This window comes from Zosterops lateralis (genome assembly GCF_965231275.1).
Source record: "Zosterops lateralis genome assembly, chromosome: 24".
Classification (NCBI taxonomy): domain Eukaryota; kingdom Metazoa; phylum Chordata; class Aves; order Passeriformes; family Zosteropidae; genus Zosterops; species Zosterops lateralis.
The window spans coordinates 2718118-2789604 of record NC_139784.1 but is presented as its reverse complement, the minus strand read 5'-3'; the positions used below and the strand labels follow the sequence as shown (position 1 = coordinate 2789604).

Genomic DNA, 71487 nt, shown 5'->3' with positions numbered 1-71487 from the left:
ACAAATAATTTTTTTTAAGTCCATATATATTTGCCCATGGTGGCCTTTCTGAAACATGTCCCTGCCCTTATCTAAACCCACAAGCCCCAATTGCATAATTTTCCTAATCTAATTGAATAGCAGGAGCACTAAGAGAGCAGCTTGCTGAGCACCAGGAGAAGAACCAATGTTACCCCTGCCCTTAGAGGGGTAACAAGTTGCAATGTGGGTGTGGACCCTCACAGAGGACAGCAGGCAGCAGCAGGGTGAAATATGGAAGGCTCTTTATTATCTGACTCCAACCTACTTATATACATTTTGTACAGAGGGCCCAAATTGGCCCAAGGAGGTTACAACCTCCTGACTCCATTGGTCACTGACCATCAGTCAAATTCTCACCCAGAGAACAACTGTGCAAAACATACAGATAAGTTCTAAGAAAACATATTGTTTACATGAAGCAGCATGAGAAAACTGCTGCAAAGACTAAACCACTTGAAAGCAAGAAAGTCAGGGGCGACAAACCAAAGTCAACTCACCACCCCTTCTCAACTCCTTCCAACTGACCAAGTGCTCTGTAGCAGCCACCCAGAGCAGTCATCTCTGCTCATCTGGCTTTCCTAAACAGCCCGTGAGGCTCCATCCTCCACAGCACTCCAGAAGCTACAACAACACATCTCCATCATCCCATGGCTCTGCAGCCAAGGCACAGAGGACAAATGAGGCTGTGCTGGACAGGAGCCCAAGTGCACTAAACCTGCATTTCCCCAAAACAGCCTCTGCACTTCCCAGAACAGATCCTCCTGTACCATCAATGGGACCAGCCCTTTCTGCCACGCCTCCCTTCACTGCCTTTTCATGCCACCAAACCAGAGGGATGTTTCCTGCACCTGCCATTGCCTGAGAAGTGCCCCAGGGAGCAGCTGCTAGAAAGAAACACAGAGAGATCTGCCTTCCTCATCTGTTGGTTTTTGGTTCATCCTGCTGCAGAGCTGCTCCAGGGTGATTCTTGCTCCACAGTAATAAGTTGCTGCATCCCCAGGCTTTGCTGCTAGGATCTGCAGTGTGGTTCTGGAGCTCTCCACTGATCCCACAAAGGGATCTTGAAAACCTTTGCCGTATTTATGAGGCTCACGGTAAATCCATTCCAGAGTGCCCTGTGGGCCCTGACGGTACCAGTACATGAAGTACCTGCTCATATCATCTCCCCTCATGCTGCACTCAAATGTGATTTCATTTCCATCTCGCACAGTCACTTTCCTGGAGTGCTGCTCCAAGGTCACCTGCCCAGTGACTGCTGCAGAGAGCAAGAACAAGCCACGATCACTCCAAGATTCAGCAAAGGTCAGGGCAATGCTGGTGGAGCTTTGAAATGGCACTGGATCAGGGGGAGGACAAAATCCTCCTCTTTGAAGCCAGCTGACATAGATGGGCACAGCTGGTAGCAGCTATCAAGGCTCACAAGGAAGGAGATCACATATTTCCCTCCCTCCCATTCCCGATCAGACAGGAAACATTGTCTGATTTTTCCCAAAGAAGCGGGAATGATTTGCACCATGGCGGGGACAAATCCGTTTGTCCTTGCCAAGACAGGATGGTGAGGAAACCACTTTCCTGTCCCTGAAACTGCTCTAGATGAGGCCAGCAAAGACAAAAGCTCTCGTTGGCAATGGGGCTTGGTCCCTGTGCTGCCATCCTCCAGCTGGTGTGCACCACAGGGGCCGCAGTGGCCCAGGAGCAGAGTGTCCAGTGGAAGGGCAAAGCACTGGGCCCCAAGATGGGAGTGCAGCAGGGAGGTGGGCTGCGTGTGCCCAGGCTGCAGAGGAGGCAGCTTGGATGGAGGTGCCGAGCTCAGAGGCAGGAGAGGAGCAGGGCTGCTGTCCCTGTGCTCCACAGGCATGGCTGGGCAGCTGGAGGCGGGGAACAGGAGCGGCTGCAAGCGCTCAGCACAGCTGCCCAGAGCCCTGCAGAGCACAGGGCCACGCTCAGCTCCTGGGGCCAGCAGCCCTTGCCTTCACTTACCTACAATGGGCAAGAAGCCGACGCAGAGGGCACTCCACATGGCCAGGCCAGCTCTCTCTGGCCTCTCTCCACCTTCTCTCTGCCTGCACAACAGCTCTGCCCACACCTGCCCTGCCTGTGCCTCTGGCACTGCACTCAGGCCCAGTCCCTCCTGGTCCCTCCCTCTGTCTGTGACAGCACTGAGGGGGAGAGGTGGGGCAGGAGGAGCATAACTTGAGGCTCTCAATGCTCTCCTGGGGGTGTCTCTCACCCTGTTTAGTGCAGGAACAGACTGTTTCTTTGACAGGAAATGCAGTGATGGGCAAAAGGTGATGTGTTTCCAAGGGGCCAGCCCTGGCCTTTCTCTCAGGAAATCTTGCAGGCTGCTGCTGGGACTTTGGAGCTGACTGGGGAGGCTGTCAGCTGATTCTTCTCCTGGCCCCCTAGCCCGGCTCTGCTGAGCTGTTGTTCCCACACGGGACACCCCAGGATCTCAGTGCAGCTTGGCCAGGGCACCCCTAAGCCAAAGTGCTCCTCACCCTGCTCCCTGCACTCTGGCCCATCACCCTACTCTCTCCCCAGTGATGACACTTCTCCAGCTGCCTCTTCCTGTCACAGCCCTCCCACAGCCCTGCCCATCAGCAAAGGGAACCCAGGAGTCTGCAGGGACCAGACTGCTCAAAAGAGCCAGGATACTCCCTGCCCTGTGTCCTCCTCCTCAGCAGGAACCCAGGGCTCTCCCTGTGACCACAGGAGGGGACAGCTCTGAGCCCTGACAGTGTCATTGTCCTGACTGTCACCACCCTTCTGGGGATCATTGCCTCACTCCACACTATTCATCCACAGACTGCATCCTTACCCTCCTCCCTGTTTCCCTCTGATAAAAATGAAATTTAAAATGTTTATCCTGTAATGTAACAGTGAAAAGCCACCTCCGTGGCACCCTTCCTCCCAGACCACCTTAAAAACAGAGAACCCGTTCCCGTCAAAGAACTCTCAAGCACCGCGCCCCCCCCCCACCCTAACGACAGGGCGAGGGAGCCGCAGCGGAGCTGCCCGCCTCAACGTGGCTCCAGCCGCAAAGCAGTCGGCCGTCTGGCACGGGGAAATCCCGACCCTCGCGGCCGCCGCTGCCGGAGCAAGAAAGAGAGAGGAGCTGGTCGCCTGCAGCCACGGGGAAGAGCAGCCCCAGCCCCCAGCCGTTCTCCCCCCCTGTGCCAGAGCCGAAAAGAAAAGCCCCGTCCGCCCGCAGCCGCCATGCTGCCCGCCCCGGGCCGCCGCAGCCGCCCCGTTTCAAAAGAAAGAAACCCACGCCCACCACGTTCCACCTCCCACCGCACAAGCCCCGGGCCAAACCCCCGCAAACGGTGCCGCCGCTGTGAAGCAGCGTGAGACCGAAACGCCATGGCTGCGGCAGAACTGCCACGCGGCCGCAAAGAGCCTCCAACCGCCCGCCCCGGCTGATCCCGCATGCAAATAAAGGACTCCAAGAGCATCTCGGGATGAAGTTTAACACCAAAAAACCCTTATAAAATACAAACCAAGTAAAATTAAAACGGATAAGAACTAATGCTAAGCCGTGTGGACCCTAAAGAATCAGAAGAGCTGATTTCTCCGGTTTTGCTTACTAGCTGTAAGTTAAAAAGACCAAACTAGAGATGAGACCACAGGAGAAAACAAAGAACTGTCAGGACTCTGGGGTTTCTCCCCAGCGAGGGTCAGTCCTCCAGCTCTGTTGAATTGCCTGCAGCAGAGCTGATAAGGCCCTCCTCCTCCACGGCGACCACGGGCAGCCAAAAACCCCTCGGGCAAATATTGAAAGAGCTGATCAATAAAGGCGTTTATGGAGATTAATATTTTCTCCGCCCATTTTTATTCATAACAACTGGGGACTCGTCCGGGATTGGCCACGCCCAGAAGAGGACCGAGACGGGAAGGCGCCGCCCACCTTGGACCTCCTGGACAGCTGGCCTCCTGGACCAAAGAGAACAACGCACGCCAGCCTCGAGGGACAACCAGCGAGGACAACGCATGCCAGCCTTGAGGGACACACAGCAGCCACAAGGGGGCGCCGTTGAGGAGCACCGGGTAAGTATAAAACTCAGTGGCGGGAGCAGGAGGCGGACAATTGTGTGTGTGTGTGAGACGGGGGCCGTTAGCACGGACCCCCGAAGCGAGTGAAGACTCCTCAGTACTGCATTTCCACCTCTTCGCGAGAGGAGTGGTCAGGACCAGGAGGAAGCGAGAGGAAACAGAGTGAGCAAGGCGTCTCCAGGGGTGTAGGGGACCCCCCTCCAGACGTGCGGAGGCTAGATAGAGTGTGAGTGGCACGTCATAGAGTAAGTGGTACTGTGGGTTTCCCCTAAACCTGTAGGGGCAAACCACCCAGGTCACCTCAAGTATGCGGGGAGGCCAGGGACAAGTGTGTGAGGCACGCACCACACCGACGCAGGAGAAAGGGTGGCTAGGGGCTGCTCCCAGGGACCTGCAGGGGTGTGGGGAGAGCAAGAGGTACTGGCTGAGGTTACCAGGGGCTGCTCCCAGGGGAGGGGTGGCCAGGCTGAGGTAACTGACGGGGTACAGAACGGTCACACTGGAAGGGGGTGCTAAAAGGGAGCACGCTACCGGGTGTGAAGAGTGCATTGGTCGGGGGTCGGATTAGATATGCTACCGGGCTTGAGTGTGTCGTGTAAAGCGGGAGTGGCCAGGAGCGCCATGCTACCAGACACGGAGTGGTAAAGCTGGTCGGGGGTATCTAAGGCCGGTGCTACCGGGTGCAGTGAGTGAAAGTTAGGGGAGTTCCAACGTGCGAGGAACTTAACGATAGGGCGAGTGAGTGAGTCGCATACTGTGTGTGTGTATCCTGGCAGAAGTAGCGTCTGGAACTCTGGGCCCAGGTTGACCGGCTGCTTACGGGGATACGCCGGATGCGCAGGAGTAAAAGAGGGTACCGGCTGGGGTGGTGACGAAAGCACCAGGAGTGCTGAGGCCATTGACGGGTACCGGGGGCTGGCTGTGGCAGTGGTCGGGGCCCTAAGGGCGGGTCATACGAGCTGCTTCCAGAGCTCACGAGTGAGTGTGAGTGAGTGAGTGTGAGTGAAAGAGCTTTCAAAAAAATTTTGAATAAATTTTACCAAGTAAAAATGGGTATTTGGATAAGTAGGCCTAGAGAGGCTGAAGTACAAAAAGAAAAAATACCACACATCCCTCCAGAGAGCCCACTAGGAAAGATGTTAGAACAGTGGGACAGGGAGGAAAGTACTAAATATTTAGATAGGATCAAAATGATCCATTATTGTATAGAGGTATGGCCTACTCTGAGTTTACCTGGAGAATGGCCATGGCACGGAACAACAGACCCTTGGATGTGTGCTCAGTTAAATCAGCATCTGAGAGCCCAAGGTGACAAAAAAGCAGAACAAGTGCAGTATGCTGCTTGTTGGGAAGAACAAAGCAGAAATAGAGAGAACATAAAAATTTGTAAGTTACAGGGGAAAAAAGAAAAAAGGGATAAAGAAGAGAATGGCCCCATCTGGGATCCACTTAGTTACTTACCTCCCCCTCCCACATATCCAGATATGCCCCAGGTTCCCCCTGGAAACCCCTTCCGACTTCCCCAAACTGTAACCCCTGTTTCTTCCATACCTTCAGCCCCAAGCCACCCTCAACTCCCTCAAACTAATTCCCCTATTCCTCCCTCTACCAATACCTTTGCCCCCTCCCTAACCAGCCCTCCGGTGAGTCTCCCCCCATCCAGTACTAACCCCTTCTATACAACAGAAATACCCCCAGTTTCCCCTAACAGTAGCTATGTTTTTTCTCCCTTGCCATCCATGGTTCCAGCCCCACCTGCAAACTGGGAACCAAATTTGCCCACCCCAAGCATAGAGCATCCCCCTGAAAATAATCCAGAGGGACATTCTTATAACACAAGATCAAAAGCTAAGCTTTTTCCCTTGAGAGAGGTTCCAATGGGTGGAGTTGCTGGAGGGGTGGGATTTGTAAATGCCCCTCTGACAGCCTCAGAGGTCAGGAACTTCAAAAAAGAACTAAGAAACTTAGTAAAAGATCCAGTGGGGGTGGCTGAACAGGTAGATCAGTTCCTGGGTCCCAATACCTTCACGTGGGGGGAAATAAATTCTATATTCAGAATTTTATTTAGCCCCGAGGAGATAAGGATGATTCGAACAGCAGGGATACGGATTTGGGAAAGGGAGAATAGAATAGGGCCCTCAGGTGAACATAAACTTCCAGTAAGTGATCCAAAGTGGAATCCAAATAGGGAAGAAGACAGGAGAAATATGGATGATTATCGAAATTTGATAATCAAAGGAATTAAAGAATCAGTCCCCAGAAGCAATAACTCAAAACTTGCATTTGATAATATGCAAGAAAAAGACGAGACCCCAGCCACTTGGCTGAGCAGAATAAAACAAAATTTCCAAAGATATTCTAATATTAACCCAGAAAGCCCTGAAGGCCAGGTGTTACTTAAAACACAGTTTGTTACAAAGTCCTGGCCAGATATTAGAAGAAAATTAGAAAAGATAGAAGACTGGCAAGATAGAGGAATAAATGACTTGTTAAGGGAAGCCTTAAAAGTCTACTTAAGAAGGGAAGAAGAAAAAACCATCACAAAGGGAAAAATCATGGTAGCTGTGGCTAGAGAAAGTGTATCTAACCAGAGTTCACCCCACCGAGAGGATAGGAAGCCAGTCAGAGGGCAAAGAAATAATTTACTACCTTGGGTGACCCCTAAAAGACAAGGGGAAACTCGAAAGTGTTTCTATTGTGAAGGAATAGGGCACCTCAAAAAAGATTGCCAAAAGGTATCATTTGATGAGGCAATCAAGAGAGAGAAAGATATATTAGAAAGTATATTAAATAAAAAAGATGATGAAACTTGAAAAGTCATAAAATGTATGACTTGCAAAATTGTAAAAACCAAATTAATAGAGGGAACACAGCTAAATTGGCTAAGCTATTTGTTTGCCTCTAGCTCTTCTGTAAATTAAAACCTGGCCCCAATTTAACATAAGAGCTTCCCCATAAGAAATGTTTGGACTCCCATTCTTGTTAACCCCCTAACCCAGGAGGTTACCAAGAAAGAAAAACCAAAATCCAAAAATCCCCAAACTCCTCCTCTTAATTCAAATATCACTCCATTAACCCCAAAATATAAGTCCTTTCCAGGTGCTGCTAAAGACCAGAGTGAAAGGACCAGCAACACCACCTCCAAACATCCTGTCCAGCACAGACCTTTCAAAACATCATCCCCCATAGACTGTTGTTTCATATTCAAACTCTTCAAAAATAACTTTCAAAAAAAACCCACCCAGACTACATATTGCATACAAGAAGTTTTTTTTACTGTTTGTATTAGTAGTTGTGATATTGTTGTTAAAAGTTTGTTGTTGTTGTAATGTTGTAACTGACAGCGCATATCAATCACAAAAGCTGTGAGATTGTTTGTTGTTTTGAATTAGTATAAATTATTGGGAAAATTACTACAAAAATTTAAAAATCTCTCATAGAGCACAACCCAAAAAGGCTACCTAAAAGTTAACAGCCAAGTGTGAAAGTGCAAGAGAAAAACTCTGAAAACTGAACCCGGAGAGCTCCTAGAACCAAGAGGCAAGCCCAGGTGAGATCAAAAAAAATGAGACAGGTTCACACTGGACTCTTGGAAAGACTCATGATAGTCTGAATAATGAGTAAACCCATGAGAGGAGCTGGCTCAGAGAGGCATTCCCTCATCAATGATGAGAAGAACTCAAAGTCCTCAATAGGAGTTTATATCAAACCAAACCACACTTGCTTTGCTGATCCGCAACTCTCAACCTGTCAGGATGAGAAAAAACAATTAGTCATAAAAAATACTGCCACCTTTGAGCAAAGCTTAACTGGAGAGTGCTCTATAAGAGAATGGTTTTGGCTAGGCAAACCTCTCAGTAAGAATTTGGTTATTAGTTTGATAAAAAAAATAAGCTACAAGCAGTCCCTAGTAGTCAAAAATATAGCCCAAATTCAGATTCCTTTTAATACCAAAAGCATCTCAAAGAAAGCCCCCAAAATTAAACAAAAAAATGACAAAACAAAACCAAGCTGTGATTGATATGAGCAAAGTCCAAACTTGAACAAGTAAAGTTAAACCCCAAAAATAATCAAAAATTATTACCATAAATAAGTTGATGCAGGTTAAACAACCTGATCAAAAGAAAAGAGGAGGGAATTGATAAAAATGAAATTTAAAATGTTTATACTGTAATGTAACAGTGAAAAGCCACCTCCGTGGCACCCTTCCTCCCAGACCACCTTAAAAACAGAGAACCCGTTCCCGTCAAAGAACTCTCAAGCACCGCGCCCCCCCCCACCCTAACGACAGGGCGAGGGAGCCGCAGCGGAGCCGCCCGCCTCAACGCGGCTCCAGCCGCAAAGCAGTCGGCCGTCTGGCACGGGGAAATCCCGACCCCCGCGGCCGCCGCTGCCAGAGCAAGAAAGAGAGAGGAGCTGGTCGCCTGCAGCCACGGGGAAGAGCAGCCCCAGCCCTCAGCCGTTTCCCCCTCCCTGTGCCGGAGCCGAAAAGAAAAGTCCCGTCCGCCCGCAGCCACCATGCTGCCCGCCCCGGGCCGCCGCAGCCACCCCGTTTCAAAAGAAAGAAACCCACGCCCACCACGTTCCACCTCCCACCGCACAAGCCCCGGGCCAAACCCCCGCAAACGGTGCCGCCGCTGTGAAGCAGCGTGAGACCGAAACGCCATGGCTGCGGCAGAACTGCCACGCGGCCTCAAAGAGCCTCCAACTGCCCGCCCCGGCTGATCCCGCATGCAAATAAAGGACTCCAAGAGCATCTCGGGATGAAGTTTAACACCAAAAAACCCTTATAAAATACAAACCAAGTAAAATTAAAACGGATAAGAACTAATGCTAAGCCGTGTGGACCCTAAAGAATCAGAAGAGCTGATTTCTCCGGTTTTGCTTACTAGCTGTAAGTTAAAAAGACCAAACTAGAGATGAGACCACAGGAGAAAACAAAGAACTGTCAGGACTCTGGGGTTTCTCCCCAGCGAGGGTCAGTCCTCCAGCTCTGTTGAATTGCCTGCAGCAGAGCTGATAAGGCCCTCCTCCTCCACGGCGACCACGGGCAGCCAAAAACCCCTCGGGCAAATATTGAAAGAGCTGATCAATAAAGGCGTTTATGGAGATTAATATTTTCTCCGCCCATTTTTATTCATAACACCTGGGTACTTGGACATGGTGCCTTCTGGTGGGGATCGTTAGGACAGGTGTGGATGAAGAGGGATGAGAAGGAGATGAAGAGGGTAGAGAAGCCCACTGAGAATGGGGGCTTGAGGCTGAGAAAAGAAGCAGTCTGGGTGCACGGCCAGACAGAATTTGTCTACTCTAGAAGAAAGGAGGCCAAGGGCCTCATTCTCCTCTCAGCCTCTTTAGGAGGGGAAGAGGAGAGAGATGTTCTCCCTGGTACACAGTGATAGGTTGTGTGACAGTGGTCAACAGCTGCACCGGAGGAGGTCTAGGCTGGATATTAGCAAGCATTTCTTTACTGAGGGAATAGTGAAAGATTGACACAGATATCCTAGGGAGATGGTCAGTGCCCCAAGCCTGTGAGGGTTTAAGAGATGTTTGGACAATGTCATTTGAAAGAAGCTGCAACTTTTGTGCAGCATTGAAAGTGGTTCAGCATTTGGACTAGACAATCATTGCAGCTCTCTTTAAATGGAAAAACTCCTCTCTTCTCTCTCCCATGTGTTGCAGTGTGCATTTCGGGTTTTTCTAGAATTTCTGTAATTTTGGTATTAAGTTTTTGTAAGTGTTCATCCACCCCCACCCCGCTTCCCTTGATCACTGTAATCAACTCACATAATAGGCCTGGCCTTTCCCATTGTATCTTCCTAATATCCTGGCCTAGGCCGTTGTATAACTTTGTATGTTATCTGTGGACACTCCCTGGTACTTGATGGCTCTGCCGAAGCCAGGTGGCTCTGCCAGGCCTTGGGTATCATCCACACCCCTTTTTCCCCTACATGTCAAAGTCCAGCCCCCCTGTACCTAACCCACTCCCCCTAATTTCCATCTGTAACGCCCATGTTGATAAGGGCAAGCAAGAATTCTCACAACCACTCACGCTTTGACCACCTGGGCTTTTGCCCTAAATAAACACCTTCCTAAGTAACACCAAGTGTGAGTCTGCTCCATTCTTCCAAGCAAGGTCACGTCTCTGTCTGAAATCTGGACCCAAAGGATTAACTCGTTTGTATGGAATGTGAAGAGCAGAACTAGCTGGACAGACAAGTTCGGAAGGACCATACCCCTGCCTTCCACTCCTCTTCCCCAAGAGCACCCAGGACCAATGGGACCCCCATTCTCTGACCCCAGGCACAGCCCACTCACTGACTATCCCCTTGCATGGGCTGGAGCCCACGTGAACATGCAGGAGGGGAGGAAGCTGATGTACTTCAGGTACACCCCAAGGTCTCTCGCTGTCATCCCTCCCAGGTGCAGTTACAGAGTGCACTGTCCCCCAGCTCCAGCCCACTGATGGTCAGTGTCCCAGAGCTCTCGTCAGCCTGGCAGGAAAATCTCCTGTGGGCAAAAGGGGCTGTGTGGCTGTAGGAGCCTCCACAGGCCGGGCACTGCAGCAGGTACTGCAGGGGTTCACCAGGATGATGCTGACACCAGACCATGTAAATATAGCAGGCTTTGGAGCTGTAAGTGCAACAGAGGGTGCCAGTGTTCCCTGCTGGCCACGGCGCTGCAGAGCTTGTTGCCTGGATCTCATCACCTCCAAACGCACCTGAAAGAAAATCAGGCCCAGTGCTTTGCTCCCAGTGGAGCAGGGAGATGGCCTCCAAAAGGGTCAAAGGAAGCTGGCAAGGGTGTTCTCAATGCTGAGGAACTTCAAGGGCCCCAGTTAAGAAGGAAATCAAGGGAATGCACAGAGTGCCTGAAGCCAGGAAGAGTGACCAAGGTGGTGGGTGAGAGAAGCCCTTGGAACCACCTCTACAGAATAAACCACTGTACTTGGCATTTCAGGTAGGCCACATGATATTGTGATGAAAGGACCTCTGAAAGATAGGGGAGAACCAGCTGCAGTGCATAGTTGAAGTGAATAAAATTAAAAAGACTCCCGGTTACATGGTGTATCCTCTTGGTTTTTGTGTAGCAGATGCATCAGTATTCCGAATGGTTGGTACCCCAGGCCCCAGTTTTTCACCTCCTGAATTGTATGCCCCTGTTCCAAAACCCCTTTTTAAAATCTCTTGCCTCCCCTTGAGTCAGCCTCCACTGCTCCCATGCCGCCAGCCCCTCCGGCCACGTGCTCCCCGCCTGCTCCTCTTCCTACTTCTTGCTGGCGTCTGCTGCTGTCATCACCCCTATGGAAATCACTGAGACCCCCATGAAGCCTCGCTGCAAGCCAGGACCTAATTGGCACCGAAAGTCCCCAGCTGAGAAAAACCAGCGCAAGATCAGGACCCATAAAAGACAGCATTGAACTGGCTATGCCCTAAGTTCTTGGCAGATGGTTTCCTGCATTTCGCTGTAACTTGGAGGACACCCGAGAAGGGGGGAATACCCCTGGATCGGGCCAGCCTGGGGGAGTTCAAGGACACCCGTGAGGGCGAACTCCCAGCTCTGCAGTGGCTCATTCTCTGCAGTAACGAGGGCTGCAAAGCCGATTGCCCCTCCTCCTTGATGGTGGACCAGGGAGAGCAGTGGTGGCTCAGACCAACCCTCAAGACCTTTTTTTTTTTTTAAATAAAGGCATTGAAAGGAGGAAAGATTGTCTCCTGCCCATTATTCTTAACACAGTGATGGCCCCTGATTCCTTGGGAACAGCCCTGAGCTACCCCCGAATTGTCCATCTCCAAATGTCACGGAGCCTGCTCCAGGCCCCAGCAGGTTTGTGTTAAAGCACAGCTGGATTTCCTGTTCCTGTGTGAAATGGCACAGAAGATCCAGGCAGAGTTCCGAGGGCCCAGGGCCCACAGGGACAACAATGACTCGGACCGGGAATTGTCTCTGGACACCAAGACTCGACCCTTCACTGCTGGTGCACTTTTATTGAGAAAGGAAGGAGTGTTGATAAAGGACACCCACTCCAGGCTGCCTCCAAGAGCCTGATGGTACCACCAAATATCATAATGATCAAAGGTGAATCCAGATCCATGGCAGGAGAGAGTGACGGAGTCCCCGGGCGCTCGCAGCCCTCCGCCGGCCTCCTGCAGCCTCAGCTGTGCCCAGGGCCCTGCACAGTGAGTGTGCAGCCATCGGGCACGGAACGAGCACGGACCGAGGCCTTGTCCCGGTGTCCCGGTGTCTCCGGCCTGGCGCAGCCACAGCTGCCAGCCCCGGCCCGCAGCCCCTGGCCCTGTGTCTGCCCCGGCCCGCAGCCCCTTTGTGTTCCCGACCTCGCCTCTGCTCCTCTCCTTTCCCCATCTCTGTTCCCTTGTCCCGCTCCCTGTTTGTGCTCCTGCTCCTGCCTGTCCCTCTCGCTGTGGCTCCTTCCCCTGGGCTGGGCTCACTGCCCTCCCCGCCCGGCTCTCACCTGCGGGCCACAAGGCCAAGGCCAAGGCCAGCAGCCCCGGCCGCAGCCCGGCCGCCATCGTGCCCGGCCCCGGCTCCGCGGCAGCCGCACAGGAGCCGAGCGAGTGCCCTACGCCGCTACAGTACTGCCTTCACCTAATCATTAGGCTTCAGTATTCTCCCATACTTCTTCTATCTTCCTTTCTATTCAGGTTCCACCCAGGATCTACTATCAGTAGATTTTGGTACCCTGGTGGCCCTGTATGGTTTTCTTGTTCCCATATACATATGCCAGTTGTTCTAATCAATCTGACCTCCTCTGGGTTGAATAAGATGTTCATGATGGAGTTCAGTTTCCCCCAGGTGTAAATGCTCGGGCCTAAAAACTGATCAGTTTGGTTTGAGATTCCCACAGGGTCTTCTACTAGATTTCCTATTTCCTTTTTAAAGCTCCTCACCTCATGCAGTTACGGGAGCATTGACAAAACCGATCCCTCTGGCTACTCTGCACATAGGGACCTCTCTCAGGGGGAACAGCTTTGTTTCGGACCTCGTGTTCTGATATGGTCCTTTGGGGATTCAACCGTTTGTGTGCGTTCACTGCCTGAGGCTGATAATTTTAATTCCCAGTTTTGAGGAGGCATGGGAACGATGGACGGTAAAGGGGGCCTCAGGTTATTAGCAAGAGCTACAGACAGAGTGACTGGTTGATAAAAGGGATTAGTTTTGGAAATGGGGAGGTTAGATTGAATTGGAGGGAGAAATGAAAGAGGAGTAACTGTGGGGGATAGTCCTACAGTGAGGTTTGCTGATGGGGGAGATAATTGGGGGGAGTAGGTGTTGGGGGTGTTGGAATAGGGTTTGTGGGTAGAATGGGTGGACTAACAGGTAAAATAGAAGGATGGGAAGGAGATATCTGGGATAAATCAGGATATGATGGAGGAGGAGGTAAGTGGTCAAGGGGATCCCATTGTTTAGTACTCTCTTCATCTTTTTCCTTTCCATACTTTCTTTTCTCTTCTTTGAGTTTGCATACTTTTGTAATCTCTCTTTCAGATGAACTATCTAACCAACAAGTTGCATATTGTATTTGCTCGGCACTGGAATCTCCCTGAGCCTTTAAATACTGATTTAATTGAGAACACATCCACTGGTCCCTAGTCCCGCACCATGGCCACTTGTCAGTTAAGTCTAAGGTGGGCCAAACCTCAACACAGTAGTGTACTATTTTTATCTTATTGAGGTCCTTTGTTCTGTTGTTACTATTCCATATTTCTAACATGCACCCGAGTTGGCTTTCTGGTGGAATATTTTCACCTTATCTTCTGTTCTTTTCTTCTCTCACTTGCCCTTACTCATGCATCCAGTCATCCCTACTTGGTCTGAACACAAAACCGTAAGGCACTCTTACTCAAAAGGAAACTTTACCACAGAGCAACACAAATCTGAATGATCAACCTTTATCTAACTAAAAATCCTTAAGGTGCCTCTAGTTGAATGGAAAGATACTGATGGGCAACTGAAATTTCTAATTCCCAAGCACTCAACAAACACTCGTAAGTAGCCTCAGAAAAGAGAGGGTTGGTGACTTGTGATGGGTCGCTACTTCTGCCAGTGTTCCCCTGCTGATACCCTTCTCTCTCCCATACACCAGGACAAATCCCTGTAGACAGCCGGTTGACCGGGGCCCAAGGTACCAGGCGCTGCCTACTGCCGAGATTGGGTGTATAGTGAAAGGCTCACTCTCACTTACTACTATTGAGCTTCCCGCACCAGCTGAAGCTCCCCTAACTTTCACTCCTGGCACACGGATAGCGAATTCTCTGGGCTGTCACCTAGAAATACCACCGACCAATGCCACTCTTCACCCCTGGACAGCACAGCCCTCCCTTAGGTGCCCCTGACCAAGGTGACCACACTGTACCCCGCTGGTTACCCCAAATCCTCTGGGCTGCAGCCTCAGCCAGTGCCTCAATCTCTCTACAGGCCTCCCACTTCCCAGGCCTTCTGTGTGTTCAGAGCGACCTAGGTGACCTACCCTTGAAAAAGAGTGAGGCCTCTTCTCCTATCAACCTGTGACAGGCCACACACACTCTAAATTTCCTCTGCCCGTCCAGAGGGGGGCCCACTATGCCCCTAGAGGTGCCTCACGCTCTCATTTATCCACCTGCTTCCTCCTTTTCCTGGCCGGTCCCCGCGCGGGAGTCTGGAACTGTGGTACTCACGAGTCCGCTCTCACTTGGGGAGTCCGCGCTACTGGGCCCCTTCTCATTCACTCTGTCACTCATTCACCTCCACTCCCGCCACCGGGTTATACTTACCCAATTCTCCTCAGAGGTGTCCCTGGATGCTGGCGAGCGATGTCCTCTGATCCGGGGTGGCCAGCTGCCTAGGAGTCCAAAGCTGGGTGGCACCTTCCCACCCTGGTCCTCTTCTGGGCGTGGCTTATCCCAGATGAGTCCCCAGTTGTTAAAAACAGGCAGGAGACCAAGTTTCCTCCTTTGAATGCCTTTATTGATCAGCTCTCAAGGGGTAGCTCGAGGGAGTGCCCTACACAGCTACAATACTCGCTTCCACCACTGAGGAGGTGGTGCTCAGTCGGTGCTGCAGAAGGCCGGTGCAGAGCCGGGAGTTGTCCCATGTGGGAGTGTCGTCCCTGCATTTCTTGCTTTCAAGTGTTTGAGTCTTTGCAGCAGCTTTCTCACGCTGCTTCATGCAAACAATATTGTATTCTTAGAAATTATCTGTATGTTTTGCATTCTTGTTCTCTGAGAGAGAATATGACTGATGGTCATATTGACCAATGGAGTCAGGAGGTTGTAACCACTTTGGGCCAATCTTGGCCCTCTGTACAAAATGTATATAAGCCTATTGGAGTCAGATAATAAAGAGCTTTCCATGTTTCACCAAGCTGCTGCATGCTGTCCTCTGTGAAGGTCCGCACCCACATCCCAACGTGTTGCCCCTCTAAAAACGTGGGGTAACAAGTGGTGACCCCTCTGTGTCTGGACTGCAGCTGGGTCACAGTGGTGACCCCGGACGTGTGGGAACAGGGGTCTCCTGTCACAAGTGGTGACCCCTCCGTGTCTGGACTGCAGCTGGGTCACATCTGCTGACCCTTTGTGTCTGAACGGCACATCTGGACACTGTCCGTGTCTGAACGGACTCCTGACGTGGGAGAACAGGTCACACCGGTGACCTCCAACTGCGAGAGAACTGCATGTCGGTGGACCTGTCTGCCCAGTGAGAGACTGTGCCTGCTCTGCCTGAGGCAATCGTGGTATAAGATAATGATCTCTAAACCCTCCTCAGATGAGGAAACCCTCATGGTGGACCTTTGCCTTGAGGTCCTGCGGAGACAAGAAGTCTCCTTTCCTGGAGATGCTCTCCAGAAATTGTTCTATTTGCTAGAACTCATGGGTTTTTTTGCAGCCTTGAAGAAGTTTTTTCTACAGCAGAGTGGAAGTCTTTGGGCAACTATCTGCTCCAGGTTTTCTTTGCAGATCGCAGTGTGAAGCTTTTGAAACTCATAGCCACCTGGAGCAGGCTGGAAAAGGTGCTGCCTAAAGTACAGCCTTCCAGCTCTGAGGACTGAGTGCCAGGGAAGACGATGGAGTCATTCCTCCTGTTCCTGCCCCTCGGAGACGGGCAGGACAGCCGACCCCCCTTCCTCGGAAAGGTAGCAGCTTTGGCGGGAAGCCTGCCTGCACTCCGTGCACCAACTGAGGTGGGCATGGAGTCTTCTGCAGAGCAGACCCCTCCCCCACCCACGCCTCATCGGTGATGGAGTGTGGAAAAACTCGGGGCTTCTGAAAGCCCCTCGGGATCGGCCCCCCCTCCCAGTCCCGAGCCGCAGCTGAAAAAGCGGCGGTGGAGGCGAAAAATCGCCTCCCCCACTTCCCTCCAGCCCCGTGCCTTCCTGGCCTTGGAAGCGCCGAGAGCGCTCTTGGATTGGGGGGGAGGGGTGGTTTTTGGGGACTGTCTGCACTGTGGAATGTCAATAAGGTATTCCATGCAGGGTGGAGTGGCCCCAAGGAGTGAAAGGGCCAGCCCGCGGCAGGCTGTAAAGCCCATCCGGTCTGTGCAGGGGGGCCCGCCGAGCCCACGGGGGACGGGGCGGCCCCAGAGAAGCGGCAGGGCTGGCCCGGAGCGGGCAACAGTGCCCGCCCAACCCCTGCAGGGGGGAACGGCCCCGGAGCGAGAAGAAACCCCCCCACAGGGGCCAGTCCCGCCCGTGAGAAAGGGCGGGCCGGCCCAGCGCCGCGCGGTGCAGCCGGGCAGCGCAGGAGCCACAGCCGTGGCTCTGCTTGGGAATGCAGAGCCGGGACACCCTCCCAGCCTCCCCTCTCCTCCCCGTGCCGATCGGGGCACTCCCCCTGTGCCCGTGGGGGCAGCGCTTGGCAGGCGGGACATGCCCCTCTCAGCCCTGCGATCTCCTCCCACGCTGAGCAGGAGCAGCGCGGCGGAGGCAGCTGCGGCCGATCTGTCAGTTTTAAAGGGACAGCGCAATCACAAGCGGGTGTTCCCCCGCTGCAAGGGGTCTCGGGGTCCCGGATCCCCCCCAGTCTCGGATGATGTCCCAACCGAGGCTGATGCTGTGGGCGGCCGTGGGTCAGCACAGCGCCCCCTGCAGGGCAGGGATGGATTCCCCAGCTCTGCAGGTGCAGTGAGAAAAGCTCTCACCCCTGTCCCTGTGAAGCACACAGGACAGGAATCAGAGGTGGATGATGCCTCATCTAATGCTCAGGCCAGCAAGACAAATGCTAAGGCCAACAAGAAACAAAGAAAGAGAGTGCAAAAAAGAGGAATCACTCCCTTGTTTCTTTGTGGAAGGTGTGGACGACCAAATCACATGGCAGATGTTTGCAAGACAAGCCATGTGAAAGGCCAACCTCTGTCAAAAGGACAGTGGGGTGCAAAGAGGAAGTGTGCTCGGACAGAAGAGTCTTCCCAGTCCCCACAGCCGATGGAGGTCTGTTGGGAAGGTTTAATCCCACACCCACCTCTCCCTGTTAGTGTCCCTGAAGGGACCAGAATTGTTTAATTTGTGTTTGAGTTTTCTGTTCACAGGACAAAGAGTCGGTGGTGAGAAGGCAGTTGCTCTGAAGTATTGAGCTGCCTGGATTTCACTGGACTGTTGCTCTGATCAGAGACTGTCCTGGAACAATTTGGAACGGACATTGCGATTTTTTCCTTTGCTGTTTGGCAGCTGGAATGGACTTTCAAGATCCATTCATCTCCCTTCGTGACTTGGGTTGGGAACTGTTGGACCAGGATCATCTGGAAATTTCAACCAGTCCTGGGATGTTCCTGTGTTCTGCATCGAAACAGAACTCTGGGGACTGGAGGTTTTTTATAACACCTCCAAAAAGCCAATCCTCGATTGTGAATCTGAATGATTGTTTTCTGTGATTCATTTGTATCCTGCAGGTATCACTGGCTGATGAATGTCCAATTCCTTGCACGTTCTGGAATGGGTCATTTTTGCCCCATCTGCCACAAGGCGGTAAAATATTGTTTGAAAAAATAAACAATCAATTTTTTTTTTTGTTTGAGCTAATTATTGCTCGATTTCAGCCGCAAAAATGGCAATCAATCATTTTTCTATGAGCTCATTGCTCAATTGATAATGCAGGCAACAACGCTTGCGAATTTGATGGGTGCAGATTTTTGTAAAATTTATACTCTCAGTATTATGGGAGGAATTTGATTGGAGCTTTGCAAGCAGTGTTTTTCTGCCAAATGCTCTGGAGCCATGAGCTGTTGCGAGTGGCAAGAATCCTTTGGATTTTTTTTTGCGGCCCAAAAATATTCAGAAATTTAGTGCAAGGGCCCACTGTCTTTACAGATGATTTGGAAGGATGAGGTAGGCCAGTGTTGCTTGGAAGGATGATTTTGAGGGTAAGTTTTGGAAGCCTCTGAGGATGGGCAGCCCATTTGGTTGTTTGGGGCTGCTGTCATGGCATTTCCACAGTTTTCCCAGAAACTTTTCATTTAGTCACGAATTTAATTTCTGTGGTCGACATGGCACACAGATGGGTTGTTCAATTTAAAGGGAGTCAGCAATGTTGTTTGTTCCGTTTCCTGAAGAACCTTTTGTTGTGCCACAGAGGCCTGGTTCTTCAAAAACAAAAACGAGGAACGCAGGGTGAAACCCCGCAAATTTAATTGGCAAAGGCTTTGCATGCCATGGAGCACCTTACAGGTGCCACAGAATTTCACTAACCCTGCAATGTGAAAAGCAAGAAACCGTGACCAAATGAAAGTCAACAGAGGAGGAACCACTGGTCCTCCCATAGGAACAGAAACTGAACTGTAGTTCATTTTCTTTTTTCCTTTTTTCTTTTTTTAAGGTAAAAAGGGTGAGATGTCGTCCCTGCATTTCTTGCTTTCAAGTGTTTGAGTCTTTGCAGCAGCTTCTCATGCTGCTTCATGCAAACAATATTGTATTCTTAGAAATTATCTGTATGTTTTGCATTCTTGTTCTCTGAGAGAGAATATGACTGATGGTCATATTGACCAATGGAGTCAGGAGGTTGTAACCTCTTTGGGCCAATCTTGGCCCTCTGTACAAAATGTATATAAGCCTATTGGAGTCAGATAATAAAGAGCTTTCCATGTTTCACCAAGCTGCTGCATGCTGTCCTCTGTGAAGGTCCACTCCCACGTCCCAACGTGTTGCCCCTCTAAAGGCGTGGGGTAACATGGGAGCCCTCAGGAACTTGTTCGGCTCGCTTTAGTCTAGGGCGTGTTCTGCTTCTGGAGTATCCTTTGAGCAACAGGAAGTAAGTAGCGAGTGTGCAATGCATCATGGTAGTATTTTGATTGGAGCCTTTGGATTTTCATATCAGGCGGTGCTGGGCATTGACTGACAGACGGGCAGTGATGAAGTTGGGGAAATAGGTGGAATTGGGCTTGTGACAGACAGATGTGTAGCAGCAAGACCGAGGTGAGAGGCAGCTGCAGTGGCTTATCCGACAGTGGAGCAATGGAGAAAGGTAAGGAGGTCCTTAGGAAGAAGAGATAGGAAGGTTCTGGTGATACAAGGTGGGTATAAACAATTGTAACAATCATAACTTTTAACTAACCTTTTAATTTTATACCATAACTTTATAACAAGTAGCTTATATTTTTTATAACTCAGAGTTGAATACTTTTTTTGTTCATCACACTCAGCACTGCTGAGGCCACACTTCAGTACTGGGGGCACATCTGGACTGCCCCAGGAGAGGGAGTTGGATCTGCTGGAGAGAGATCCCTGAAGGGCCGGCACTGGAGGAGCTCTTGCATGAGGAAAGGCTCAGAGAGCTGGGACTGTTTTCCATGGAGAAGAGGAAACCTGAGGTTAGGGCGGGGGAAATGTTCCCTCATCAATGGATAGAAATACAGAGATGTTAAAATCACAGAATAGTTAGGGTTGGAAGTGAAATATAAAGGTCATCTAGTCCAGCCTTCCTGCTATGATCACTGATGTCTGCAAGTTGGTCAGGCTGCTCAGCCCCTGCCCAGTCTCTTTTCAGGTTTGGAACAGATAAAATTTCTCAGGACCATCTTTTCCATCACCCGAAATTTAAACAATTTTATTTTTTTGCGTCTACCTTCTTTTTGTTTCAACCTCTTACCCTTTGTCCAATCACTGCAGGCTGTGTAAAAAAAAGTCTGTCCCCATGTTGGTCTGAAGTCCTCTTTGTAGAAGTGAGGCATCTGCAAAACTCAGTGTGGGGCTGCCTCATGGGGTCACGGGCAGTAGGTGCGCACAACCTTGTCCTGTTCAGTTCTGAACGTCCTCAAGAATGAAACTTTCAGAGTCTCATGTATTTCAATGCACTGTCAGATCCCCCTCAACATTTTCTTCTCCATGCTAAATGAACCCAGATCTCCCAGGCTCTCCTTATATGTCAGCTGTTCCCTTCCTTCTCTTCATGGCCCTTCACTGCATTTGTTTCCCTCTGTCCAGGTCCTTCCCACGCCTGGGAGCCCAGCAGGGGACACAGCAGTCCCCAGTGTCAGCAGTGCTGAGCTGAAGAGGATTCCTCCCCAGTGAGCAAGGAGTCAGGTCAACATGCCAGGAAGCTGCATGGACAAAGGAGGTTGAGGAAAGCCGGTCCCACTGCTGAATGGGATGGGGAGCAGGTGACACAAGGCATGGGACAGGGCTGATGTTCCTGAATGCATTATTCACCTCAGGCTTAAGCAGCCAGACCAGCCTTCAGGAAATTCATTCTCCAGTCTCCAAGGGAAGATGATGGAGCACACAGTATCTACTCCTGAAAAAGCCATGGAAGTGAGCTGTTTCCTTGTCCATAACAAAAGACGTTTTCATGGAGGTTCCCAGGAAAGTCAGTGCTGCGAGCACAGTTAAATGAAGAGCACACAACATCCACCTTCTTCTTATCCACCAAGACCTTTTCTCTCACTTTAGAACACTATAAAAATGGCTAAGCAAGATTCCTACTTACCAAAGCCATGCTGAGAGTCCCTGAGGAAGGAGGGCCAGGAGATAACCCTGATGTGCACAGTGCACACCTGATGTTGGTGCAGGTCATGTCAAGTGATGGTGGAGCAGATATTGACCCTACAGCCCATAGAGTTCCCCACACAGAAGCAACTGGATATGTCCTGAGCAGCTCTGAGACTTCATGCAGAGCTCATGTTGGAGCTGGCTCCTGAATGGACCTATGATCGCATGGAAGAAGTAGCCCAGGTCATAGCAGCTTTTCTGTGACAACCTGCAGGTACCCACATTGAAGCAGTCTGTTCCTGAAGGACTGCACTGTGAAGTACAGACCCACACTGCAGGAGTTGGTGAAGAACTGCAGTCAATGCAAAGGACTGAAGTTGAAAACTTCCTGGAGAAATGCCTTCTCTGGAGAGGACTCAACACTCTGGAGAAGAAGAATGGCAGAAGAAGGAAGAAGTGGCAGAGGAAATGATAGTAGCAATCCCCATTCCTGTGCAATCATGGAGTGGATGAGAGGTGTATGAAATTCGTTTCATCAACTCCACGTATTTGCCCATGTTGGCACTCCTGCAACACGTCCCTGTCCTTATCTCAACCCACAAGCTTCAGTTTCATTATTTTCCGTCTGTATGACTGAGGAGTAGGGGCACTGAGACAGCAGCTTGCTGAGCACCTGCAGGACAACCAAAGTCAACTCACCACCCCTTCTCAACGCCTTCTTCCTCATCAGGATCTCTGTAGAAGCCACCCAGAGTAATGTTATCTCTGCTGATCTGGCATTCCTAAACAGTCTGTGAGGCTCCATTCTCCACAGCACTCTGGAAGCTACAGCAACACATCTCCATCGTCCCATGGCTCTGCAGCCAAGGCACAGAGGAGAAATGAGGCTGTGCTGGACAGGAGCCCAGGCAATGTGCACTAAACCTGCACTTCCCCAAACAGCCTCTGCAGTTCCAGAACAGATCCTCCTGCACCATAAGTGGGATCAGCCCTTTCCACTACCCTTCCCTCCACTGCCTTTTATTGCCACCAAGCCAGAGGGATGTTTCCTGCACCTGCCATTGCCTGAGAAGTGCCCCTGGGTGCAGCTGCTAGAAAGAAGTGCTGAGAGATCTGTCTTCCCCATCTGTTAGGTTTTTGGTTCACTCTGCTGCAGAGCTGCTCCAGGGTGATTCTTGCTCCACAGTAATAAGTTGCTGCATCCTCTGGCTTTGCTGCCAGGACCTGCAGTGTCAATCTGTTCTTGGATTCATCAATTGATCCCTCAAAGCCATCTTGGAAACCTTCTCCATAGGTGTAACGGCCACTCCAAATACATTCCGGAGCACCCCATGGGTCCTGACGATACCAGTACATATAGTATTTGGTCATATCATCTCCCCTCATGTTGCACTCAAAGGTGATTTCATTTCCCTCTTGCACAGACACTTCCCTGGGGTGCTGCTCCAAGGTCATCTGCCCAGTGACTGCTGCAGAGAGCAAAAACAAGCCATGATCACTCCAAGATTAACCAAAGGGCCGGACAATGCTGGTGGGGATTTAGAATGGCACTGGACCAGTGGGAGAACAAAATCCTCCTCTTTGAAGCCAGCTGACACAGATGGGCACAGCTGGTGGCAGCTATCAAGGCTCACAAGGAAGGAGACTCCACATTTCCCTCCCTCCTTTTCCCTTTCAGACAGGAAGCTTTGCCTGATTTTCCCCAAAGAAGCAGGAAGGATTTGCACCATGGGGGGACAAATCCCTTTGTCCTTGCCAAGACAGGATAGTGAGGAAACCACTCTCCTGTCCCTGAAACTGCTCTAGATGAGGCCAGCAAAGACAAAGGCAGTCCTGGGCAATGGGGCTTGGTCCCTGTGCTGCCATCCTCCAGCTAGTGTGTGCCACAGGGGCCACAGTGGCCCAGGAGCACAGTGTCCAGTGGCAGGGCAAAGCGCTGGGCCCCAAGATGGGAGTGCAGCAGGGAGGTGGGCTGCGTGTGCCCAGGCTGCAGAGGAGGCAGCTTGGATGGAGGTGCCGAGCTCAGAGGCAGGAGAGGAGCAGGGCTGCTCTCCCCGTGCTCCACAGGCATGGCTGGGCAGCTGGAGGCGGGGAACAGGAGCGGCTGCAAGCGCTCAGCACAGCTGCCCAGAGCCCTGCAGAGCACAGGGCCACAAGGCTCAGCTCCTGGGGCCAGCAGCCCTTGCCTTCACTTACCTACAATGGGCAAGAAGCCCACGCACAGGGCACTCCACATGGCCAGGCCAGCTCTCTCTGGCCTCTCTCCACCTTCTCTCTGCCTGCACAACAGCTCTGCCCACACCTGCCCTGCCTGTGCCTCTGGCACTGCACTCAGGCCCAGTCCCTCCTGGTCCCTCCCTCTGTCTGTGACAGCACTGAGGGGGAGAGGTGGGGCAGGAGGAGCACAACTTGAAGTTCTCAATGCTCTCCTGGGGGTGTCTCTCACCCATGTGTGGTTCCCATCTTTCTTTTAATTCCTCTCCATATTCACACTTTCTGTGACCCTCTGCAAGACCCTCAGGCTTGGTTTGGAGTGGGTCAGTGGCAACACTAAATTGGGAAATACCATTCCCAAAGCACAACAGCCTTATTTGGCATTCAGTGTGGGGCATGAAGGGTTGAGATAAGAACAGATCTGCCCAGAGTGGGTGGGACACAAATCTGATCTAAGCATGAGTTGTATCAGGTGTGGGGCCACAGATGACAATGCTGCTTGGGCTGTTCCTGTGGCTGTGGTACCTCACCCTGTGTCTGTTCCTGTGGGTGCTCCTCATGATGATATTGTTCAGGGCTGGGGGCATTGACAAGGGGATTGGGAAGAGGACAGAAACTCTCATCCTCTGGGGGTGACTCCTGTCAAGTGTGAACAGAAGGGATTCTCTCAAGGATGATCTAGCAGTGCTCCCAAGCAGCTGGAACACCATGGCCAGACACTGTATTTGTTATCAAAATAAAACAGGATGTGCAAAATGTCTGTTAGAGGTGGCCACTTAATGAAGGCTGGGGTGTCTCTACTCTGTCTCCTTGCAGGTTATGTTTTTATGCAGGTCACAAAAGAGGAAGTGCCCTGATCGTGGGAGGCTTTGGCATAGCCAGGAATCAACTAAGACTCTCCCTACAGAAATGCCAGATTTGACATCTATTTTCAAGGCTGTGCTTTGGAAAGACAGACATTCCCAGGAGCACTGCACTCCTCTGTCCTGAGCAGTTTTGCAGGGGAAGATCAGGTTCCCAATATTCAGTTCAGACCATATCTGCTGACTGAAACATGAGGGAGAGAGAGAAAGAGAACTTGCCCTTTCAGTCAGATAATTAGCCATCCTCCTAATGAGTTTCTGTCATGGACATGCCCATTTCAGCTCTCTGTTGCCTCTCCTGAGTTGTTCTGCTCAGATTTAAGTGGATGAGTTGCCTATGGGAGGTTTTCCGAAATGCAGTAATGAAGATGTCATGAATGCAACCCCACAGAGATCTCCTTCCTACACCCAGTCAGGGCACACATCACTCACTGCATCCTGAATAAGATCCTGATCAAACCAACTCTGTAGCTGAATTACCACCATCGGTGCCTTGGGTTTCCTCCTGTCATTTCTGACCAACCACTTTTCATTACCAGCATTCTCCTTCCCTCCAGTATTTCCTGACATTTGGCAAGGAGAAAGGCTTGTCCCAGAATTCAGCAAAACCACAGTTTCTCACCTGTGAATCCAAGGCAAAATCTGACAGAAAACAGCATTGTGATCACAAGTCAGGAATGGGGATTTACTAAGAGATTTAGCCTGATCTCTGCAGAACCCAGGCAGGAAGCCCATGTGTAGGATTCCTGCAGTATTTGAGATTCCTAAGGAGTTTTGAAAGCATTGCTGCAAGTGCTTCCCATTTCTACTCCATTTCTTCTGTTACAAATCATTTCCAGCTCTAACCCTGCTTTAGTTTGAAGTTTTAAATGAAGCTTCTCTGAATCTACAGTTCTTCAGCTCTTTCATCTTCCTGATGCTGGACTTTCCAAAGCCTCTGTATCACTTCGCAAGTGTTTCCAACTGCACCTGCTGAAAGGGGCAGAATTCCAATGAAGAGCAAAGAAGTTTAATTTGTGCCATGTGCAAACACAACACTTCCTTTGGGCTTTGGGTTCTTTCCTTGATTGGTTGGTTTTTGAATGGGTTTTTCGTGTTTGAGCTATTTACTGGATTTCATGACATTGAAAATGTTGTGAGAATGATAAACACTTTGGCCAGAAGGTAGCAGGAGAGATCAGAGAAAGAAGTTCAGAAGTTCAGTTTTCATCAGTAGATCTAATTTTACCCGGAACATTTTAGTATTTCAGGTTACAAAACAGACAGGTCAGACTATGCCCATCAGAGGCAGGAATATTATGTTTACATTGTATTTTTTATGCTGTATAAGAAAACAGAAAGATTCAGCAGTACAAAAAGCTATTTCATATTGCCCATTCTCGTGGAGTACTTCACTATACTTTCCCATATAACCTCTTGGAAAGAGGTTTATTCTTTCAGGGTGCTTTTAATGTTGTCTGCCACTGGAGAGAGCTCTCAGCATTTTGACTTGCTCAGCAGGACAAATGTCAGATACCACACTCGATGTGTGATAGAGGATTGTCTGGAGCTGTTTGCCAAAGACCATCTCCAGGTGCCTTTAAATATCTGCAGGGCCTGGAAAGGCTCAAGCCCTGGAAAATTTCAAATGCTGTCTGAGCCAAATTAAATATGGACAGAAATTATTCTGTATTAGAATAGAGGCAGTATTGTTAAAATGTATTGTATTAATGAGTTCTGCTTGTAATTATCCTCCATTATTTTGGTATCATGTGATCCCTCACAGGACAATATTGTTTTTTCAGATGTCGGGATAATTGCACATGCAAATGTGCTTCTTTTAACAGAGGGTATTTTAATGTGGAGCACATTTTCTCTACTGTTTTAGATTAGTAATGCAATGGCTGGCTCTCATAACTAAGGGATGAATATTATGTGTATGTGAAGAGAAGTTTTACTGATTATCAAGTTGTTCATGGGCATAGTGTCTTAAAAGGCCAAGTGCATTTTCTGGTTATTACAAAGGTGTTTATTAAATAAATGCATGAGTCTCAAAGGCAAGAGTTCTAAGCATGCAGTCTTACTAAAAGTTCCAATACTTCAAGTTCCAGTGGGGCATAGAAGCAGGTTAACAGAGAGTTCCAACCTTGGGGGCAATAACATATTAACAGGGAATTCAAGCGATGATGAGAAGGCAGATTGATAGGGGTTCCAGTCACAAGGAAAAGGCAGATTCCTGACCCAGAGTCCCGTTTCGAGCAGAGTTCTCTGTAGCAAAGGCTTCTGCTGTAACAGTGGCAGCAGCAGCAGCAGCTGCACCCCTCAAGCGGCGATACCTGACAAAGTCCTGGCCACGGCCCCCTGGCCACGGCTCCCTGTCACAGCCCCATCCTCTCTTCTAGATGGCAGGAGGATGGATGGATCATCAAGGAATCAGTGAATCAATGCCACTGCCCCTGATATGGGGATTTTTATCCATAAACCACAACTGCACATTCATATCCTTATCTGTAGGTTATCCAATTGACTAAGAACACAATTCTAAACATTCTTGCTACACCAATCTAAACCAAATTTTCATCGTGTGTAAACGAAAAACTACAAAGAATAGTATCAAAACTTACACAAAAGCTTTGCATGTAGCAAAACTATTAACATAAAAAGCTCTATCATAAAGGGTATCGATTAAAAAAACAGGTTCTATCCCATTCATGTCAAAATTGTGCCTGGTCTGTCTAGTAATGTGAGCGATGCTTTTGTTTTGTCTAAAGCTAAGTTATGAGGCCTTAGGGCTCTGGGCTCTGTGCTAACTGGAATATTTTTAAGGCACTTAAGTCTGTTCACATAGAACTAAATTCTATATTCCTACTTCATATTTATGTGGCTTAATACATTTAAATTTCTCTAAAGGCTTTAATTCAATCTCTACATCTTTCTCTCTCCCTGGGGAATCCAGGGAGGGATGTCTCGGGTTTATATCGGTTGTTTCCTTTCCCGAGATTCCAAGGCTGGTGGTTCGTGTGGGCACGAAGGGAGTGATTTTCCCTCTTGACCTCTGAAGGATTTAGGGTCTGCTCTCTGACTCTGTGTCTCTGTGTTCTGTGCTGAGCTGGGTGCTCGGTGTTCGGCACAAGAATGATGAGGAGTGTCAAGGTCTTGGTTTTCTTGGTTTCTCGCGTTGTTTATTAGTTCTTATCTTACAATTCTCTGTGTCCAGCCAAGATGTTCACAGCAGCTCGGACATGAGGTGACTCTCCCCCTGTGATGGGAGGTCGCTACCTCTTATACAGATAACTACGTAGCCATTATTTACAATTCTGTGCCAATGTCTCACCTATACTGACAGGGTCATGTCTATTTTGATCCAATCCACTGAAATTACTTTGTGCCCACGTCACTGCAGAAGATGGATGCCAAGGGAGAAGAAGAAGAACCCAAGGCACTGCCCTAAAATCATCATCTTGTCCCTTTGCATCTACAATCTAAAAAGCCAAAACTACAAAATCTTCTGCACAGTGATAACTACACTACTCTCAGTAACACCTTTGTGACTTGCAATTCTTCTCTCTGTTGGATGTTTTTCTCATGGACCAAAATCAAAGATTGTGTCTTCCTGGGCTCTGTGCCAGGCAAACGCCCCTGCACAGACCCCAGATCCTCTTTCTTGGGTCCCAGGCCTCTCTACCGAGGTCTGTGACTTTCCAGGGTGCCCAGAAGGATGCCCTGGACTCCAACAGGATGCACTCTGAAAATAGATTTACAGTTATATTATTGTGACATGTTCTCCCATCATCCTCTTTTCCTCCTCTTTTATTGTTGTCACGGGATGGCCTTGGGAGTTGGGGTGATTGGGAGGGTGGGGCAGGGTTGTTACTATGGCAACACCTGACCTCCAATCAAGGTGAAAGAAAGCAGTCTCCACCAATGGGCGGTGAAGGAGAGTTGATTGGCAGAGGATGGGCGGGGCCAAGGTGCCCCAAAGAAGCCCCCCATGGGTAGAAAAGGCAGAGCAGCCATTTTGTGGCCGAGCACTTGGCGGTTTAGTTCCGAGCTGCCTGGGCTATCATTTTTCCTTATTCAGGCTTTGGTTCTGATTTGTTAAGGTTTAATAAACTCTTGAAATTTTAAAAGTGAGTGTGGTTTCTCACATCTACAAAATTCTCCTCAGCTGATTTCAGCTGAGAGAGCTGCAGATTCTGTCCTCTCCCATGGAATTAACCACACTAACACAATCTTACTCTTGGACTGCACAAAAGCTCCCAGTTGTGGGGTTTCTTCTGGAAACAATTCAATTCTCCTGTTTTCTTACACTGCATATTCTGCATTGCCAATGCAAAGTGAAAAGCCACAGCTCAGTGGGGGCAATCTGGGACCCCACCATGAAATGAGGGCTTTAGGTCAGTGAAACACTCACTGTCAGAGGTGTCAGCAAAAGCAGCTTTAATACAAATTTGCCCAAGTGTGGCACAGTCCAACAGCAATGCTCACTCTGCAGCTTTACTCCATGGATGATTCAGAGACAGGAACATTGAATTAGAATTAATTTGGAAAGATTGATGCAGAGACCGGGGGCAGGAAAGGGGTAGAGCTGTAAAGGGAAGTCCCTCCCATTGAGTCATCAGGTACAGAAAGGACCCCCCTGCTTTGTAAACTCTTTTTCAGAGGAGGTGGGGATGGATCCAATCCTCGTCCCAGACTTCATCAAGACGTTATGACTAAGGGATTATAACAGCACTTCATCACTGACCTTTCCATCCTGTCCATCTGATTCCAGTTGTTTTGTCTAAGGGAGTATTCTCAAAATATGAATCTGCCTGAGAGACTGGGAAAAGGTCTGCCTGAGAGCTTGAGAAAATGGTTCTGGGTGTCATTGGAAAATCAGGTTGAAAATACTGATAAATTCTTCTCTCTGATTAATGTTATGGTGGTAGAATGCATTGAATGAGCATTTTACTGGACTTGCATTTGCCATGTAAATTCCACACAGCTTCTGCAAGGGCTCAGGGTCTTCTCTGGGGTTCTGCAGGGCCTGAGGGTCTGACCTGACCCAGCTGAATGCAGCACACCTTGCTGTGTCCTCTGCAGAGTCTCTCTTGAAGCCAGCAGGAACTCAGCCAGGGAAAGAAAAGCCTTCTTTCCCCTCAGGATGTGGTTAACTTGTTTTCTCAAAAGCAGGGCAGGGTTAATCCTGCCTGGTGTAAGTGAGTCAGAAATGGTGACCACAGCATCCTGCCTGTAGCTTGTGAGAGGGCCATGAGCTGGGGAAGGTGTGTGCTGGGCTCTCTTAGGTAAGAACCAAGTTGCCATGGGAACTATCACTCCATCAAACCGCTTGATATTATTTTTTGGTGGCCCCTTCCTCCTATAACTGAGTGCACACCAACATCAGAGTTTCCTCTCTGCTGATATGAGCATTTATCTGCCTCATGCCTCCAGCAAGGACTCTCCTCACTGAGGCTTCTGAATGTGCCAGAGAGACACTTCCCACCACAGAGTCTGGAAAAGACAAATTCAGCCAGCAGGAAATCTCTGTTATCAAAGCTCTGTTTCTAATCCATGTTGGCTTTAGGGGAGTTGGATTTCAGCAATCTCCATCCCAGCCTGAGAAGAAAAGGCACAGAAAACCCACAACATTTTGGCCAAGTACAACTTTATTTTCATCACTACTAGAGGAACCCAAAATGCACATGAGCTATATTTGGCAGAAAAAATAAAGGCTTAATAAAGAAATTATCGTTGTCTGGTTGAATTGAATCACTTTGGATCCTACACAGATCTTCTCATCTGCAATACACATTATTTGTTCTGAAGCTATCTAAACCCAAGTGTTATAAGGCAACTACTGGGCTTGAATTCCCTGAGCAGTAATACTCCAGTTCCACAGGCAGTAACACACCATGCCTGAGAAAGGTGCTTTTCAAAGGCCATGTATCTGGAGGGAGCATTGCAGTTTTCAAAGCTATTGAAGCAGGTTGGGCACTTGTGTGCAAATGCCAGAAGAGTGGGGAGATCTGCTTAGCAGGAGGAAAAGGAAAAATCCACTCTCCTCGGTCCTCAGAGAAGAGGAAACAGCAAAAGCACTTCAAACTGTTCAGTGTAAATCAGCTGGCCAGGCAGGAGTGAGCAGTATTCAATGTCTTCAGGGGAAGGTGCTGCCTTGTGTCCTGGCTGGTCTCTGTCAGCAGCTCTGGCCCTGCTTGTTCAAGGCCCTTGTGCTGCTGGTTCACCTTCTTTCCTGCCTTTCTTCGGTTTCCTCTTGGCTTCATTCCCCATGTCTGGAAGAGCAAAGAGAGGTTTAAACTACATTTAATGAAATTGATCCCAACAACCACTGTTTGATACCTGTGTGCTCCCTTACCTCAGAAAAGAAACAACTTGATACTCATGAGGGTATTGATGGTGATGCTCTTTGCCAGCAGGACTCTCAAACCCAACACAGCCATGGACAGCATGTTCACTCTCTGCCCTTCAGCATCTGCTCAGTGACCAGAAAAGAGGGCAGAGATCATGGTCTGAGTTTTGATGTTGTGATCTTGGAAGAAAGTGGGAAAATCCACAGGTGAGAGTTGAAGGGAAAGGAAGAGCAGCAAAGGAACAGATGATAGAGAACACGGCAACAACAGGGGAGCCCAGGGTCTGTCTGCATTGCTTTTTGCTTCCTGGGGCTTGTGTGTAACTGCAGGAGCAGCCTTGGAACAGCAGCCTGTGTCTGCTGAATGTGTTGTGTTCTCATTCCTCTCCCCTGGAGAAAATCCATTTCCATGTCTTTATCCCCCTAAGAGCAATGTAACTTCACAGCCTGTTTGTGTAACTCACCTTGTGCTGAGGGGTCTGTGCAGTTGCAAAACCTGGCACTGGCCCCTGTTACTGGTTCTTCAGCCTCCTCTTCTGTGAAATGATAAATAAAAGGCAATTTACAGTATGTCCATGTTTTATGCGAGATAAAAGAAATGATCATGTGACATTTCCTGGAACTTCAGGAAAGTTGGGGCTCAGGTGGTATCAGTCATTAATTCCAACATTAATTTTAGGAGATAATTTCTCCATGCTGATGCAGGAAAAAGAAGCATTCTTGCATTCGTTTGTTTTTACCATTTGAATGACCATCAGGACTACAAAAAATTCCACCCACAACATATAAAACTTTTTTTAGTTAAAAACCCTCATAAAGCACCCAATCTTTAACTTTTTTTAGGTTTTACAAAGGCTGTTCCAGCTTGTGCTGCAGCAGCTTTGGTGCTACAGGGTAAGATATTTAGTCATAAGGAAATTCACATTAGGAACAAATACATTGTGTCTTCCCTCTTCTTTGCAAAATAAGGTCTCTCCAAGTAATTAAACAGTTGAACCCATTTCTTTCAGATGCTTTGAAACATCTTTCAGCTCTCCCTGCTGAAATACCAAATGTCTTTGTCATTTCTGCTGGCTGCCCAGGGCAGTGGTGTCCAGAAGGAGAACACAAAGCCCCATAGGCCACTGTCTCCAGAAAGAAGTGACAGCTGTGCCACCAAACTGTACCTGGCTCTGTTGTTATTGTGCCCTTGTCGAATTTGGCCGTGCAGGTCACCTCTGTGCCTTTTGTCACCTTGATCACTTTGATTGCATTGTACAACCCCTCTGATGTCAGAATGGATGTGCTCTGTTTATATACAACCTCCTCAGAGGGCATCTCCAAGCTGATGTTCTTTGTCAGGAAGTTCCTTGCCAAACAAGCTGCTTTCCCAGAGCTGCCACCTTCTTCCAGTTTCTTTGATTTCATCACAATGACTTGAGGCACAGAAGTGTTTGGAATGTCTGTAAAGAAAAGCAAGGTTTGGACAGGACTGATTTTACTGCAGGCTTGCCGAAGTTCTGAGTGACCAAAAATTCACATATACTCCAGCTGTGACTAATTTGTAACATTGACATTTACTGTCTTTTATGTAGTTATTCTTTGCCAATAGAGGTCCAAGTAAAAAAAGAAGATTGCTTAAACTCACACCCAGCTATCTTACATGAAAACTATTGGTGTCAAAAGAATTTAGAAGCCAACAAATCATTGAGGTACTTTGAATTTTTTTTTTAATGAAAATACCTTAGCCTCTTGCTCCAATCATATATGGAAAAACAAGGATGATCTCAAAAACCAATGTCAGGACTTAACTCAGGTTAGCAATTTGATTTCAAGTAAAAACATGGAACTGATTGGAACCCTCCAGCAGCCTTCCTTGCCACAAAGGGCTCAGTTTAGGAAAGGCTGTCAGACGCATCCACAAAGATTTATGTGTCTGATTTGAAAGGAGCATCCTGAGGGGTCTCCTGGCTAAATAGAGGTGCATTAGGCTTTTCATTTTGCATGGTGTCTGCCTTCCAGTCAGCTCAAGAGATCCCTCAAGTCTAACATTTTGTCCATCCCAGGGCACTGCTGGAAGTTTGATCAAGGGGCTCTGATTTTACAGCCTTTCCCCATCAGCCCTATGCCACTGCTGAGGAACTGAGGTGAAAGCCACATGGTGCTCTGCCAGAACTCCATGGCTGGGCTCTCCTGATGCAACAGGCAGAACCACACACTTGTCCACACCCACAGCAACCAGAGAGCCAAGAGAAATCCAACATTGCCTTCCCACGTGTTGTAGCATGGTTGGCCAGAGCCTGTCAGTCCTGTGCATTCTGTGTTCTCTGAGAAGACCTTGAAAGGCTTTTCATGTGGTCTCCTCTCCAGGCTTTCCTAACAGACAGAATACAAACAAGCTGCTTCTCTGCAATAACTGCCTGGGCAAGATCATCAGCAAGAAATAATGTACCCAGTGCACTTGTAGTTCAGAGAGCAGAGGATTTGTTTTATTTGACCCCAGAAGGCCCCCCCGCGTTCCACTAGTTTGCATGACCTGACCATACAGCCATGAATTCCTACCGCTGCTTGCTTCTGGAAGGGATTTGTGTTTTCTGTTCTGACCATTTATTTGGGCGGAAAGTTGCACTTTTCCTCCGCTTTAGTGTTCTAAAGTTAACAGAGGATTCATATACTCTAAAAAGTAATGAGCTGTAGCATTTTCAATGAATGCTTGATCTGGAATTATCCAGCCTGAACCGAAAGGAAAACCCTTCTGCCCTTCAATGAGCCTCAACAGAATATGCCTGGAGTGTCCCACAGTGACACTAATGGTTGTTATTTTATGTCATTTTGATTTTGGGAATTTGCAATAGATTGGATAATGAAGTATTTGTGCTCTAAAGACCTTAAAATGCAAATCAGTAGCTCCCGAAATAATTCAAAACCGGAAGGGGGAGGTTGCTCACATCCTGGAAATTTTGGCTTCAACTTACTAAATATTTCAGCTGATTCAAAAGGGATGTTGATACTTAAGGCTCAATGTCTTTATACTGTCAAACAGAATCCCAGAGTCTCTGTTCAGCTCTCAATATATTTTGTCTTTAAACAAAGAAAATCATGGATGAACATGGAAAGAACAAATCTTTCTTCAGAATGATATCTCAGCATTGTTTTGTCCCTTTGGAATTGGAAGTGCACTGAGATTGTTCCTAAATACACATTTATTCCCATGTAACATATTCTACAGATATGGACAGATATTGGGCAGCACCCAAGGCAGGCCCACATCTTTCTGGAAGGAGAGCAGGAGGTTTTAGCCATGTAACAACATGAGAAGTTCTTGCAGCACTTTAAAGACATGCAGACCTCTGAAAGAGCAGCAACAATTCAGGAAGGATGCACCTGAATCTTTAAGATAATGCTGATAAACATCACAAACCCTCTGCCACCCCAACATTCACATTCCTTTAGAAAACCCTGGGGTGACATGCACCTTTATCATCCATCATGGAATTCCAAATAAAGATAGGAATAACTGATGTTTCTCATAATCCCTACTCACCAGAGAGGTCTTTTCAGAACCCACACAATCTGGGAAACAATTGTCTTTCATTCCAGGAGCTCTTGGATATGAGGCTCTTGTGAGAATTTAAGCCCAAGGCTATTTAACCTCCTTCCTCCTCTGTCCCCAGGGCAGTGCAATTACTTCCCTGGGGACAATGTCAGTGTGGTGCCAGTGTCAAACCAGAACTCCTGAAACCAGGCAGTTCCAGATCTGTCTCCAAACTCCTCACCACTGTGAGCTTTTCACTGAGCTCTGCATTCCTGCCCCAAGTCAGGCAGTGGAAATCCACTGGAGAATTGGACACTGGACAGGAAATTGGAGCCAGAGTGCTGCCCAAAGTGGGAATCTGTTATCACATGCTAAGTAGTGCCCTGCTGGTATTTGGGGATCATGGAATAATGGTGCTATGCAGAGTCAGCCCAGTTGTTCCTGGGAAACCTTCCTGAGCAGATCCAAGTGGAGGATTTGGCTTGAAAGCCTGGCTGGACAGTGAGTGCACGCAAGGAATGATTGAAATCTTTCAGTGAACCCAAGTCATTGAACTACTTCTCTCACCCCCACCTCAATTTTAAAGGAAATTTTAGAAATAAAGAATTGTCACTTACTTGGTACAACTGTGAGAGTCGTCCCTGGTCCAAATATAACCTTAGCTGTATACACACTGCTGAGACTTATTCTAATAACTCACTCTTTCCTGATGGTGTTCAAAAGTGTTGTAAAAACAGGAGATGAAAAGCCATTAATCCTAATTATCCATGGGTGCAAGTCCATGAGAGGATCCAGAGGTAAATTTACTTCCAAAACTGGAAAGCAAAAAAGGTTAATTGAATAGATTTCAAATAGCTTGATGGAGTATCGAAATTTCATCTTCTGCCTTTCTTCTACCTTTTAGAATCCCCATGAGCTCTTTTATCTTTCCAGGGTAAAAGGCAATATAGACAGAAGGTTCCTATTTCTCACTTTAATCATTACAGTAACCCCTCTCCTTTCTTTCCCAAAATATCTCACCTTTTTTCCATCTTTTTGTTTTTTGTATAGGTCCCTAGGCTCTTTATATCATCGTGGTGGTACTCCAGCCCAAGGCACAGTGATATATTTCATAACAAAAACTGTCTCTGATTCACTACCCAGAATTCTGGATTATACAGGTAGTCACATGATTTCTTAAGTGGTTTAAGACCCAACGTACCACATGAAGAAACACTGTATGGCATTCAAGGAAGGAACTGAAATAGTATCAGAAAGTTTGAGCTGTAAATAAGATCTTGGGGGTACATGACAGCTCTGAGAAGTCTGAGGAAGTTAAGCTGGATAAAAAGCAGGGAAATAATCAATACTTCTTGTGTTGGTTCAAAGCATTTCTTCCAATGCACTCTACTCCCCCTACTTCTGTTCCTTGTGCGTTCTCATGATACTGTGATGGGAGTAAAGAAACGTAGCAGGTTGTCTAAGGGGATGTTGGGAGGAATTGATTAAAAGCAGAAGACTCAGGAGGATGGTAAATTTCTCAAGTGACCTTCTGGCTGGGAATTACCCTCGATAGTCCAGGGCGAAATGCCTCCAGGGATCCTCTAGCATGGACCCAGTTTAGATGTCAGTGTCTCTCTTTGCTCCTGCCTGGCTGTTGCTCATGTGTGCCCCCTGGGGTAGCAAAGTCATGGAAGAAAATGTACTCTTTGTGAGTTTGTGGCTGCTCCATCTGCTGCCTGTGCTGCTTCACACAGGTGGTGGTGGCTGTCCTAGTTTTAAAGACAGATGTCTGCCAAGAAAGACAGGAACTTCCCTTGGAATTGAGAATAAGACCCCCTTTGCTCCAGGTTGTAATTTTTAAATTATGGGGCTTTCAGGCAAAGCTATGGGAAAAGGAGTAACAGTTCTTTACTACTATGTGTATTTATAACAAGGCAAATAAACCAACAACACTGGCAGGAACAACAAACAGCCCCAGACCCGCAGTCAGAGCTTTCTCCTGGCCACGGGCACTTTCCCCTTTGGTGCAGTTCTGGTCACAGCCAGCAGGGGCGCTGGTGGCTCCCGGCCGGGCAGGCCGGGTGCGCTGATTCCCCCGAGCCTGCAGGGGGCGCTGTGGGGCGAGCTCAGTCTCGTCTCTGCCTGTGGGTAATGGCAGGTGGGCAGGCAGGAGAGATGGAGAAGGGCCTTCCTTTACAAACCCCCAGGGCAACTGGTCCCAGGGTCCCTCTCTGGATCACAAAATGGGCTCTGGCAGGAACCTTGAAACAGCAGGCTGTAACAGTGCACTTGAGCACACCAGGGTGGTAAACAAAGCATAGGAGAAACTCCAAAGCTGTGGCAGGAGCTGCAGGCTTCTGGGCAGCGACAGGATATCGAGTTATAGTCATGCAAAAATCCCTGGCGCATTGGCAGACAACAGTGAGTCTGGGCAGGGGATTGCTCCTTTGGGCAGCTCACCAGTGATGGCTGATCCCAGGGTCAGGCTGACATGCAGAAGGAGTGGCCCAGTGCCCTCCCGGCTCCTGACACAGCACAGAGTGGCTCTGGGCTCCCAAGTGACAAAGGAGTAGAGAAACTTGCTGGCTAGTCCCAGTCACCCTTCGGAAGGAAAAGAAAGAAAGAAAAACAGGCAAAACCCACAGGGCAACAGTAATTCCAGTCAGATGCCTTTGCTGTGTGGCTCCTGAGTTGAGACTCCTGAGTTGAGGCTCCTGAGTTGAGCACCCCCACCACAAAAAAGCAGCAGCCTCTTGCCCTCAACCCTCACAGGCTCCCCACTGCCCCTCGCTCATCATGCTTCTCCCAGTCCCAGTGGATGCTGTGACCATTCTAGACACAAAAAACCCCTAAAACGATAAATGGATAGGGAATTTAAGCCATCTCCAAGACAGAAATATGGATGGATAACATGAGAGGAATGGGAAGAAAAAGGCAAGGCCTTCTTGGGACAAATGAGACATTCCTGGGCTCTGGTGCTCATGGGGTGCTTGAAGTGTCTCAAGTGTCTGGTCGCAGGACAGCACAGCTGAGCACACACACTCAGGAGTTTTCTGCAGTGTGCTAATGCAAACTTGCTGACACAGGTGGCTGGAGAGCTGGAGCTCCTACTTGCCAGTGAGGAAGAATTGGTGATGGATGTGAGGTGGTGGAGGCAGCCTTGGCTGCAGTGACCATGCACTGTTTGAGCTCAGGATCCAGGGAGAAGAGAGCAATTCAAAAAGAGGACTGGAGCCCTGTGCTTCAGGAGAGCAGAATCTGGGCTCTTCAGGGTTCTTCTTTGAGAAATCCCTTGGGTTATGGTCCTGGACAGAGGAGGGGTCTAGGAGAGCTGCTCATTTTCAGAGATGAGCTCCTTGACCCTCAAGAATGGTTCCTATTGACAAAGCAGTGAATGAAGCATTGTGTTAGTTGTCCAAAATGATGAACAAAGGGCTCTTGAATATACTCATAAAGGGAAAATACAAAGCAACCAGAGATTAATCAGTCCCTCTTCTGATGTCTAGTGGACAGAGCCTTAATAGGAAGTGCCATTTCTGGTCTCCAGGTCTTGTTCTTCGAGCATCTGCTTCTGGCTATTGTTGGGTCTGAAATTGAAAGCATCTTTATTCTTACCCCAAATCCTCCTCTGTGCTCTGAGACAAAAACAAACAAACAAACAAACACCATGATGAACTTAAATGGAAAATATCTAAGCAAAGAAGGTGCGTGCCCACTTGTTCAACTGGAGCTTGTGATCAAATGTCTAAAATGAGTAGTTTGCAAGGGCCAAGATCTCAGGTTGAATGATGAAAAAACTGGTCTTCGGAAAATAGGAGGGGTTTTCGTCTACTTGAGTAATTCTGGGAATCAAATCGGTGGATATGCACAGAGTTGTCTGAGGAAAAACAGACGAATGAGGTAGGGCCACCATGTTTCCTCCCTTCAAGAGAAGGGAGGGAGACAGTTTGTGTGTGGTGGTTCAGTTGTTTCCAATCACTGTGGTACGTAGTTCACACTGTGCTAGATGGTTCTACAAAAACATTTGTGGGTTTTTCCAGTGCCATGTAATGTCTCCTCTTCCATGTCTTTGTAATGCTGACTTTTGTTTTCTTGTCCCTCTACTCTGCTCTCCTTCTAAACATCTAATACTGTTCCAGAGGATTCTCAACTTAAAAAAAAAAATATCATCCTTGGTTTTTTTGGCAGAGTGGACTGTTAGTGTTAATCTCACTAAAATACTGCTCTGACACTTTGGAAAGAAATATTCCTGTTAGAAGTTTCTCACAAAGAGGATCTGATTACTGGGGGTCTTTTAACATACAACAAGAGAGTTAGGGTGAAATAGTTTAAGGTTTTCTGGGGAGCATAACTCAGGGTTATTAATTTTCGAATTATTTTCATTCTGTATTTTCTAAATCTTTCTATTCTTTCAAGCATTTCTCTCCTCAAAGCCTATTTGCATGCCAAAGATAAAATCAGTCCATGTTTAAGAATTATTCAGAAATCATTTTGGTTCTGCTGATGGTGCTTTAATTGACTCTGTTTGCCTTTGTTATATTTGACTGAAGTTGGCTTTTAATTTCATTTTTATCTTACCCTAATCATATTGATTAATGGTAGCCTGGAATTGTGGAGCATTTTCCTAATTCTCAGAGGCACACAAAAAGCAAATAGCATGATTTCATCCTGTTTGCACTCTTGTTGTTCCCAAGGACAGAGGTGTGTTTTTCATTTCTAGCCACTGGTTTCACAGCAGTGCTGCTGTTTCCCATTGGTAACATGGGCATGTCCATCTGCTGTTCCCTTGAGTGTGTCAAATTGGTTTTGTCTCCTTATTCCTTGAGTCCTGTAGGAAAGCTGTGGAATGTGCTGATGTGACACTTCCAGTCTGTTCCACCCTTGACATTGTCACCAAAACTACAGGAAAAACAGAAACCCTCTGTCACAGTCGGTGTCCTCCCGTATCCTCCCAACCTGCCTCAGCTGGCCCTGGCACCGGTGACAAGTAAGGTGCGGCTTGTTATGCAGGCAAACCTTGCTGATCCTGTTGATAAAAACAGGGCAAGGAGACCTTCTTCTCTTTTTAATTAATGCCTTTATTAATCAGCATAGGGAGGGGGGCCCAACGGGTTGCACACATGCTGCCGCTGCTCCCTGAGGTGACTCAGAGGAGGAAAGGTGCAGCTCTTCCTGCTGGGGCACAGTGCGGGCCGAGCCAGGACTTCCGTCCTCGCTGGATAAACCCGAAGTCCCAGTTGGCTCAAAAGTCTAGGGGTGTCACTCTGGGCCAGTCTCAGGTAGGTCACGACAAGATGAGCAAAGCTGGGGGATGATGGCCCTCTCTCCTGACTGTAACATGTCCTTTCTGGTTCTTAATTTCAAACTTTGGCTTGTTGTCTGTTGGGGTTTTTCTGTCTGGATGGTGTTCAGTCGGCAGCTGATTTGCATAAACCTCCAGTCACCATCTTGGGGAGCAGCAGGGCTCGACAGTCACCCAACGGAAACAGAACAAGGGGTTAACAGAGAATACGGAACTGTTAACATAGAACACAGAACTGACAACTTGGAACTCAATAACATGAAATACTGAACAACAATATAGAATATTAAACACCCACAACTTTCAACTATTTCTTTGGTAAAGCTTATTCATATCACTATGAGCTCTTGGTTAAGCGTTGGCAAAGCGTGATTATGGTGAAGAAGAAAGGAGGACTCTGTTGAGGAGTCTGCCACGGAAGTTTATTGGTGCCCCAAAAGGAGCGATCTCAACCTCAGGGAGTCGCCTCAGCAGAGCACAGACTGCCCTGTGACAACAGATTTATACAGGAGAGGAGAAAGGGGAAGGGTTAGGGAAGGAACGAATAAGGTAAATCTGGGTGTGATCTCAAGCATGAAGGAACCAATCCTTGAGGGGAAGAAGGGAACTCTTGGATCCTGGCTAATCACATGACAGTCTCCCTGGAACTTTCTAGATGCAGGGAGAGGCCTTAATGAGATTGACAGGACCTGGGGTTATGTAACAAAAGATTGACAAATAACTGTAACTTGTGGTAAACCATATAGGGATGAACTTAAGGGGTACCTAGAACAAACCATTAACAACATACATTTAAGAAATGAAACTAAACACACACCACTCCAAAAACATTTGAAGTGTTAGATAAAGTGAGTGGACCCTTAAAAATAAATGGGAAGCTGGACAGGAGCAAACACAGATCAAATCACTATGATTAATGCTACATTCTCTGTTTATTTAGTCTAAAATGGCAGGTTATATACTCTTTTAGATAGTTTACAAATACAGATACATTTTCATTGGCACAAAGCACAGAAAGAATGTAAATAGATAATGTTTCACTTGTTCCGTAAGGTGGCTAAAGGGTTCACATTAATAACTATACCTATTAACACCTGGAAAACCCACTATCTCCCACTAACACCTTAATACCTAATTTTAAGTGCGTCACCACTTCACCAGCTAATTTCTTACTATGCCACAGGCTTCACAGTTGGCCTTGGCGTGGGGCCCAGGATGGGTAGTTCAAACCTAATTCCAAAATATCTACAGTTAGAGAATGAAAACATTACTTTATTCTGCCCAGAATGTCATTCTGGCCACGATGTGCAACAAATCATTTCATCCACACATAGCCTGTGTGTGCAGAGAGATTCATTCCATGAGACATGAATTTTACCAGATTTTTTCAGATATTTATGTACTCAAAACCAATGGAAATTCTTTGGTACAGTGTCCATTGATCCCAAATGCAGTTCTTAGTATTTGGTTTCCTATTGGTTATGAATTTATCTTGGCCTCTGATGCTAATTATGTCCTCATTCCTCTCTCTCCTTTCCCAGAGTAGGTGTCTCTGACCATGCCAGGGGTGATGTTTGGAGTTCATGGTTCCTTCATGGTCATTGATGGCCTTTGATGGTCGTTACCTTTTGTGAATCTTCTGTGCTGCTCCCAGTCTGTTGAGATGTTAAGTTCATCAGGCCTCGCCTGGTGGAACAATGTCCTGAAAAGAAACTTCAATTCTCTTATGCCTGGGCAAAGGCAAACAAACCTGACTAAAGTTATTTAAAAAAAAAAAAATTAACCTTGGTATGTTTTCCAACAGCAGGACAAATAAAAAAAGGTGCAAACACCTCTTGATAAACAATTTCTTCCACATAAATTTCTTGCATCTCTGTCTTGGGTTTTGTAACCAAAAAGAAATGTTTATTCTATTCCATCTGTTGAAACCCGTTTGAGGAGGTGGTTTTTCTTTATGTGTTGTAACTCCAGGAGGGAGGGGGTGACTGCCTTTCTGATAACAAGCCAGCTGTTAAAAACGGGTGGGGCATTGTTTCTTATCTCTGTTCACCCTCCTATTACCTCCATGGGGATATCTTCTGTTAATGGGCCATTAAAGCTCACCAACGACATGACATCTTACGGCATCCTATTGTGAGATGCTCTGCCCAGGGGACGAGAAGCCAAACCATTTCCACCTAGATAAAAAGGACCCACAAGTGCCACCAAACAACCAGTGTTCCCACCGGACCCGCAAAGGGAGACCAGACCCATCTCTCGACTGTTTTCCCTACAGAACCATCTCTTCCAACAAAACTTCCAACAAGACCACATCTGCTACTCCAGGAGGGCTTACTTTTGGACTGTTTCGAACACCCTGACTGACAGGCTATCAGATTGTATTCTGACTCTGTCAGTGGTCTTTTTTACTATTGCATTTATTTTATTTTACCTCTTTTTTTCCCTCTTCCTGTTAAATTGTATTTCTAACTTGGAGTGTCTCACTGGTTTTGCTTTCAAACCACTACAATCTTCTTTTTGTGTCAAACTTACCCTTTGGCCCTTTTGATTCAGGCTCTGTTAAAAAGTCTGTCACCATCTTTCTCTGAAGCCCTCTTTGTTTAAGTGAGGCATCTTCAATATTCACCCCTTCTGCAATCCTATGAAAGATTCTCAAGCACATTCACATCTCTGCAGCTGACATGGGCCATCATATGACTCCTCAATGTAGAGAAATTTTGAGAAGTGTAGAATCACAGAATAGATTGAGTTGAAAGTGAAATTGAAAGGTCATTTAGTGTAATCCTTCTGCAACAATCAGGGATGGTTTCAACTTTAACAGGTGTTGGAGATTAGGATTTTTTCCTTTTTCTTTTCTTCCTCTCAGGGAATTTTTTCCCTTTTGTTGCTTAAGAGATGATAATGACAATACTTTTAGATACAAAAGATCTGACTGGGAACGGGAGGATGGAGAAGGGTGCTGTTGGCTAACCTCTTAACTGGAGAGCTTTCTCTTGAGATATGCAGAGCGGAGCTCATCTCCTCCCTGGCTCTGGCTGTATGGATTGGAGGAGAGAGAGTCATAGTCTTGGTGCCAGGCTGCTGCTCTGGGGAAAATTCACAACCACCATGGACTTCTGGCCTCTACTGCTCCTCCTGCCATGGCTGAGCCTTTGCTCGTAAGAGTGGTCATTGGACTGGTTCCTCTTCTACAACTGATATCACTGGGAAGGATGCTTGTTAAAAACAGGCCAGGAGACCAGCTCCCTTTGAAAAGCCTTTATTAAAAACAGCCTGGGTGAGAGCTCGAGGGGCACATGCACAACACTGCTGCTACCTGGACGGCGCAGAGGAGGAGGAGATCAGCTCTGTCACATGGCGGATCTGGACCTTCTGTCCTTGCAGGAGTCCCTAGGAAGATGCTTGCTGAGTCGTAGTCTAGGGGTGTCTGTCTGGTCAAGTTCTGTTCAAGTTATGGTGATGAAGTAAGACCCAGCTCTGATTGGTGTGGAGTTCCTTATGGTTCTCCTGACCCAGAGCACTTATTCCCAATCTCTGGTTTTATTCTGGCTCATTGTCATCGGGTCCTGACTGGTACCGGACTCTAAACTTGCATATGGTCTTGAGCATACATCCTTTATGGGAGCAGCAGAAGTGATATCCGATGGAAAAGAGGAAGTAAGTACAGTAAAAACTGTAATTAAACTTTACTGAGGAACATTAACAATTAATAAATACCAATTAACAGAAGAAACTATTAACTTCAAAAATATTTACCATAAACAGGTGTCTTGGGACTTTATTCTCCACAATGCTCACCATCAGTTTGAGTGACACAGGGGAAACCTGGAACCCGGACATTGTACCCCCTCTGGAGGGTGCATCTCCCAGCTGTTCACGAGAGCCCAGCTGCCATTGCCCAGCCCTGCTGTTTTCTGTCACTGCTTCAGGGATTGTTGCTACACTTTAACCTGATACCTGATATCCATGATGTCTGCCCAACATCCCGCTGCTTCTGGTGCAGCTATGGAGTTTTTGACACTGTCTGCCCCCCCGGGGTGTGTTCACCTGTGCCATTTCAGCCGCTGCTCCAAGGTCCCTGCTACAGCACATTTTGCCATCCAGAGAGGCACCCTGGGACCAGCTGCCCTGGGGTTTGTAAAGGAAGGCCCTTCTCCATCTCTCCTGCCTGCCCACCTGCCATTACCCCCATGCAGAGATGAGACTGAGCTCACCCCACAGCGCCCCCTGCAGGCTCGGGGGAATCAGTGCACCCGCCCTGCCCGGCTGGGAGCCACCAGCGCCCCTGCTGGCTGTGACCAGAATGGCACCAAAGGGGAAAGTGCCCGGGGCCGGGAGAAGGCTGTGACTGCGGGTCTGGGGCTGTTTGTTGTTGCTGCCAGTGTTGCTGCTATTTGTTTGAGCTCTTATGCATACTAGTAAAGAACTGTTTTTCTTTGACAGAAAGCCCCATAATGTCAAAGTTAGAATGATTTGGAGGGAAGGGGGTCATATTTTCCATTCCAAGGGAAGTTCCTACATTCCTTGTCAGACACCTGCCCTTCAAGATAAATAGGTTGCTCAAGCCACACTGAATCTGATCTTAAATGCTTTCAGGTTTGGAGCACACACAATTTTAGGGAGCAATTGATTTCATCACTATAATTAAAAAAAATAAATTCTTCCCTCTATTTTGTCTGAATCTGTCATCTTTTTGTGTAAAACTGTTACCCCTCGTCCCATCATAGCAGCCTGTATTAAGAAGCCTTTCTCCATAATTTTTAAGCATTCATTGTTTAAAAGAAGCATTTTTCAATTTTACTCTTTCTGTGATCCTGTGCAAGACTCAGCCACAGGTGCATTCACATCCCTGCAGGAGATATTTGCCTCAGGCAGAGAAGAAAGCTTCCTTTGCAATGGCTGTAAGTTCTTTCCCATGGGAGGATGCTTAGAGGCAAATTATCAAGAGAAGTTCCTTTTTTATAATTTAGCGAAACACATGCCCTTGGAAAGAAGGGGAAGAACAAACATTCTCATTTGATTGATCTAGTGGCTGCTTCCTGCAGCTTGACAAATCTATTCCTGGCCACAGGTTGTTAATGTAGGCTGCAATCCAGGGCAGAGTAGATGAGAGGAAATTCAATTCAGAAATGATGACTAGAAGCTCTTTCTTTCTTTTTCCCTTGCAGAAACTAAAGGTCAACTCTGGAGAACTACAAGGAGTTTGTGTGACAAATTTCCCTGCCAGAAATTTCTTGTCTGTACTAAATGAAACCAGATCTCCCAGGCTCTCCTTATATGTCAGCTGTTCCCTTCCTTCTCTTCATGGCCCTTCACTGCATTTGTTTCCCTCTGTCCAGGTCCTTCCCACGCCTGGGAGCCCAGCAGGGGACACAGCAGTCCCCAGTGTCAGCAGTGCTGAGCTGAAGAGGATTCCTCCCCGGTGAGCAAGGAGTCGGGTCAACATGTCAGGAGGCTGCATGGACAAAGGAGGCTGGGAAAAGGTGGTCCCACTGCTGAATGGGATGGGGAGCAAGTGACACAGGACATGGGACAGGGCTGAGGTCCTGAATGCTTTATTCACCTCAGGCTTCAGCAGCTAGACCAGTCTTCAGGAATTCCATTTCCCAGAGACCAAGGAAAGAAGACGGAGCACACAATATCTACTCCTGAAAAAAACATGGAACTGAGCTGTTTTCTAGTCCATAACAAAGGACTATGTTAAGAATTTTCCCAGGGAAGTCACTCCTGCAAGCACAGTGTAACAAAGAGCACAAACATCAACCTTCTTCTCATCCACCAAGACCGTTTGTCTCACTGTAGGACACTGTAAACATGGCTAAGCAAGATTCCCACTGCCCAAAGCCATGCTGAGTGTCACTGAGGAGGGAGGGCCAGGAGATAACCCTGATGTGCACAGTGAAGACCATGTAAGACCAGGTGCTGCCAAGTGATAGTGGAGCAGATATTGACCCTACAGCCCATAGAGTTCCCCACACAGAAGCAACTGGGTATGTCCTGAGCAGCTCTGAGACTTCATGCAGAGCTCATGTTGGAGCTGGCTCCTGACAGGACCTGTGGCCTCATGAAAGAAGTAGCCCATGTCATGGCAGCTTTTCTGTGACAACCTGCAGGTACCCACATTGAAGCAGTCTGTTCCTGAAGGACTGCACTATGAACTACAGACCCACACTGCAGGAGTTTGTGAAGAACTGCAGTCAATGCAAAAAACCAAAGTAGAAAAATTCCTGGAGAAGTGTCTCCTCTGGAGTGGACTCAGCACCCTGGAGAAGGAGAAGGGCAGGAGAAGGGAGAAGTGGCTGAGAAAATGTGGTATTAACTGATAGTTGCATTCACCATATCTGTGCAATGATTGGGTACATGAGAAGTTTTCTGATGTGTCTTTTTCTTCTCATTCTCTTATTCTGATTTGATCCACCAAAAATGAAATTAGTTTCTCCAACTCCATGTATTTGCCCATGTTGGATCTCCTACAACATGTCCCTGTACTTATCTCAACCCACAAGCTTCAATTTCATCATTTTCCCCCTGTCCAATTGAGGAGTAGGGGCAGTGAGACAGTAGCTTGCTGAGCACCTGCAGGACAACCAAAGTCACCTCACCCTCCCTTCTAAACTCCTTCCAACTGATCAAGTGCTCTGTAGCAGCCACCCAGAGCAATGTCATCTCTGCTGATCTGGCTTTCCTAAACAGCCTGTGTGGCTCCATCCACCACAGCACTCTGGAAGCTACAGCAACACATCTCCATCATCCCATGGCTCTGCAGCCAAGGCACAGAGGAGAAATGAGGCTGTGCTGGACAGGAGCCCAGGACATGTGCACTAAACCTGAACTTCCCCAAACAGCCTCTGCACTTCCCAGAACAGATCCTCCTGTACCATAAATGGGACCAGCCCTTTCTACCAACCCCTCCCTCCACTGCCTTTTATTGCCACCAAGCCAGAGGAATGTTTCCTGCACCTGCCATTGCCTGAGAAGTGCCCCAGGGAGCACCTGCTAGAAAAAAATGCTGAGAGATCTGTCTTCCCATCTGTTGGTTTTTGGTTCAGTCTGCTGCAGAGCTGCTCCAGGGTGATTGTTGCTCCACAGTAATACATTGCTGCATCCCCTTGCTTTGCTGCCAGGATCTGCAGTGTGAATCTGTTCTTGGATTTGACAACTGATCCCCTAAAGCGATCTTGGAAACCTTCTCTATAGGTGTAACGGCCCCTCCAAATCCATTCCAGAGCACCCCATGGGCCCTGACGGTACCAGTACATTAAGTATCTGCTCATATCACCTCCCCTCATGCTGCACTCAAAGGTCATTTCATTTCCCTCTTGCACGGTCACTTCTCTGGGGTGCTGCTCCAAGGTCACCTGCCCAGTGACTGCTGCAGAGAGCAAGAACAAGCCATGATCACTCCAAGATTCACCAAAGGTCAGGACAATGCTGGTGGTGCTTTGAAATGGCACTGGACCAGTGTGAAGAGAAAATCCTCCTCTCGGAACCCAGCTGACATAGATGGACACAGGTGGTAGCAGCTATCAAGGCTCACAAGGAAGGAGATCACACATTTCCCTCCCTCCTTTTCCCTGTCAGACAGGAAGCTTTGCCTGATTTTCCCCAAAGAAGCAGGAAGGATTTGCACCATGGAGGGACAAATCCCTTTGTCCTTGCCAAGACACAATGGTGAGGAAGCCATTCTCCTGTCCCTGAAACTGCTCTAGATGAGGCCAGGAATGCCAAAGGTTGTCCCACGCAATGGGGCTTGGTCCCTGTGCTGCCATCCTCCAGCTAGTGTGTGCCACAGGTGCCGCAGTGGCCCAGGAGCAGAGTGTCCAGTGGCAGGGCAAAGCGCTGGGCCCCAAGATGGGAGTGCAGCAGGGAGGTGGGCTGCGTGTGCCCAGGCTGCAGAGGAGGCAGCTTGGATGGAGGTGCCGAGCTCAGAGGCAGGAGAGGAGCAGGGCTGCTCTCCTTGTGCTCCACAGGCATGGCTGGGCAGCTGGAGGCGGGGAACAGGAGCGGCTGCAAGCGCTCAGCACAGCTGCCCAGAGCCCTGCAGAGCACAGGGCCACGCTCAGCTCCTGGGGCCAGCAGCCCTTGCCTTCACTTACCTACAATGGGCAAGAAGCCCACGCACAGGGCACTCCACATGGCCAGGCCCGCTCTCTCTGGCCTCTCTCCACCTTCTCTCTGCCTGCACAACAGCTCTGCCCACACCTGCCCTGCCTGTGCCTCTGGCACTGCACTCAGGCCCAGTCCCTCCTGGTCCCTCCCTCTGTCTGTGACAGCACTGAGGGGGAGAGGTGGGGCAGGAGGAGCATAACTTAAAGCTCTTGGGGCTGTCTCTCCTGTGTGGTGCAAGAACAGACTGCTTGTTTGGCAAGAAATGCAGTGGTGGGCAAAAGGTGATGTGTCTCCAGGCCTTTCTCTCAGGAAATCTCGCAGGCTGCTGCTGGGACTTTGGAGCTGAGTGGGGACGCTGTCAGCTGGTTCTTCCCCTGGCCTGCTGGCCCCAGCTCTGCTGAGCTGCTGTTCCCATATGGGACGCCCCAGGATCTCAGTGCAGCTTGGCCAGGGCACCCCTAAGCCAAAGTGCTCCTCACCCTGCTCCCTGCACTCTGGCCCAGCACCCTACTCACTCCTCAGTGATGACACATCTCCAGCTGCCTCTTCCTGTCACAGCCCTCCCACAGCCCTGCCCATCAGCAAAGGGAACCCAGGAGTCTGCAGGGACCAGGCTGCTCAGAAGAGCCAGGATACTCCCTGCCCTGTGTCCTCCTTCTCAGCAGGAACCCAGGGCTCTCCCTGTGACCATAGGAGGGGACAGCTCTGAGCCCTGACAGTGTCGTTGTCCTGACTGCCACCACCCTTCTGGGGAGAATTGCACCACTCCACACTATTCAGCCACAGACTGTCTGCATCCTTACCCTCCTCCCTCTTTCCCTGAGTACTTGGACATGGCGCCTTCTGATGGGGATCATTAGGACAGGGGTTGATGAAGAGGGATGAGAAGGAGATGAAGAGGGTAGAGAAACCCACTGAGAATGGGGGCTTGAGGCTGAGAAAAGAAGCAGTTGGGTGCACGGCCAGACAGGATTTGTCTACTCTAGAATAAAGGAGGCCAAGGGCCTCATTCTCCTCTCAGCCTCTTTAGGAGGGGAAGAGGAGAGAGATGTTCTCCCTGGTACACAGTGATAGGTTGTGTGACAGTGGTCAGGAGTTGCACCAGAGGAGGTCTAGGCTGGATATTAGCAAGCATTTCTTTACTGAGGGAATAGTGAAACATTGACACAGATATCCTAGGGAGGTGGTCAGTGCCCTAGGCCTGTCAGGGTTTAAGAGATGTTTGGACAATGTCATGTGAAAGAAGCTGCAACTTTTGTGCAGCATTGAAAGTGGTTCAGCATTTGGACTAGACAATCATTGCAGCTCTCTTTAAATGGAAAAAGTCCTCTCTTCTCTCTGCCCTGCCCTCCACTCCTCTCCCCCAAGAGCACCCAGGACCAATGGGACCGCGATTCTCTGACCCCCAGGCACAGCCCACCCACTGACTCTCCCCCTGCATGGGCTGGAGCCCCCATGAACATGCAGGAGGGGAGGAAGCTGATGTACTTCAGGCACAGCCCAAGGTATCTCACTGTGCTCCCTCCAGGTGCAGTTACAGAGTGCACTGTCCCCCAGCTCCAGCCCACTGATGGTCAGTGTCCCAAAGCTCTCGTCAGCCTGGCAGGAAAACCTCCTGTGGGCAAAAGGGGCTGTGTGGCTGTAGGAGCCGCCATGGGCCTGGCACTGCAGCAGGTACTGCAGGGGTTCACCAGGATGCTGCTGATACCAGCCCACATAAATACAGCAGGCTTTGGAGCTGTAAGTGCAACAGAGGGTGCCAGTGTTCCCTGCTGGCCACAACACTGCAGAGCTTGTTGCCTGGATCTCATCACCTCCAAATCCACCTGGAAGAAAATGAGGCCCAGTGCTTTGCTCTCAGTGGTGGAAGGAGATGGCCCCCAAAAGGGTCAAAGGAAGCTGGCAAAGTTTTTCTCAATGCTGAGGAACTTCAAGGGCCCCAGTTAAGAAGGAAATCAAGGGAATGCACAGAGTGCCTGAAGCCAGGAAGAGTGACCAAGGTGGTGGGTGAGAGAAGCCCTTGGAACCACCTCTACAGAATAAACCACTGTATTTGGGATTTCAGGTAGGCCATATGCCATTGTGATGAAAGGAGCTCTGAAAGATAGGGGAGAACCAGCTGTATTGCACAGTGATGGCCCCGGATTCCTTGGGAACAGCCCTGAGCTACCCCCGAATTGTCCATCTCCAAATGTCACGGAGCCTGCTCCAGGCCCCAGCAGGTTTGTGTTAAAGCACAGCTCGATTTCCTGTCCCTGTGTGAAATGGCACAGAAGAACCAGGCAGAGTCCTGAGGGCCCAGGGCCCACAGGGACAACGATGACTCGGACCGGGAATTGTCTCTGGACACCAAGACTCGACCCTCCACTGCTGGTGCACTTTTATTGACAGAGAGAGTGCTGATAAAGGACACCCACTCCAGGCTGCCTCCGGGAGCCTGACGGTACCACCAAATATCATAATGATCAAAGGTGAATCCGGATCCATGGCAGGAGAGGGTGACGGAGTCCCCGGGCGCTCGCAGCCCTCTGCCGGCCTCCTGCAGCCTCAGCTGTGCCCAGAGCCCTGCGCAGGGAGAGCGCAGCCATCGGGCACGGAACGAGCACGGACCAAGGCCTTGTCCCGGTGTCCCGGTGTCCCCGGCCCGGCACAGCCACAGCCGCCAGCCCCGGCCCGCAGCCCCTGGCCCTGTGTCTGCCCCGGCCCGCAGCCCCTTTGTGTTCCCGACCTCGCCTCTGCTCCTGTCCTTTCCCCACCTCTGTTCCCTTGTCCCGCTCCCTGTTCGTGCTCCTGCTCCTGCCTGTCCCTCTCGCTGTGGCTCCTTCCCCCGGGCCGGGCTCGCTGCCCTCCCCGCCCGGCTCTCACCTGCGGGCCACAAGGCCAAGGCCAAGGCCAGCAGCCCCGGCCGCAGCCCGGCCGCCATCGTGCCCGGCCCCGGCTCCGCGGCAGCCGCACAGGAGCCGAGCGGAGCCGCGCTCGGGCCGCTCCCGCCCGGCCCCGCCTCGCCGGGGCAGCGCCGGCGCCTCTGCCCGCCCCGACACACCCGCCCCGGGCCCCGGCGCCGCCGCCCCGCCGGGCAGGAGCTGCGCCGGCCACGCCCGGGCCGCGCACACGGAGCAGCGCCGCTCGCTCGGACAGCGCCTTCTGCCACCGGCACCCGAGGGCTTCGTGCCCGACGCGCCCAGAAATTCGCCCTCGTGGCTCAGAAGGTCCCTGCCATCCGCGACTGCCTCGGGCCAAAGGCTGCCAGCAGCCCAGGGAGGTGATGGCCCCTCTCTCCTCGGCACTGCTGAGGCCTCACTTCAGTACTGGCGGCACGTCTGGACTGCCCCAGGAGAGGGAGTTGGATCTGCTGGAGAGAGGCCCCTGAAGGGCCGGGAAGGTGATAATGGCACTGGAGGAGCTCTTGCGTGAGGAAAGGCTCAGAGGGCTGGGACTGTTTTCCGTGGAGAAGAGGAAACCTGAGGTTGGGGCGGGGGAGATGTTCCCTCATCAAGGGATAGAAATACAGCGAGGTTTAAACCACAGAATAGTTAGGGCTGGAAGTGAAATTTAAAGGCCATCTAGTCCAGCCCTCCTGCTATGATCACGGATATCTGCAAGTTGATCAGGCTGCTCAAGCCCTGCCCAGTCTCTTTTCAGGTTTGGAGCAGATACAATTTCTCAGGACCATCTTTGTCATCACCCGAAATTTAAACAATTTCTTTTTTGCATCTACCTTTTTGTTTCAACCTCTTACCCTTTGTCCAATCACTGCAGGCTGTGTAAAATAGTCTTTCCCCATGTTGCTCTGAAGTCCTCTTTGTAGAAGTGAGGCACCTTCAAAAGTCACTCCTTCTGTGACCCTGTGAAAGGCTCTCAGGCACACTCATGTCTGTGCAGCTGATGTGGCCCAGGGAGAAAACTGACTTTGCCACCTCAGTCAGTTGTTTGTCACCTCAGCAGGGACACAAGGAGGCTGAGAAGGGAATCACAAAGGGAATTTATACTTTGCCTACGGTGTGCTCTCACCTAGTCCATGGCAGATCCTGCTGCAGAGAAAAGCAGCTCAGATCTGTGCCTGATCAGCACCTCTGGCTCACATAATCCCTGAATACTTGTCCTGTGCTGGATCCCTACACCCTGGTCCTGTGCTGGTGGTGCAAACAAGTGGACAGTGGTGCAGGAAAGTTCATTCTTTGGAACTCAGATCCCATGCAGAGGCTGGAATTCGTCTTGGATTCTGGCTGATTCCACTCCTGGACTTCGTTCAGTGTCTGGTTTCATTGAAGGAGAAATCATCTACTGATTTTCTGTTGTCATGGGGCACTCTGAGCTGGGAAGAGCTGTCTAGAGGTGGGTGATCAGGACCAAGCAGCCCTGAGGAAAGAGCACAACATCTCAGGCACTGCTTCTTCTTTTAAGCAGGAGAATATTGGATTTAGCTCTTACCTTTCTCAGCTTTTTTCACTGAGGACTTCCAGAAATAAGTTGTGCTACAAGGGTTTTGAGGAGAACCCTGTGTCGTCCTCCGGGTGTAAATTTCAAAGCTGGAAAGGCACAGGGAAAACTGCAAATGACAGAAAAGAGATTTGGAGTGGGTAAACGGGATACACAGAGAGGAGTGAGGAGAGCTATTCAGCATGGGTTTGTTTTCTGTATTTCTGTTGTTTGCTGTCTTGGTGGTGTGTGTTCTTGTGTCACAACTTAGGGTGTGTTGTTGTTCTGTGAGGCTGCAGACACAGGTCCAGGCCCCCAAGCTCCCTCATAAAGGCTCTGTCTGGCTATCAGACCTGATGCTGTTCTTTCTGGAGAGCCAGAAGGGGCATAAGGAAAGGGGAGCAGAAGAGGAGCCAGATTTGCTGCTCCTCTGTGCCAGCGGGAAGTCAGGAATTAATTCTTGATGTTTGGTTTCTGTGTGCTGATTATGCTTTGATTATTCAACTCTCCTTTATGAAAACACACATTTTCTCACTCCACACTTTTTGTTTCTCTCCCCATCTCAGTGAAGGTGACTGGATGAGCAGCTGTGTGGGGCTGAGCTGCCTGATGGGGCCACGGGCAGTAGGTGCCCAGAACCTTGTCCTGTTCCATTCTGAATGTCCTCAAGAATGGAACTTTCAGAGTCTCAGGTATTTCAACACAGTGCCTGATCCCCCTCAACATTTTCTTCTCAATGCTAAATGAACCCAGATCTCCCAGGCTCCCCTTATATGTCAGCTGTTCCCTTCCTTGTCTTCATGGCCCTTCAGTGCATTTGTTTCCCTCTGTCCAGGTCCTTCCCAGGCCTGGGAGCCCAGCGGGAGACACAGCAGTCCCCAGTGTCAGCAGTGCTGAGCTGAAGAAGATTCCTCCCCTGTGAGCAAGGAGTCAGGTCAACATGCCAGGAGGCTGCATGGACAAAGGAGGCTGGGGAAATGTGAGCCCACTGCTGAATGGGATGGGGACAAGGTGACACAGAACATGGGAGAGAGCTGGAACGAGGAGCATCTACACTTGCACAATCCATGTGATCTCTTTTGAAGTCCATTATAAAAGAATTTTTCCAAAAGGTTTCCAGGCAAATCATTGCTGAAAGTAGAACTGAATGAAGAATGCACAACATCCACTCTCTCCTCATACAGCAAGACCCTTTGTCTACCTGTAGAAGGCTGTAAATATGAATAAGCACAATTCCCACTTCCCAAGTCTGGGCTGTGAGTCCCTGGAAAAGGGCTGAGAGGGAAGGCAAGGCACCAAGGAAAAATGAGGCTGTGCTGGACAGGAGCCCAGGACATGTGCACTAAACCTGAACTTCCCCAAACAGCCTCTGCACTTCCCAGAACAGATACTCCTGTACCATAAATGGCACCAGCCCTTTCTACCACTCCTTCCTGCCAGTGCCTTTTATTGCCACCAAGCCAGAGGGATGTTTCCTGCACCTGCCATTGCCTGAGAAGAGCCCCAGGGAGCACCTGCTAGAAAAAAATGCTGAGAGATCTGTCTTCCCATCTGTTGGTTTTTGGTTCACTCTGCTGCAGAGCTGCTCCAGGGTGAGTCTTCCACAGTAATATATTGCTGCATCCCCTTGCTTTGCTGCCAGGATCTGCAGTGTGAATCTGTTCTTGGATTTGACAACTGATCCCCTAAAGCGATCTCGGAAACCGTCTCCATAGGCACTATTGTCTATGCAAATACATTCCAGAGTGCCCTGTGGGCCCTGACGGTACCAGTACATATAGAAACTGTGCATATCATCGTCCCTCATGGTGCACTCAAAGGTGATTTCATTTCCCTCTTGCATGGTCACTTCCCTGGGGTGCTGCTCCAAGGTGGCTGCACCAGCGAGTGAGACTGCTGCAGGGAGCAAGAACAAGCCATGATCACTCCAAGATTCACCAAAGGTCAGGGCAATGCTGGTGGGGCTTTGGAATGGCACTGGACTAGTAAGAGGACAAAATCCTTCTCTTTGAAGCCAGCTGACACAGATGGGCACAGCTGGTAGCAGCTATCAATGTTCACAAGGAAGGAGACTACACATTTGCCTCCCTCCTTTTCCCTGTCAGACAGGAAGCTTTGGCTGATTTTCCCCAAAGAAGCAGGCAGGATTTGCACCATGGGGGGACAAATCCCTTTGTCCTTGCCAAGACAGGATGGTGAGGAAACCACTCTCCTGTCCCTGAAACTGCTCTAGATGAGGCCAGGAATGCCAAAGGCTGTCCCACGCAATGGGGCTTGGTCCCTGTGCTGCCATCCTCCAGCTGGTGTGCACCACAGGGGCCACAGTGGCCCAGGAGCAGAGTGTCCAGTGGCAGGACAAAGCGCTGGGCCCCAAGATGGGAGTGCAGCAGGGAGGTGGGCTGCGTGTGCCCAGGCTGCAGAGGAGGCAGCTTGGATGGAGGTGCTGAGCTCAGAGGCAGGAGAGGAGCAGGGCTGCTCTCCCCATGCTCCACAGGCATGGCTGGGCAGCTGGAGGCGGGGAACAGGAGCGGCTGCAAGCGCTCAGCACAGCTGCCCAGAGCCCTGCAGAGCACAGGGCCACGCTCAGCTCCTGGGGCCAGCAGCCCTTGCCTTCACTTACCTACAATGGGCAAGAAGCCCACGCACAGGGCACTCCACATGGCCAGGCCCGCTCTCTCTGGCCTCTCTCCACCTTCTCTCTGCCTGCAGAACAGCTCTGCCCACACCTGCCCTGCCTGTGCCTCTGGCACTGCACTCAGGCCCAGTCCCTCCTGGTCCCTCCCTCTGTCTGTGACAGCACTGAGGGGGAGAGGTGGGGCAGGAGGAGCACAACTTGAAGCTCTCAATGCTCTCCTGGCTGTCTCTCCCCCTGTTTAGTGCAAGAACAGGCTGTTTGCTTGGCAGGAAATGCAGTGGTGGGCAAAAGGTGATTTGTCTCCAAGGGGCCATCCCTGGCCTTTCTCTCAGGAAGTTTTGCAGGCTTCCAGTGGGACTTTGGAGCTGACTGGGGAGGCTGTCTGGGTTCCTTGTGGGTTTTTTTTTGCCCTGCTTGAGCTATTTACTGGAATTCTTGAAATTGAAAATGTTGTGAGAACAATAAACACTTTGGTCAGAAGGTAGCAGGAGAGATCAGAGAAAGAAGTTCAGTTTACATCAGTAGATCTAATTTTACCAGGAACATTTTAGTATTTCAGGTCACAAAACAGACAGGTCAGACTATGCCCAACAGATGCAGGAACATGATTATTACATTGTATTTTTTATGCTGTATAAGAAAACAGAAGGATTCAGCGGTAGAAAAAGCTATTTCATATTGCCCATTCTCATGGAGTACTTCATGATGCTTTCCCATGTAACGCCTTGGAAAGAGGTTTATTCTTTCAGGATGCTTTTAATGTTGTCTGCCACTGGAGAGAGCTCTCAGCATTTTGACTTGCTCACCAGGACAGATGTCAGATACCACACTCTATGTGTGAGACTCACCAAATGGAAGGAGAAATCGCTATGATGTACTAGAGGTGAAAATTTTCCAGAAATTACCTAAAAGGTTTTATTGAAGTTCACATTGTGGGTGGTCTTGTCACTGAAACTAGAGAAAAAGCAAAAACTCTCGAACAGCATTTTTTAATGTTAGACAATGAAGGCATTACTTTATTTTGGCCTAGATGTGCAACAGAAATCATTTCATCCACACATTGCCTGGGTTGTACAGAGAAAAATCCTTCCATTGAAATACATTTTCACTAGATTTTTCTCATACAGTCAAAACCCAAGGAAATTCATTGGTTCAATGTTCATTGATCCCAAGTTACACAGTTTGTAGTATTTGGTTTCCTCTTGATCCTTTCACATTCCATGTTAATGAGATTTTCATCCTTTGTGCTCTTATTGATCTTTTCCAAACCAGGTGTCTCTGACCATGCCAGGGGTGATGTTTGGAGCTGATGTTTGTTAATGATCATTATCTTTTATGTACCTTCTTTGCTACCCACAGTCTGCTGAGATGTTAAGCTCATCAGGCCTTGAATGCTAAAAGAATCCTTTGGAAAGAAACTTCAGCTCCTTTCCCCCTGGGCAAAGGTGAACAAGTCCCCTGACTAAAGGTATAGAAAAAAATTTTAAACTTCTTATCATTTCCCACAGTATGAGAATGGTGTCACAGCAATACAGAACCATGGATGTTGCAAGGGACCTGTGGAGGTGACTGGGTCTCCCCTGCTCTAGCAGGATTGTCTAGAGCTGTTTGCCAAGGACCATGTCCAGGTGGCTTTTAAGTATCTGTAGGGACTGGAGTGGCTCAAGCCCTGGGGATTTTCAAAGGCTGTCTGAGCATAGTCAAATATGGACTGAAATAATCTGTAGGAGAATAGAGATAGTATTGTTAAAATGTATTGTACCCAAGACTTATGCTTGTAATCATCCACAATCATTTTGGTATCAAACGGTCCCTTACAAGACAACTGTGGAGCACAGCTTCTCTACTGTTATAGATGAGTAATGTGAAGGTTGGCCCTCATAATTAAGGGATGAATATTATGTGCATGTTAAGAGAAGTTTCATTGATCTACAGTTATATTATTGTGACATGTTCTCCCATCGTCCTCTTTCCCTCCCCTTTTATTGTTGTCACGGGATGGCCTTGGGAGTTGGGGCAATTGGGGGGGGGGCGGGGCAGGGTTGTTATTATGGCAACACCTGACCTCCAATCAAGGTGAAAGAAAGCAGTCTCCACCAATGGGCGGTGAAGGAGAGTTGATTGGCAGAGGATGGGCGGGGCCAGGGTGCCCCAAAGAAGCCCCCCCAGGGTATAAAAGGCGGAGCAGCCATTTTGTGGCCGAGCACTTGGCGGTTTAGTTCCGAGCTGCCTGGGCTGTCATTTTTCCTTAGTCAGGCTGTGGTTGTGTTTTGTTAAAGTTTAATAAACCATTGAAATTTTAAAAGTGAGTGTGGTTTCTCACATCTACAAACCTCTCCTCAGCTGATTTCAGCTGGGAGAGCTGCAGATTCTGTCCTCTCCCGTGGAATTAACCACACTAACACAATCTTGTTATTGGTGTACACAAAAGCTCCCAGTTGTGGGGTTTCTTCTGGAAACAATTCAATTCTCCTGCTTTTCTAAGCTGCAGGTTCTGCATTACCAATGCAAAGTGAAAAGCCACAGCTCAGTGGGGGCAATCTGGGACCCCGTCATGAAACGAGGGCTTTAGGTCAGTGAAACACTCACTGTCAGAGGTGTCAGCAAAAACAGCTTTAATACAAATTTGCCCAAGTGTGGCATAGTCCAACAGCAATGCTCACTCTGCAGCTTTACTCTATGGATGAGTCAGGGACAGGAACATTGAATTAGAATTAATTTGGAAAGACTGATGCAGAGACTGGGGGCAGGAAAGGGGTAGAGCTGTAAAGGGAAGTCCCTCCCTTTGAGTCATGAGGTACAGAAAGGACCCCCCTGCTTTGTAAACTCCTTCTCAGAGGAGGTGGGGATGGATCCAATCCTCGTCCCAGACTTCATCAAGCCTTTAGGACTAAGGGATTATAACAGCCCTTCATCATTGACCTTTCCCTCCTGTCCATCTGATTCCAGTCATTTTACCTAAGGGAGTATTCTCAAAATATGAATCTGCCTGAGAGTTTGGGGAAAGGTCTGCCTGAGAGCTTGAGAAAATGGTTCTGGGTGTCACTGGAAAATCAGGAGAAAGAATCTGATAAACAGTTCCCCCTGATTTATGTTATGGTGGTAGAATGCACTAAATGAGCATTTTACTGGACTTGCATTTGCCATGTAAATTCCACACAGCTTCTGCAAGGGCTCAGGGTCTTCTCTGGGGGTCTGCAGGGCCTGAGGGTCTGACCTGACCCAGCTGAATGCAGCACATCTTGCTGTGTCCTCTGCAGAGTCTCCCTTGAAGCCAGCAGGAACTCAGCCAGGGGGAGAAAAGCCTTCTTTCCCCTCAGGATGTGGTTCACTTGTTTTCTCAAAAGCAGGGCAGGGTTAATCCTGCCTGGTGTAAGTGAGTCAGAAATGGTGACCACAGCATCCTGCCTGTAGCTTGTGAGAGGGCCATGAGCTGGGGAAGGTGTGTGCTGGGCTCTGTTAGGTAAGAACCAAGTTGCCATGGGAACTATCACTCCATCAAACCGCTTGATATTATTTTTTGGTGGCCCCTTCCTCCTATCACTGAGTGCAAACCAACAGCAGGGTTTCTTCCCTGCTGATAGGAGCATTTTCCTGCCTCATGTCTTTAGCAAGGACTCTCCTCACTGAGGCTTTTGAATGTGCCAGAGAGACACTTCCCTACACTGAGTGTGGAAAAAACAAATTCAGCCAGCAGGAAATCTCTGTTATCAAAGCTGTGTTGCTAATCCATGTTGGCTTTAGGTGAGTTGGATTTCAGCAATCTCCATCCCAGTTTGAGAAGAAAAAGCACAGCAAACCCACAGTATTTTGTCCGAGTACAACTTTATTTTCATCCCTACTACAGGAACCTAAAATGCACATGAGCTATATTTGGCAGAAGAAATAGAGGCTTAATAAAGACATGGTCATTGTCTGGTTGAATTGAATCACTTTAGATCCTACACAGCTCTTCTCATCTGCAATATACACCTATTGGTATTAAATCTAACACAAAGCTCCAAGAGGCAACTGCTGCGCTTGAATTCCCTCAGCAGTAATACTCCAGTTCCACAGGCAGTAACACAGCATGCCTGGGAAAGATGCTTTTCAAAGGCCATGTATCCAGAGGGAGCATTGGAGTTTTCAAAGCTATTGAAGCAGGTTGGGCACTTGTGTGCAAATGCCAGAAGAGTGCAGAGATCTGCTTGGAAGGAGGAATGAGGGAAAATCCATTGTTCTCAGTTCTCAGAGGAGAGGAAACAGCAAAAGCACTTCAAATTTTTCAGTGTAAATCAGTTGGCCAGGCAGGAGTGAGCAGTATTCAATGTCTTCAGGGGAAGGTGCTGCCTTGTGTCCTGGGTGGTCTCTGTCAGCAGCTCTGGCCCTGCTTGTTCAAGGCCCTTGTGCTGCTGATTCACCTTCTTTCCTGCTCTGCTTTGGGTTTCTCTTCCCTTTCATTCCCCATGTCTGGAAGAGCAAAGAGAGGTTTAAACTACATTTAATGAAATTGATCCCAACAACCACTGTTTGATACCTGTGTGCTCCCTTACCTCAGAAAAAAAACAACTTGATACTCATGAGGGTATTGACAGCGATGCTCTTTGCCAGCAGGACTCTCAAACCCAACACAGCCATGGACAGCATGTTCACTCTCTGCCCTTCAGCATCTGCTCAGTGACCAGAAAAGAGGGCAGAGATCATGGTCTGGGTTTTGATGTTGTGATCTTGGCAGAAAGTGGGAAAATGCACAGGTGAGAGTTGAAGGGAAAGGAAGAGCAGCAAAGGAACAGACGATAGAGAACACGGCAACAACAGGAGAGAGCCTACGGTCTGTCTGCATTGCTTTTTGCTTCCTGGGGCATGTGTGTAATGGCAGGAGCAGTCTTAGAACAGCAGCTTGTGTCTGCTGAATGTGTTGTGTTCTCATTCCTCTCCCCTGGAGAAAATCCATTTCCATGTCTTTATCCCCCAAAGAACAATGTAACTTCACAGCCTGTTTGGGTAACTCACCTTGTGCTGAGGGGTCTGTGCTGTTGCAAACCCTGGCACTGGCCCCTGTTACTGGTTCTTCAGCCTCCTCTTCTGTGAAATGATAAAAGAAAAGCCATTTTACACTATATCCATGTTTTATGTGAGATTACAGAAATTTTCCTGTGACATTTCCTGGAACTTCAGGAAAGTTGGGGCTCAGGTGATATCAGTCATTAATTCCAACATTACTTTAAGGACACAATTTCTCCATGGAGTTGCAGGAAAGAGAAGCATTCCTGCATTGGTTTGGTTTTACTATGTGAATGACCATCAAAACTACAAAAACTCACCCACAAAATATAACAATTTATTTGGTTAAAAGCCCCTCACAATGCATCTGATCTTTAATTTTTTTAGGTTTTAGAAAGGCTGTCCCAGCTTGTGCTGCAGCAGCTTTGGTGCTACAGGGTAAGATATTTAGTCATAAGGAAATTCACATTAGGAACAAATACATTGTGTCTTCCCTCTTCTTTGCAAAATAAGGTCTCTCCAAGCAATTAAATAGTTGAACCCATTTCTTTCAGATGCTTTGAAACATCTTTCAGCTCTCCCTGCTGAAATACCAAATGTCTTTGTCATTTCTGCTGGCTGCCCAGGGCAGTGGTGTCCAGAAGGAGAACACAAAGCCCCACAGGCCACTGTCTCCAGAAAGAAGTGACAGCTGTGCCACCAAACTGTACCTGGCTCTGTTGTTATTGTGCCCTTGTCGAATTTGGCCGTGCAGGTCACCTCTGTGCCTTTTGTCACCTCGACCACTTTGATTGCATTGTACAACCCCGCTGATGTCAGAATGGATGTGCTCTGTTTATATACAACCTCCTCAGAGGGCATCTCCAAGCTGATGTTCTTTGTCAGGAAGTTCCTTGCCAAACAAGCTGCTTTCCCAGATCTGCCACCTTCTTCCAGTTTCTTTGATTTCATCACAATGACTTGAGGCACAGAAGTTTTTGGAATGTCTGTAGAGAAAAGCATGGTTTGGACAGGACTGATTTTACTGCAGGCTTGCCCAAGTTCTGAGTAACTAAAAATTCACATATACTCCAGCTGTGACTAATTTGAAACATTGACATTTACTGTATTTTATGTAGTTATTCTTTGCTGGTAGAGGTACAAGTAACAAAAGAAGATTGCTTAAACTCACACCCAGCTGTCTTACACGAAAACTATTGGTGTCAAAAGAATTTAGAAGCCAAGAAATCATTGTGGTACCATGAATTCCTCTTTAAAGTAAATACTTTTGCCTCTAGGTCAGGTTGTACATGAAAAAAAAAGGGTGATCTCCAAAACAAATGACAGGACTTACCTCAGGTTATTGTTATTATTAATCAGCAATTTGATTTCGAGTAAAAACATGGAACTGATTGGAATCCTCCAGCAGCCTTCCTTGCCACAAAGGGCTCAGTTTAGGAAAGGCTGTCAGACGCATCCACAAAGATTTATGTGTCTGATTTGAAAGGAGCATCCTGAGGGGTCTCCTGGCTAAATAGAGGTGCATTAGGCTTTTCATTTTGCATGGTGTCTGCCTTCCAGTCAGCTCAAGAGATCCCTCAAGTCTAACATTTTGTCCATCCCAGGGCACTGCTCGAAGTTTGATCAAGGGGCTCTGATTTTACAGCCTTTCCCCATCAGCCCTATGCCACTGCTGAGGAACTGAGGTGAAAGCCACATGGTGCTCTGCCAGAACTCCATGGCTGGGCTCTCCTGATGCAACAGGCAGAACCACACACTTGTCCACACCCACAGCAACCAGACAGCCAAGAGAAATCCAACATTGCCTTCCCAGGTGTTGTAGCATGGTTGGCCAGAGCCTGTCAGTCCTGTGCATTCTGTGTTCTCTGAGAAGACCTTGAAAGGCTTTTCATGTGGTCTCCTCTCCAGGCTTTCCTAACAGACAGAATACAAACAAGCTGCTTCTCTGCAATAACTGCCTGGGCAATATCATCAGCAAGAAATAATGTACCCAGTGCACTTGTAGTTCAGAGAGCAGAGGATTTGTTTTATTTGACCCCAGAAGGCCCCCCCGCGTTCCACTAGTTTGCATGACCTGACCATACAGCCATGAATTCCTACCGCTGCTTGCTTCTGGAAGGGATTTGTGTTTTCTGTTCTGACCATTTATTTGGACAGAATGTTCTACTTCCCTTTAGTCTTATAAACTCACAGGAGGATCCTTCTGTTCTAAAAAGTCATGGGCTGTAGCATGCTCAATAAATGATTAATCTGGAATAATCTTACCAGAACCAAGAGACAAATATTCTCTGCCCTTCATTGAGCCTCATCAGAATATGCCTGGATTATCCTACAGACACCCTAATGGTTGTATTTAATATCATTTTGATTTGGGGAATTTGCAAAAGATTGGATACTGAAGTATTTGTGCTCTAAACACCTTAAAATACATATCAGTAGCTCCTAAAGGAATTTGAAATCGAAAGGGGGAAGTTGTTTACATCCTGGGAATTTTTGATTCAACTTAGTAAGTATTTCAGCAGACACAAAACGGACATGGATATTTAAGGCTCAATGTCTTTTACAGTCAAGCAGAACCCCAGAGACTCTGTTCAGCTGTGAATATATCCTTTCTTTAAAAAAAGAAAATCATGGAAGAGCATGGAAAGAAGAGGTCTGTCTTTAGAATGCTAAATTTATATTCCTTTGTCCCCTTGGAATTGGATCTGCACAGAGATGATTCCCAAACACACATTTATTCCCATGCAACATATCCTACAGATATGGACAGATATTAGGCAGATCCCAAGGCAGTCCCACATCTTTCTGGAAGGAGAGCAGGAGGTTTTAGCCATGTAAAATACGATGGGAAATTTTTGCAGTACTTTAAAGGCATGAAAACTGCTGAAAGAGCAGCAAGTATACTAATAGATTGAACCTGAATCTTTAGAAAAACACAGATCAACATCACAAACCCTCTGCCAACACAACATTCACATTCCTTTACAAAACCTTGGGGTGACATGCACCTTTATCGTCCATCATGGAATTCCAAATAAAGATAGGAATAACTGAGGCTTCTTATAATCCCTGGTCATCACATTGGTCTTTTCAGAACCCACACAACTTGGGAGACAATTGTCTTTCATTCCAGGAGTTCTTGGCTATGAGGCTCTTGTGAGAATTTAAGCCCAAGGCTATTTAACCTCCTTCCTCCTCTGTCCCCAGGGCAGTGCAATTACTTCCCTGGGGACAATGTCAGTGTAGTGCCAGTGTCAAACCAGAACTCCTGAAACCAGGCAGTTCCAGATCTGTCTCCAAACTCCTCACCCCTGTGAGCTCTTCACTGAGCTCTGCGTTCCTGCCCCGAGTCAGGCAGTGGAAATCCACTGGAGAATTGGACACTGGACAGGAAATTGGAGCCAGAGTGCTGCCCAAAGTGGGAATCAGTTATCACATGCTAAGTAGTGCCCTGCTGATGTTTGGGGATCATGGAATAATGGTGCTCTGCAGAGTCAGCCCAGTTGTTCCTGGGAAACCTTGCTGAGCAGATCCAAGTGGAGGATTTGGCTTGAAAGCCTGGCTGGAGAGCGAGTGCACTCAAGGCATGATTGAAGTCTTTCAGTGAACCCAAGGCTTTAAATTCCTTCTTTCACCTCCATCCTAAATTTAAAGGAAATTTTAGAAATAAAGAATTGTCACTTACTTGGTATAACTGTGAGAATCGTCCCCGGTCCAAATATAAGCTGAGCTCTAGACACACTGCTGAGATTTATTCCAATAACTCACTCTTTCCTGATGGTGTTCAAAAGTGTTGTAAAAACAAGAGATGAAAAGCCATTAGTCCTAATTATCCATAGGTGCAAATCCATGAGAGGATCCAGAGGTAAATTTACTTCCAGAACTGGAAGCGAAAAAAGTTATTTGAATAGTTTTCAAATAGCTTGATGGAGTATGGAAATTTCATCTTCTACCTTTTAGAATCCCCATGAGCTCTTTTATCTTTCCAGGGTAAAAGGCAATATAGAATCAATGTTCTCTTTCTGCTCTTCATCATTACAGTCACTGATCTCCTTTCTTTCCCAAAATATCTCACCTTTTTTCCTTCTCTTTTGTTTTTGTATAGGTCCCTAGGCTCTTTATATCATTGTGGTACTGCTGCCAGTACACTGTGATATATTTCATAACAAAAAATGTGTCTGTTCCAGTACACAGAATTTTGGACTATACAGGCAGTCACATGATTTCTTAAGTGGTTTAAGACCTAACATACCACAGGAAGAAACACTGTATGGCTTTCAAGGAAGAATCATAAATAATATCAGAAAGGCTGAGTTTAAATGAGATCTTGGGGATTACATGACACCTCTGAAATGGCTGAGGGAGTTAGGCTGGATAAAAAGCAGGAAAATAATCAATACTTTGTGTGTTGTGAAGCATTTCTTCCAATGTGCTCTATTCCCCGTACTTCTGTTCCTTGTGCGGACTTGTGATACTGTGATGAGAGTCAAGGGATGTTCCAGGGTGTGTCTGTGGGTGTTGGGAGGAATGAATTAAAACCAGAAGTCTCAGGAGTACGGTAAATTTCTCAAGTGACCTTCTGGCTGGGAACTAACCCTGATAGTCCAGGGTGGACTGCTTCCAGGGGTCCTCTAGCATGGACCCAGTTTAGATGTCAGTGTCTCTCTTTGCTCCTGGCTGGCTGTCGGTCAAGGATTCTCTCAGGTAAGCAAGGTCATATATAAAATAAATGGAAATGGAAATAAATGTACTCTTTGTGAGTTTGTGGCTGCTCCATCTGCTGTCTGTGCTGCTTCACACAGGTGGTGGTGGCTGTCCTTGTGTGAAAGATGGATGTCTGCCAAGTAAAACAGGAACCTCCCTTGGAATGGAGAATATGACCCCCTTCCCTCCAAATCATTACAACTTTGAAATTAAGGGACTTTCTGGCAACGATATGGTAAAAGGAGTAACAGTCCTTTACTAGTACGCGTGTGTATAAAAAGGCAGAAAAACAAACAACAATATCATTAACAACAAACAGCCCCAGACCTGCAGTCACAGCCTTCTCCCGGCCGCGGGCACTTTCCCCGTTGGTGCAGTTCCGGTCACAGCCAGCAGGGGCGCTGGTGGCTCCCGGCAGGGCAGGACTGGTGCGCTGATTCCCCCGAGCCTGCAGGGGGCGCTCTTGGGCAAGCTCAGTCTTGTCTCTGCATGTGGGAAATGGCCGGTGGGCAGGCAGGAGAGATGGAGAAGGGCCTTCCTTTACAATCCCCCAGGGCAGCCGGTCCCAGGATGCCTCTCTGGATCACAAAATGGACTCTAGCAGGAACTTTGAAACCACAGGCTCTAATGGCAGATGTGAGCCCACCCAGAGTGGTTAACGAAGTATAGAAGAAACTCTAAAGATGTGGTAGGAGGTGTGGGGGTCTAGGCAGACAAGGGCTATTGAGTTAAAAGTATAAAAGTTCCTGAAGCAGTGGCAGACAGCAGTAGGTCTGGGAAGGGGATTGCTCCTTTGGGCAGCTCACCAGTGATGGCTGATCCCAGGGTCAGGCTCTCATGCAGAAGGAGTGGCCCAGTGCCCTCCCAGCTCCTGGCACAGCACACACTGGCTCTGGGCTCCCAAGTGTCAAAGGAGCAGAGAAGTAACCTGGCAAGCCATAGTCCCCTGTCAGAAAGACAAGAAAGAAGGAAAAAGAGCCGAAATCCACAGGGCAACAGTAATTCCAGTCAGATGCCTTTGCTGTGTGGCTCCTGAGTTGAGGCTCCCAAGTTGAGCACCCCCACCACAAGGAAGCAGCAGCCCCTGGCCCCCAATCCTCATGATGCTCTCCCTGGAACTTTCTAGATGCAGGGAGAGGCCTTGATGGGATTGACAGAACCGGGAGGTTATGAAACAAAAGATTCACAAGATGACAAAGAAAAAAAGCTGTAAACACCTCATGATAAACAATTTGTTGCATGAAACTTTTTTGCATATTCTTTTTGTGTCAAACTTTTACCCTTTGGCCCTTTTGATTCAGGCCCTGTTAAAAAGTCTGTCGCCATCTTTCTTTGATGTTTAAGTGAGTCATGTTCAATATTTCCTGTGAAAGATTCTCAAACACATTCACATCTCTGCAGCTGATCTGGGCCATCATATGACTCCTCAGTGTAGAGAAATAGAGAGAGGTTTAGAACCACAGAATAGTTTGAGTTGGAAGTGAAATTAAAAGGTAATTTAGTGCAACCCTCCTGCAACAATCAGGGATGGTTTCAACTTTAACAGGTGTTGGAGGTTAAGAGTTTTCCTTTTCATTTTCTTTCTCTCAGGGAATTTTTTTCCCTTTTGTTGCTTAAGGGATGATAAGGACAATACTTTTAGAAACAAAAGAAGTGACTAGGATAGGCAGGACAGGGAAGGGTGCTGTTGGCTAACCTCTGAACTGGAGGGTTTTCTCTTGAGATGTGCAGAACTGAGCTCATCTCCTCCCTGGCACTGACTGTGGGGATTGGAGGAGAGACAGTCATAGTCTTGGTGCCGGGGTGCTGCTCTGGGGAAAATTCACCACCACCACGGACTTCTGGCCTCTACTGCTCCTCCTGCCATGGCTGAGCCTTTGCTCGTAAGAGTGACCTTTGAACTGGTTCCTATTCTACAATCGATCTCACTGGGAATATCCTCATCATCAATTCGGGTGACACGGGAAACCTGGAACCCTGACATTGTACCCCCTCTGGAGGGAGAATCTCCCAGGTCCTTGTGGGAGCCCGGCTGCAATTTCCCACTCCTGCTGTTTTCTGTCACCACTTCAGGGATTGTTGCTACACTTTAACCTGATACCCGATGTCTGTGATGTCCGCCCAACATCCCGCTGCTCCTGGCACAGCCTTGAGTTTTTGTCACTGTCTGCGACCCCGGGGGGTTGTTAACCTGTGCCATTCCAGCTGCTGCTCCAAGGTCCCTGCTACAGCTCATTTTGCCATCCAGAGGGGCACTGGGACTGGCTGTTCCTGTGCGTTTGTAAAGGAAGGCCCTTCTCCATCTCTCCTGCCTGCCCACCCGCCATTACCCACATACAGAGATGAGACTGAGCTCACCCCACAGCGCCCCCTGCAGGCTCGGGGGAATCAGCACACCCGCCCTGCCCGGCCGGGAGCCACCATCGCCCCTGCTGGCTGTGACTGGAACTGCACCAAAGGGGAAAGTGCCCGCAACCTGGAGACAGTTGTGACTGCGGGTCTGGGGCTGTTTGCTGTTGCTGCTGCTGTTGTCGCTGTTTGTTTGAGCTGTTATATATACTAGTAAAGAACTGTTATTCCTTTTCTCATTACATTCCTGAAAGCCCAACAATTTCAAAGTTACAATGATTTGGGGGGAGGGTATTCATAATCTTCATTCCAAGGGAAGTTCCCACTTTCCTTGGCAAGCATCTCTCCTTCAAAGCAAGATAAGTAGGTTGCTCAAAGCACACTGGATCTGATCTTAAATGCTTTCAGGTTTGGAGCAGATAGAATTTTTTGGGGCAGTTCATTTAATCACTGTAATAAAAAAAACCAAACTACCTATCTTTTCTGAATCTGTCATCTTTTTATATAAAACTGCAACTCTTCGTCCCATCACAACAGCCTGTATTAAAGTTTTTCCCCATCATTTTTTATGCATTCGTTGTTAATTTTTTTAAAAAAATTTCACTCTTTCTGTGGCCCTGTGAGAGACTCAGTCACAGATTTGTTCACATCCCTGCAGGAGATATTTGCCTCAGGCAGAGGAGAAAACTTCCTTTGGAATGGCTGTAAGTTCCTTGTCATGGGAGGATGTTTAGTTGAATCCGAAATTCCTGTGCAATGATTGAGCAGATGAGAGGTTTTTCAGTGTGGCTTTTTTTTCATTATCATACTCTCATCTGATTAACAAAAAATTTTTCTAAGTCCATGGTGGCCTTTCTGAAACATGTCCCTGTCCTTATCTCAACCCACAAGCCCCAACTGCATAATTTTCCTCATCTAATTGAAGAGCAGGAGCACCAAGAGAGCTATTGCCTCCTGGAATTGAGGCGTGATGACCTGGTCCGAGAACAGCACGGCAGCTACCTCAGGCTGCTCAGGCCAAGAGCTCACAGACACCAATATGGTGGACGGCAAATGACATTTCTTCCCAGGTTACATGATTCTATATAACCCGCGCATGTGTTGTCATTTCCTCCTTTATGCATAACTGGCTTAACAATTGGTCAACATAACATAACTGACAGCAATAACTGTGGGGGAAGGGCAGTCCTATCTTACCGTAACAGCCCGTGATCTTCCGAGCGCGCCCCTGTCTACCACATTTCCTCCTTCTCTTATGATCAACTGTGTGTGATAACAAGAACAAAACTTGGTGTTAAACTGCAAAACAAACAACTGTTAGGAAACTGTGATTTAAAACAGCTGCTGGTGTTCCACCAGCATGATATCAACTTTTTCCAAACAACTTTTAACAAATGAAACAAACTTGTTTAAAACACATGGACCGAAAATCAGGATTAGAAAAAACAACACAAGTGGTCTAATTAGGGTGGATATCAGGGTACTTGGCCATGGGGACTGATTGAACCATAACTCGAACCATCCTTGCTGGGCTTCTCTGTGTCTTTTTCTTTGGGCCAGTCTTTCTCTTAGTTCTGCCATAGAGTCTCTGACCACTCCGGTATGGTCCGCATAAAAACAACACTCTTCCTTTAGAGCAGCACAAAGACCTCCTTGTTGAATGAGCAAGAGGTCCACTCCTCCCCTATTCTGCAAAACGACTTCTGAGAGTGAGGACAGTGATTGTTCTAAAAAGGAGATTGACCTTTCAATTTTTTGCAAGTCGTCATTTATGGTCATCTGCAACTGTGTCAGTCCTCGTTGTTGGGTTGCAAGGGCAGAAATACCTGTGGCAGTACCTGTCACTCCGAGGCTGAGCAGCACAGCTATGGTCACTCCTGTTATCAGCTCTCTTTTTTGAAGTTGGTCGAGCTTTTCCATGTGGAGACTCAGCTCCTCATCAGCATGATACAAGACTCTAGGAACAATCACAACCTGGACACAGAAATCGTTAGTGTTGCTGAAGCCAGAGGTGGGTGAACGAGGAGTGACTCCGGTAAGGTAACAAACCTATGTTCCGGGCCTCACTGGAATGGCCCACTTATGGCCCTTACTGACCGTGGCAGCAGTTGAAACAGCACTTTTGCTGTGTTCTGCTAAGGCTGTGTTGCCAACACATGTACCCTGTCCAGTGATGTGAGCAAGGGTAATACCTGTCCAGGAGGCATTCCATTTACACTCGATTGGGTTGGGATCATTCAAGTATACCAAGGAGGCATTGATGGCAATGCCCTCATAGAATGGAGGTTTGGTGTCATAACACAGCCAGCAGGAATCAGTGAGGTTTGGGTTGGACTGGTTCAGTGACATGAAGGCAGCATCTAACATGCGATAAAATAGTGCATAAGGAGTTGCCTCATGTACATTCTGATGGGTTAGTAGAGGATTTGACAGGGTAGGGGCAAAGGTGGAACTGGGTTTTTGTTTTGTTATTTCTTTCGTCAGGGCATGGTTGGGTCCTACTGGCTTAGACTCTTGGGGCAGAAACCAGATTATTTGTATTACAACTCCAGGGTCTTGGCCCAATTTGTGCATGAACACTGACCACATTTTCCCCACTGCTCAGCTCATGTCATCTGGCCGTAAAACTGTTATTTTCAATTGACCGCAAGTGGTTTTGTTGTACCATATCCTGTCTGCTGCAAATTTGGGATGTTGGCAATCTGCACCCCCAACTGTCGCCCATGTTACTTTTAGATATTCGTCATTTTTGACTGGCTTCCACCTATTAGATGTCACAATGGTCTCGCACCACCAGTATCCATAAAACCAGTATCCTGGATACTGGATATCCCTGACAATAACTCTTTCCAGGATTGGAACTGGGGCACCAGTATGTTCCCACCAGTGGCATACCTCTGGGTCTGATGGGCTTCAGATGTGGGTGAAGAAGGTCTACAAGTCCTACATACCAGATGGGTGCACCCGCCAAGGTGTTATCTCTGATCACCCTACCAGTTGCTGGATTTTGAAGGAGCCATCGAAAAGGTCGGTAGGGGTGTGGCTCTGGTTCGGCCTGGGTTATGACAGCTAGCCCTAGAAGCAGAATGACATAGAGGCATCAATACCGTTCAGTTTTTACCAATGTGGTGGCTTCCAATGTCTTCAAGGTGTCAGCTGGTCTGTTGTTCTTCTCTTTAACTGGGATACACAGGCTACGAAGACGTCCACAAATCCTGTCCTGCAGAGAGAAACTCACAATTCTCATTAGATTTATCTCTTAACTCCAGTCTAATGGATTTAAGCAGACACCACTTAATGTTGCCTTCTTTTTTTACAGCAGCATACCCTCACCCAGCCAAGACTAGTTGCCACCCCTGCTCCCATTCTCCTAGCTCATTTTTGATTGTGACCGGAGGACCTTCCTCCATAGCTTGAACTGCCCAGTGCTTTTGAGCCGGGCTTTTTGTTTCATCTCCCCTGGGAAACTGATTCAGCGCTAGCATTGCTGTAGCTAGCAACCGTCCCTGATCTCCTGGAGGGACAGCATTTGTAAAGCCTTCTGCTTTAGCCAACATCTCTAATTTGGTTTTTAGAGTTTGATTAGCCCGCTTGACTATGGCCTGTCCTGTACTGTTGTATGGGATACCTTGCACTAATGTGATGTTCCACTTAGAGGCGAATACTTGGACTGACTTGGAGATGAAGTTTGAGCCATTATCGGTTTTGATCTGGGTTGGAACACCCAGCCATGCCATGGCAGTCAGCCAGTGCTGGATGGTTGCCTTGGAATTGGTCTTTGGGTGCTGTGTGGCCATGATCATTCCACTAAGTGTATCCACGGCGACTGCCAACCAGGCTCTGGGCTTGAGCAGTTGACATAGTGTGAAGTCTGTCTGCCATATCTCAGATGCTTTAAGGCCTCTGAGGTTGACTCCACTGGACCACAGTGGTGCTTTCTGGCAGTGAGGGCAGGTAACTACAATGTGCCTTGCATCAGAAATGGGGACTTTACACTGTTTTGCTATCGCCTTGGCTCCGATGTGGAGCGCGTCATGCAGCTGTTGAGCATCCCTGAGTGTCCACAATCCTTTTGCTGTGGCATCGGCTTTGTCGTTGCCAGTCTGATAAAATCCTTTAATGGGGTTATGGCTATTGACATGAATGACTGACACAGTGCCCTTTCGAGAGAGGAGTGCTTCTTCTATCATCACGGCTGTCATGGACACCACCACTCCGGGCCTTGCCATGGCCAAGCAGAGCTTGGATACAAACATGGAGTCAGTCACGATATTAAGATGTTCTTCAGTAAACAGTCCACAGGCTTGTACTAGGGCTGATGTTTCCAGCTGTTGGACTGAGAACGTATAATCTGTCATCTTGACACAGCGCCGTTGCTCTCCTGACTGCCATACTGCTGCTGCGGTGGAGGTAGTTGAGGATGCGTCTGTGAAGACTGTTGGTCCTGGAAGGGGTCGGTCCATGATCTTTGGTAGAAGGTCCATGTCCACTACTGATAACAGCTCAGTCCACGGGGGTTTGGTGGCATATTGGATTTCTCCAGCAAAACCAACGAGGGCTAGGGCCAGGTGCTCTGACATTGCTGTTGACAGAACAGGAAGCTGTTTGTGGAAAGGTAAAAATATTTTTGCAGGTTCGATGCCCAAGTGGTTCAGGGCAAGCTTCCTATCTCTCATAATAAGGTTGCCAAGGCATTCTACACCTGGAGAAAATGCACATGAGGGTTTTCCCATGACTACCCATTGTATGGGCTTAGCCTTGCCGGGAGGTCCTTGAGCTAGTGCTCCTACTCCCATTCCTTTTGTAAAATGCACATACAGGTCTAGTGGTACAGCTGGATTCCATCTGGCAAGTGTACTTGAGGACATCTGCTGTTCTATGAAGTCGAGTGAACCTGGAGTTGATGCTTCTGGAGTCAAGGCCTTCTCTTCCCATGGATGCTTTCCCTTTAGGAGGTCATACAGCGGGGACATGACTTCTGGTGGGATCAGGATGATGTTTCGAATCCACTGTAAAGATCCTACTAATTGCTGCATATCATGGAGCGTCCTGATGTCTTCGCAGATCTTGATCTGTGGAGGAGTCACATAGGAATT

The 71487-nt window shown here is 48.3% G+C and overlaps 1 long non-coding RNA gene across 3 annotated transcripts; it reads right to left on the bottom strand.

The window, feature by feature from the left end:
* Positions 1-31559: 31559 nt before the first annotated feature.
* LOC310918626 lies at positions 31560-63473 on the bottom strand. 3 transcript variants are annotated; one of them, XR_014591700.1, is made up of 3 exons: positions 63414-63472; positions 34526-34614; positions 31560-31836 (listed from the first exon to the last, which is right to left on the bottom strand). It is a non-coding gene; the product is annotated as an uncharacterized lncRNA (long non-coding RNA). The 3 variants fall into 3 exon arrangements; XR_014591701.1 differs by lacking the exon at positions 63414-63472 and adding an exon at positions 34929-34986 and having other exon boundaries at positions 34526-34723; XR_014591699.1 differs by lacking the exons at positions 31560-31836; positions 34526-34614 and adding exons at positions 60227-60324; positions 63024-63112 and having other exon boundaries at positions 63414-63473.
* Between the last annotated feature and the right edge of the window lie 8014 nt (positions 63474-71487).